Source organism: Cibotium barometz, chromosome 54 (assembly GCF_041138505.1).
Source record: "Cibotium barometz isolate CiBa-2024 chromosome 54, ASM4113850v1, whole genome shotgun sequence".
Classification (NCBI taxonomy): Eukaryota; Viridiplantae; Streptophyta; class Polypodiopsida; order Cyatheales; family Cibotiaceae; genus Cibotium; species Cibotium barometz.
In genome coordinates this window covers 38,005,564-38,077,652 of record NC_141099.1, presented here as the reverse complement: position 1 = coordinate 38,077,652, position 72,089 = coordinate 38,005,564, and the positions used below count along the sequence as shown (strand labels likewise).

The following is a 72,089-nucleotide window of genomic DNA, read 5'->3' as shown; positions in this document are numbered from 1 at the left end:
ATTATCACTTTATGAGGGAGAAGGTTCTAGCAAGAGATGTAGATTTGGTATATGTTAGCACAGAGGATTAGGTAGCTGACATCTTCTCACGAAGGCATTGGGTACAAAGCAGCTCCACACGTTTAGGAGCTTACTTGGAGTGTAGTGTGTGGAGTTGAGCTCAAGGGGGAGTGTTGAGATATTAATCTCAACTAGTGCTATGGCGGGCATTGATGACCCGCTTGGGTGATAGCTTCCGTATCTACAACACTGGCATGATTGGTGAGATTATGGGTGATAGCTTCCGTATCTACAACACTGGCATGGTTGGTGAGATTATGGGTGATATGCGGTCAGTGGGATGACAGGCTGTCTGACAGCCATTTTGGATTACTAGAGACTGGCATAGTTATAGCGCCAGCTCATTTGGTCGGGCTCACATTATGGACCAACCCTTGTATGTTGTAGCAGTTGAGTACTAACCCATATAGTGTGTCCTCTTATCTTTATGTTATACTGGTTGAGTAGAGAAGAAGAAGATAAACGAAAATTCAGCTATCCATCTCTCTCTTGTGTCTTGCTCTCTCTCTCTCTTGTGTGTGTGTGTTTGCTTTCTAGGGTTTGAAGCCCTCCTTCTCCCCCAAATTATCTTTAGAGAGGAATGATGTTCACTTTGTTCTGTAGGTCTTTACACAAAATTGCCTTCTCTCTTCTTTGCTTGAGGGGTCACTCATAAATATGTAAGCGTAGCACGTGTGTTCAACAGAAATGATTTTTAAAATCTCTTATTTACATATAGAAGGGTACCATTAAAAGGGAGTATGCATAGTTTGAATAGAAAAAGGTTGCGTTTTATTCATGAAAAATTTAAAGAGAAGGGATTTTTAAAGTAGGCCTTGAACACACGTGATAGTGAACCCCCTAAGCTTCTCTTCAACACTTTTCTTCCATTTTGTGAAAGAAAATAAATTTTGGTGGGAGCTCATGTATACATTCATTTGTAATATCCTTCCTCATTTGCAGTAGATTACATAGCTCCCATAGTGAAATGGCTCTCAGCAAGGTTGAGGCCTCATCATAAACTTCAATAGCTATCACCTTGTTGAGCTCCAAACTTACAGCTTCTCGATCCATTGAAACTAGTTCTCCTTTAATGTAATGAGACTATTTATAACAAAATGATATGATGAATGTCTGTGTTGCTATCATATACTTAACATTTTCTATGTCCAATGCAAACTCACAATGGACTTTTGCATTTAATTTCTTGTCGTAGCTCTCATCAAGTAGTTTAGCCACAAAACCAAGCTCTAAATTTCTACAAACAAACATTGTTTTTGCAATTTTCACTTGACAAACATTGAATAGCTCCACAAAAATAGTTATTGGCATGTACAAGACAATTTTCACTACCCGTGTGGGTATACTACCTCGTAGTGACCCGCAACACACCTTTTTAAAGCTTGCTCTTAATAGATTCTATAATATAAGAATCAGGAATGGGCCAATCTATGTAGCTACATTCTTTGTCGAGAGGTAGCTTCTCCAAATGCCCAATGGTGTTTTTTCTAACAGAGAGTAGAAGTGGTCATTAAAAAAATACCTACCTCTTCAAGGTATCTTGCACTTCTCTCCTCATATTACACCTGCCCAATGTGTGCATGCAACACATTCATGATCCCAATGATGCACTCAATTGGTTTCCACTCTTCATATAGGAGAGGGATACACATCTATACACACAAAACATTGAACACTTGAATGTGAGAGAATTCAAACATAAGAAAGAAAAATATTGCATTAAATTGAAGGTCAGTGGCTTACAATTTAATCTATGTGGGGTAAGGATGAAGTATCATCTCTGTCAAGCACAAGCTCCTTGTGCATGTAGACATGCTGCATAAGAACCTCCTTTATATTTGTTTTCCCAAGCTCTATATTGAAGTCCTTGATTCTTCCCTTCCATGATGTAATGTAAATATTCTTGGTGTTTGAAAGCTTTCTACTTCTTGGTTGCATATAAGCACCCATGCTCCTTACTTATTTGAAGTTGAATCCATTGGTTATGCTCATTAACTATATTGAGACAATTATTGAATGCACTGTTGCTCTAGGTCTCCTTGGCCTTTGAACTATAATTTCATCAATATCCTCAGATGCAGGATAAGCCCGATATGATACAAAGCGATATATTTGAATAATTTCTAAAAAAATAGATCAGAGAGAGAAGAAGAATAGGATGATGAGTAGAGAAGATGTGAAGAAGAAGACCAAAAAAGCGGGAGAGCATTCAATTTTTTTCCTCCTCTATAATATTAGACAATAGTATGCTCTGTAAGATATGCCTTGTACTTTTTCTAGCATCTTCAAAGCCATTGGCAAAAACTTTCTTTAAAAAGGTATTTGGTTTTTGAATATACTATTAAAAAAATGTATTTTTATATGAATTAAGATATTTTCCAATGTTACATTGGCCTCTTCCTGATTGGTGGGCTTCTATTTTCTATCTCTTTTAAAATTCCCTCTAAATGACCTCCGAAATGTTCTAATGAGTTTGAAGTTGAACCAGACATCCAAGAAGAAGGCATTCCTTGCCAAATTCTAATGATGTTGTCAACATTCCTTTGGATCCCCCATCTCTTCTCCTCCATTGCTAACAAACCTTCAAAGTATTGCTAACTTGAAATATAATATGTAAACCTGCTTGAGATTGCCAAAAAAAAGAAGAAAAAGAAAGAGAGAAAGAAAAAAAGAAAGAAATTAAAAGAAAAGAAAAACTGTAATTACTCATAGAAATCCCCACCCCGTTTACTAAGTTCATCATTTAATCACTAAACTTCCCCATTTCTTTCGGAGGAACAATGACCATTGTATACGAATGTAAACATGCCTAAAGTGAGTGCTATGATGTTTGCAAATGGTTCAGGAATTGTTACAGACATAGACATTTGGCATAAAAGAATTGGACATGTGAATGTGCAGAGAATGAAGTCTATACAGACTAAAGGAATTGTGACAGGGCTGCCAAACTTTAAAGTTGAAGGTATGCAGAAAATATGTGAAGCATGCCAATCTGGAAAGCAAACAAAGCATGTATTTCTATGTAACAGATTTGTGAGCAGAAACACACTAGATGTTGTGCATTCAGATGTATGGGGTCCTACGAAGACCATGTCTATGGGAGGCTGCAGGTATTTCTATGTAACAGATTTGTGAGCAGAAACACACTAGATGTTGTGCATTCAGATGTATGGGGTCCTACGAAGACCATGTCTATGGGAGGCTACAGGTATTATGTGACATTTATTGATGACCACACAAGGAAAGTGTGGGTATACTTTATGAAGGAGAAGAGTGAGGTATTCACTCATTTTTAGAATTTTAGAGTTATGGTTGAAAAGCAAATAAGGAAATATGTAAAGTGCCTAAGGTCAGATCGAGGGGGAGAGTACTTCTCCAATGCGTTCTTTGAATTTTTGAAGAAGAATGATATTTAGAGACAGTTTACATGCAGATACACTCCGCAGCAAAATGGAGTTGCTGAGCAAAAAAAGAGGCACATTGGTGAGATTGCGCGAGCATTGATGGGAGAGAAGAATATGCCGCATAGCTATTGGGTTGAGGCTGTTTCTATAGTAGTTTACATCATGAATAGGACTCCAACTGTAGCCATACATGATGTAACTCCAGAGGAGAGGTTTATAGGCAGAAAACCTGATTTGTCTTCATCTAAAAGTCTTTGGATGCATTGCATATGTGCATGTGCCAGATGAGCTGAGAACTAAGCTGGATCCAAAAGCTGAAAAATGCGGATTTCATCAAGCGGAATGCTCCCGCTTCTGGACTCAACAAATAGAAGGTGGACTAGAATGCTGACTGTGAATGCCAAGAGTAGATGTTTCGCATCACTAAATCCACCAGAAAGACAAGAAGCAGGATGGACATTCTTCTATTTGCTCCAGAGAGTCCTCCCCAGACATCAAGAACCGCCAAACTGAACCTCATGGGACAACCAGCTCACAGAGCAAGTGCTATTGGAAAGAGTGCTTGGATAGCCCTCCCATCACTAGAAAGAGTGATAGGATAACCCAAGGAGCCAAGATGTCTAGCGTAAACTTGCAGACAAGAGAAGACTCAAGCTGAGGAGTCTTGTGCAATTGAGGGAAAAGGAAAAGCAAAATGAATGTGATGGCTCCTCCTACATGCATCTCTGTGTCTGCTTCCACATCGAGCTTCATCTCCAACAGGTGGTTGCTAACATATTGGGTCGCCAATGTGTTAGTGGCTCAGCCCTAACAAGGGAATGCTTGCAAAGAAACACAGAGAGAAAGAGAAGGAAGAGAGAGAGAGAGAGAGAGAGAGAGAGAGAGAGAGAGAGAGAGAGAGAGAGAGAGAGAGAGAGAGAGAGAGAGAGAAAGAGCCAAGTTTTCGTTGCAGTTTAGAATCCATGGTCGTGAATTCTCACCATACACAAAATATAAGGTAGGTGCCCACCTAAGGTAGGTGAAGGGTAGGTGGTTGTAAGGGTACGTGAAGGGTTATGGTAGTTAAGGGTTGTTCACATGGAGTGCATGCACATGGGCGAATACCAACAATTTTTCAACTTCCATTTGGACCATAGCCAGGGGGGTACCCATAAAATCCAAGCGGTCAAAAATATCACGATGTCGTAAAGCCAATATTTGCCCACTATTTCAGGGCACTATGAGGAGAGATTTAGAAAAACATGTGACACACACTAGTTTCCAAAGATGACTTGCATGGTGGTTCTCCATATCCAACATACTTTTAAATTGCCCCAACTTGGCCATCTTCACATCCACGTGACTCACCAAGTCACATATAAATCAACATGTGAACAAGGGCTTAGAGTGGAGGATTTTTTAACCTTGGGATTTTCAAACCCTATCCTTATCCTTTTCTAAAATAATGAGTGGTCTTTTGCTACTCATAACTATGGTGACTAACCACCTACTTTTTGAGTGCTCCTTCAACAAGGTCTCATCACTCAGTTTTACATCCAGCTGGGAGACAGTCCCATTTGCTGATCTCCTTGGACTGTAGCACCTCCAAGGCACATCCTTGTAGTTTCACACCAACAAATCCTTTGCATGTGTTGTCAAGTGCTAATTCAACTTTCCTTGTGGCCTTCTAGGATGCCTTCTTGCTCATTATTGCCTACCTTCTTGCACCAATAAATGTATCTGCTCAGGATTCTCCTACTCATTTTGAGAAAAGAGCAGTTGTCACTTGTCCCTATGCTAGCAATGTGGTCGTGTGGAGGCTGCACTTTGTTTTTTCTTTTGGTTGCTGATAGTTCACTCTTTGTCTACAGCATCAGTGGTTGCCATATCTCTTCCTTAGAGCCTTTTATCGCTACTTCTATGCTCTGCCAGCTCCTACTATACTCTACCATGCTATGCGGGCTATTAACTTTGCATCCACACATGCTCTAGGTCTCTCAACACCAATCTTTGACGAGCTCTGCCTTTAAGTGCACTTTTCTTGCGACGTCACCAAGCTGGTCTTCTACATTGCCAAGCCTTCTCGGCTTTTTTTTGTTTTACTCTATTGATTAGGTTGATGCTTGCTTGTTGTTTGCTGCAGTGTGGTCATCGGCCCCAACCCCTTTGCTATGTGAACAACCTTGTTTTGGATTGCCTTCTCTCTCATTAGCAACCCCAAGGCTATGATCTTCCATCCATGAACTTATTAGCCATCCAAATGGCTTCCATGAGCTCCCAAATGAGCTAAAAAACACAACTCTTTTTGCTGCAAGATTCTTTGCCTCTTTAATACCTCCAAGTTGTGGTCTTCCATCACCATTGACATGGCCTTCATGAGCTCTAAAATGAGCTCCATGATGTACATGCTCCAACCATGCATGCACATTCAACAAGGATCCTTTCTTCATGGCTTTCCCACAAGAAATCTGAGGTGCATAACCATTGTGAAAGCCCAATTTCTTCCACCACCTTTGCCCATCTTTTTTGAGCATATCCATGAGTGCATCTTCCTCTTAATGCACACACATATGGCCTCCATTGAGCCACCATCTCACTTGCCATCATCTTGACAAACATGCACCTCCACAAGAGCATTCTCCCATGATCAATAACCAAAAACATTGAGGCAAAACTTCACAAATTACCTCCACAAACATCTTGGTAGCTTCCTTGCTGACACCGAAGACTCCATAGCCTTCAAACTTGCTGAAAATCCTTATTTCAGCTTCTTTGATGAAGAGCAAGCTTTCCATGTTACAAAACTCCCATTTTCAACTCTCTTGGGCAGCTTCTTTGATGTTGATGAAGACTTCATACTCTTCATATTGCTGAAATCTTCATTTTTAGCTTCTATGGTAGCACCATAATCTCTAACTCTCCATGAGCATAATCTCTCTCCAAATGCAGTACTAATGAAAATGAGTGTGCTAAATTTTTTTAAATATTAAACTAAAAATAATGCTTAATCAAACAACCTCATAACCAAGAAACTATACATAGATATTCACCATGACCAAGATCCAAACCAAGCTCTGATACCATGTTAACAATCCTTATATGGGATTGATCATGGTGATAGACACAAGATTAAGCATAATATTAAGGTGGGTTATACCACACTAAAAACTCCATGAGAGAGAGAGAGAGAGAGAGATTGCACACTCAACACAAGATCTCTATTGCATTGTGCTGCTGTCTCTCCGCTGGGTCTGGGAAATATAAATCCTCAAAATGGTTTGTGAGTCTAGCTCGGCTCGTTCGAGTTGTAGCGGAAGAGACGATATGCTTGAATGCAAAAGTAGTCATATCATGTGATTGGGTCAGATCGGGAATACCGAATAAGCATGGAACTTCCATCTATAAAACCAAATTCATGGATTAAAAGTATTCATTAATGAAGCTTAAGGAATGAAAATACAATACATAAATGCTCTTTCTAAGTTTTATTATTTACAAATTTTTTGATAAGAATTCATTTTTTCCTTATTAGCTTTTCACAAAGCTTTGATACCAGTTGTGAGACCCTCCCCCCTCCACGGTGCCCCCTCTTCGAAGAGGCACTGGCCACTAAAGCAGCGTCAGCCTCTTGCACGGGATAGGGATCCACACTCGGGGCCTCGCCCCACCACGGATGTCTGGACAAGAGACTAGCTCGGCGGTTCCTCCGAATCCGAACGCAGAAAAACTTCCCTTGCCCGGAAGGCACAGGCGATTCCGCTAGGAAAAATTATCTAACATGAGAATTGATCTAACGAGTCAAAGTCTTAGCTAACCAAACTGATTCGACCGAACCCGAAAGTCACATGGTCAGATCAAGGAAGAGACTTGCACTTGGTCCATAGAATCATCGCTTTTTTTTCCCTTTAGTGAGGCACAGCCGCCCGCTGATTCCCTCCCACAGAACAAGGTCTTCCTAGGACTTAATCTAACTAATGTAGCTTAATCGTAACTATTTGTATCGCGAAATCCCCCGATCCACAACTGGCCCATGGGCTAGCCAACTACCCAACCATTGTATTGGTGGGATTCTTTTATAAAAGTTTGGTTATGTTTTTCCCAGGTATCGAGGAAAAGAGTTCCCAGGTCCCCTAGTCGACGCTTCAAGAAAAATTCAAGTAGTCACACCACTTACACACCCAATATAAAATTACCATTTTAATAAATTCGACTGTCTTTAAAACAATCTTTCAATGAAACCATAGTATTACTGATCATAATCCTCCAAAATATCTAGTCCATTGTTTTACAAAAATTATCGTCATTCAAGAATCTCCGTTGAAGACCAACTGGTCAACCAACGAGATCCAATATCAAAATCCAATTCACAAAATAAATTCCCTTCTAGTTCATCCATATCTTTCTCAATGTACGCATGGGTGTCCTAGCAACCGCGAGCCCGTGCAGCATCACCTAGTCAGAACCCTCTAGGATCCTACTTAGGTGTCCTGGCACTTCACTCATATGATAGAAGTTCTACTTTTAAGCTTAAATTTAAACTATGAATTTAAATCATAATTTTAACCATAATTATAAATATAATTATGATTATCCCACTAGATTAAGATAATATCAACATTCCTCTTTTCCCAAATTATTTGTTAGGATGATCCATTTCTCATTTAGAATGAGTTAAAGTATTTTTTTAACTACTCATAAATAATCTAAAAGAATTAACCATTATTTTAATAGCATAAAATCATGAAAATATCATTTTCTTAATCTCTAGCTCATCAATCCTAGAGTTTAGTTTTAAAATAAGAGATTATCTTTGAGAAACATTCTTTTGTTAAAGAATTAGCCATAGAGATGACTATTCTTTTTGAGAGAGAGATTTACTTAAAGAAAGCATTACAAATAAGCATAAAGATTAACTTTCTCTTAATTAAACATTAAGACTCTTAGGAAAAGCTTGATTTGAACTAAAACAATCATTTAGAAAGCTTCTCAAGCTTGAGAGGGGTTGAGAAGAAGAAAGTCATTGAGGAGATTGAAAAAAAAACCATACATATTTTTAATTGATTCCTAATGCACATTAGAGAATTTATTTTTAATTTATGTTTTAGGGAATTATATTTTAGACATTAGGAGAATTTCTATATCCAAAAATATCTCAATATTGAATTATCTCTCTCTAGAATTTTTCTTCTCTCTAGGCAAAAACAAGCAAAAATAATGTTTTCTTGCATTCAAAAATAGGAAATGATTACAGGGGATTGAGGTAAAAGCTTATTCATTATTCAGGCTGAGGAGGAATCTTATAAACAAGGTCAAAGAGAAAAAATGATTGGAACCAATAACTAGAGAGGAGAAAGCATTCTACACCCGAGGAGGTCTCGCACGAGGACAAGAACGAGCTAGAGGCAGGGGCGAAGGAAGGACCTTCACTTGCCACAACCGTAGGAAGCCAGGACACATTGCTAGAGACTGCTATAGCAAACCAAATGAAGAAGGATCGACATCGGCAAACTTCATGGAGACTCCTAAGGTAGATGAGTCAGGACATCTTTTTGAAAAGAGAAAGAGAGAGAAATCCCACAACCCAATGTAACCTGCCCCAATAGAGTAAAACCACCTCTAAGCCACCAACGATGTAGGCCGTGTGATAGATGTATGTGTGAGAACTTTAGTCAAGGTCACGGAGGGCACTTGTGGTAGCCTTGGTGGACACATAGAGAGAGAGTGTTAAGGACCATGAGTTAGGGACTTGAGGCATTGGTCGTGGGCTCCCAAGTAAGAGAGAAACTTGGTATAGGGTCCAGGTGTGCTAGAGTTATTCACTTGAGGGGAGGTGTTGAAATATGCAAGTGAATGGGTGTGTGCGGGAACAAGCCCTTAGCTAGAGATCGTAAAAGGGAGTCAATAATTGAGTAGGTAGCAGTGAAAAGGTGAGAAGAATCTACTGATGAGAGAATCAAGGGTAGCATGAGTGAATATAGGGGTGCGAAAAGATTCTAAGAAAAGGTGCCCCTAGGGGAGGTGGCACAAATCAAGGAGAAATCAATGGGATTATATGCTTGGCATGTTGTGGATGTAAAACCTATAAATTGAGGCATTGATTTAATGAGAAATTACTGGTTTTTGAGTATCCATGCCTACATCAAGCTATTAGATTAATTGTGCACTAATCTTATCCTAATCATCTTCTAATCACCTTCTAATCATGTTGACCTTTGCATTTGATCCACCATAGCTCATCACATTGCTACAAAATCAACTGAGGAGTCAATGGTGGTTGGACAAACTATTGGAACTTCTCAGGAAGTTGTTGGCAATCACAAGTTCAAGCATGGAGCTATGGAGGATGAAATCTCTCCATGGTTGAGGAGAAAGAAGAAGAGAGAAAAGAGAGAGAAAGTGATGCACAACACAAGGTTATTGTATTATGAATGATATGAGAGATGAATGAACCACCAAGTACAATACCATTTTATAGGCATTAAACTGAGCTATCTTTTGACCCTAACTAAGAGGTTGTTCACACCTAGAGTGCTCACACCAAGTTGGCTATAAACCTGTTGATTGGATGCTCATATCCCCAATGTCACACGATATTTTGGTGTACTTCTAACACTCTCCCTCAACAAAATATCCATGTCTACTACGATGCCAATGCTAGCTTTTATTACTGTTTACAAAGCTGTTTATAATGACCACCTAAGTGCTTGTATGTCTTACTCATGGTGGTTTACAGTGCCAATCAATGATTACAGATGCTAGACATCTAGATATGATTACATTTCACTTAGGATAGAGGGGTGACCACAAGTGGGCTGGCCTTGGCTGGTTTAGGAAGCCACCTATGCCTTTTGTAACATCAAGGCTAAATAATAAGCCCGAAAGATTCAGATTTTGGGGGATGACCCGGGCAGAGAACCCATGACTCAACATAAAATAGGAATTTAGAAATAAAGGGAGAGCCCCCCTTGATGACCAGTATGCCGATGAAGATCCTCTTAATGTAGCTCATAACGTTGATGTAGCTCTTGATCTTCTTCATGTCGATGTAGATCTTGATGTTAATATAGCCCTTGGTATTATTCATCCCTGATTTCATTGTGTAAAGAAATCCATGTAGGCAAAGACGGATCATATTCTCAATGTGTTCATAAAGCCTGACATGATGATGATGCATGTCCCTTTCAAATGATAATGTGTTGAATCTTCTTAAGGAGGTCTTAGCCTTATCAATGGTCATTGTGTAAAGAAATCCATGTAGGCAAAGACGGATCATATTATCAATGTGTTCATAAAGCCTGACATGATGATGATGCATGTCCCTTTCAAATGATAATGTGTTGAATCTTCTTAAGGAGGTCTTAGCCTTATCAATGGTCATTGTCTTGCCCTTGTAAAAATGATTTATGAGGATGATAGATGCAATACATAAAGTATATAAGCTCAGAAATCCCATTGTCCCAAACAATACTGATATAGATTTATACCCGATTTTGGATTAACAAATTGACCACTCAAATCAAGGGAAAAATCTGATTTGATGCTTTACAGAGGCTTAGTACCACTTGAATGTGAGATATGAACCATTAATGACATAAAAACCTCAAATGATTAGCACTAATCAAGGTATTAGTGAAAGTAATTTTATGTTCATTGAGCATAAAGCACCCTGACTTGGAGAGCACTATCGGAGGTGAAAATCCTAAAGATTAGTGCAAAGCTTGAAGAATCAATGGAAAAGGAACTTCAAGAATTGATGTCCCAGTACAAAGATGTCTTTTCCTGGAGCTACACAGATATGCCTAGAAAATGTTGAGAGATATAATCGCGGTGTTGTGTGTATGTGGGAAAGCAACCTAGAGGTGCAAGATATTGTGGTAAGATAAGAATGCCACAGGTGATATTGTATGGTGTGTAAGTGTTGACCAAAAGAGTGGAAAAGGATGTGCCACATGGATGATGATGTGTAAAGTTGGATAAGGCTAGAAGGCCTATATCATTGTATGGTACAAGGCAATATGTCCATGCCTCTTGCAACCAGTGCATGATGCTGAGGGAAAATATCTCGTTGGCCATGGTCCTGTTGAGGTTAAAAACGATTCATGGTGTTATTCTATAGTATCACCCCACACCTCGAGATTTCAGACTTTCCTGCCATATTTGTAGACTTCTTAGGTGTTTTATCCCAAGTAGTAAGATAGTAGCTCCTTTGGCAGTGAGGGAACATTTGTATCGGGGCATGTCTGTAGCCCAGTATCGCCGTCTTATGCATTTTTTGCGGAGATTTTGACTTTTTGGAGCCGAGATGCTCTATGTACATATTGCAACATTTATATAAATAAAGAAATGTTTTGTGGAAAATTCCCTGTTATATAAGTGATTGTTTATTATATGACGAATTGAAGAAACAAGATCTGTTCCTCGGACATATGTCATGGATCTCCAATAAGATCGTTTATCTTGTTTAAGCAATTATTTTCTGAACCTCTTAAGTATTAGGATCTGGTTTGACGAAATCAAAATAAAAATTTAATAATGTATCATTTTTAGCAAAGTCATGAGGCGAGAAAACTGTGGTCGAAAGCCAGGTCCTCTCAGAGAAGATGAGGAAGAGCTTGACCTCGATGTTCGCAAGACCCTTCACAGAACTCAGCTAGGTCCCTTCAAGGGTGAAGGGGAGAACTTGGGCGAGGCTGTGGAGAAGTGGATCAAGGCCATGGAGGAATATTTTGATGTCACCGGATACAACGAGAGGAGCAAAATGGATCTCGCAAGGCTGAAGATTGTGGAAACAACCAGGGTGGCATGGAGAAACCATTGCGATACCAACTAGCTTGATAGAAACACCCAGTCTTGGAATGATCTCAAAGCTTATCTAAGGAAGAGATTTTGTCCCCCCGGATTTTTAGAAACCAAGATGAATGAATTCCTAGAGTTAAACCAGGGGAACAAAACTATTGAAGAATATCACCAGGTATTTGCTCTTCTCCTCAAGTACTCACCATCGCTAGATGAAGAGCAACTCATGGCCAGGTTCATTCGAGGAATGAACGAACCTTTGGACACCCTGGTCAAGAATGCCAAGCCGGTTTCCGTGGTGGCTGAAGCTGTAAGGATGGGAAGGACTTCGCCAAAGCCTTTATCGTTAAAGTCCCACCAAAGCTAGCTCCCTAATCCTTCAAGAGATTCCAAACACCGGGAAGTTCTTCCAACCTTCCACCTCTAAAGAGACACCAAGGTCCCAATAAGAATCAGGAGACAAGAAGTTTCAAGAATGAAGGAAGACATTTTCCTCGAAGCTCTTAGAGGGAAGAGCTTCGATGTGAGAACAGGTGTTTCGGATGCCAGGGGATTGGGCGCCAACTCAAGGATTGCCCATCTCCTTCTATGGGCCAAGGAAGCTAGGGTCCGAGAGTTCAGAGACAGACTCCTTCATATCAGTCTAATCAGGGTCCCCCATGCCAAAATCAGGGCAACCTCAGAGAAGAGTGCCAGCTTAGCTTGTAGCCTCCATGCAAAGTAGTCTCCAAAGTTCCTCCCAGAATTGGGAAAACCAAAGAGAGAGAGTTCCACCTCAGACTGCAGCAGCTAGAGCCATCACTATAGCTAAGGAAGTGGAGGAAGAAAAAGGACATATCTATGCTACAATTGAGCATCAGGGATAGAATCTTCAATTCTCAATCCTCTAGACACTAGCAGAGTACCAGGGTAAGCAACTCAAGGTTTTGATTGATTCAGGTAGTACTCATTCTTTTATTTCCCTAGGATGTTTGCGTTAGTCCTAAATCAAAAATCAGGGAAACCTATGCAAGTGGAATTGTCCAGTGGAAAGATTCTTTTCACACACCTTGAGATAGACCTTATTGAGTTTAGTCTAGATGGGATCATAACAGATTGCCAATTCTTTCAGAGTCCTACCCTTGGGAATCTATGATGGAATCCTTCGAATGGATTGGCTCCATATAAGAATCAGGCTGACATTCATTGTCATAATGGAACCATCTCTTGGGAATCTATGATGGAATCCTTTGAATGGATTGGCTCCATATAAGAATCAGGCTGACATTCATTGTCATAATGGAACCATCTCTTTCCTTGACCTTCACGGAAATAAAGTTCAAGAAACTGGAATTTCCAGATCCCCAGTGCTGCAATTAAGGCTTCTAAATTGTTAAAAGGGCTCAGAAAGAGGCAAGTTGTTTATGCTATTAAGATGAATCCTGTAGACATAAAATGCAAGGCTAACGAACTAGAGTGGTTAAGTGAGTATGCAGATGCATTCCCTGAAGAGATGATTGAGATGCCTCCGACTCACGAAGTAGATCATGAGATTGAGTTAACCCCTGGAGCTCAGCCAGTAGCCCAATGTGCATATAAAATGGCAGTCCCTAAAGCCATAGAACTTGAGTAGTTAAGACAACTGTTAGAGCAGGGATTTGTCAGACCCAGTGTTTCACCTTGGGGTGCACACGTTCTCTTTCAAAAGAAGAAAGATGGAATGTTAAGACTCTGTATTGCCCCGGTGATGTTTAATCATCTTATGCAGGATATTCTTAGAGAATACTTGGATGATTTTGTTCTTGTCTTCTTTGATGATTTCTTGGTGTACTCGAAGAATGCAGCTGATCATGAAGATCATGTGCGCAAGGTCCTGGAGATCCTAAGGAAGCACCAAATCTTTGCAAAAAAGAGCAAGTGTTCTTTGTCTGTTGACCAGGTGGAATACTTGGGATTTATAGTGTCTAAAGACGGGATTTCTCCTGACCCCCGCAAAGACCCAAGCAGTCGTAGAGTGGCCAAAACCGTGACCAAAACCCATGATGGTAAAAGAAGTCAGAGGATTCCTAGGATTAGTCAGATGGTATAGGATATATATACCCAGGTATTCTCAGATAGTATCCCCTTTAACTAACCTTCTCAAGAAGAGTACCCTATTTCAGTGGTCTGCTATGTGTCAGAGTGCCTTTGATAAGCTGAAGATAGCCTTAGTAACCAACCCTGTCCTTAAATTGCCAGATTTTACCAAACCTTTTGAGGTTACTGATGCCAGTGGTTTCACCTTAGGCGCGGTGCTCTATGCAGGAAGGTCATACAGTGGCCTATGAATCCAAAAAGCTCAGAACACATGAGAGAAATTATGTCGTCCATGACCTGGAGTTACTTTCAATAGTTTATGCTCTAAAGTTGTGGAGACATTATCTTTTGGGATAGAGGTTCACCTTGATGATAGATCATCAAAGTCTCAAGTGGATCTTCACCCAAAGGGATCTCAACATGCGTTAAAGGAGATGGATGCAGACCCTGCAGAAATTTGATTTTGAAATCAAGTATTGGCCAGGGAAAGAAAATGTGGTAGCAAATGCGCTTAGTACGAAAGCCTTCTTGCTTGCAATTACAGTGGTGCCAAATCCATTGATCAATGAAGCAAGGGAGAGAATCATGTAGGACTTATTCTTTGCCCCTATTGCTACCCTTCTGATGCAGGAAAGCAAGACTCCTCAGGAAATGAGTCAAGTTCTTGGGTACAAATTGGATGAAGGATGCATGTATTACAATAATCAGCTATGCGGTCCCAATGATGAGGGAATAAAGGGAAGGATTCTAAGAGAAGCCCATGATAGCCTGATAGCTGGACATCTAAGGTTTATAAAAATCTATATGTCTGTGAAGAAAAGCTTCTTCTGGTCAGGACTCAAAAAGGATGTACTTGATCATGTAAAAATCTATATGTCTGTGAAGAAAAGCTTCTTCTGGTCAGGACTCAAAAAGGATGTACTTGATCATGTACGGCAATGCTTAATGTGTTAGAGAGTCAAGGCAGAGAGAGTCAAGATGCCAAGAAAACTGCAATCCCTAGACATTCCATAGATGAAGTGGGAATGTATCAGTATGGATTTTGTCACTGGACTACCTTCAGTGCAATCAGGTTACAACTCCATTTCTGTGGTAGTTGACCAACTAACCAAAGTTTCCCATTTGATTCCAGTGAAAGAAACAAACACTACAGTGAATGTTGCCAAAGTTTTCCTCAAAGAGATATTCAGATTGCATAGCTTACCCCTAGGAGGATAGTAAGTGACAGGGATCCCAAATTCACATCAAAATTCTGGACTGCATTCTTCAAAGAAGCAGGAACTTTCTTGGATCTCAGTACAACCTATCACCCCGAAAAACAGATGGCCAGACTGAAAGAGTGAATCAGGTAATTGAAGATATCCTTCAATCATGTTATGGCAGGGAACCCAAGAAGTGGTTAAGCCATTTGCACCTGGTCAAGAATTTGCTTATAATGCTTCTTGTCATCGAAGCATTGGTATGAGCCCTTTCAAAGCTCTGTATGGACAAGATTGCCTTACACCATTGACTTGGACCGATCCATTGATCAGAGTCAAAATGTCCAGACAAATGCTTGATGACATGGACTCGACATGGACCAGCAAATGTAATCAATCAGTAAAGATATTAAGGTTGTCTAGGATAGGCAAAAGCAGTATGCAGATAAAAAGAGATCAAAGAGAGTGTTTGAAGAATGAAATATGGTTTTCATTCGAGTACGACCAAAAAGAAGTGCCTTATCTTTAGGGAAGTACAAGAAGCTCTCTCCCAGATACTGTAGATGGTATGCTGTTATAAAGAAAGTAGGTGATCTAGCTTATAAACTTCTTCTGCCTCCCCACCTCAAGGTACATAATGTATTCCATGTTAGTTTGCTTAAAACACCATATTGGGGAATATGGGAATTTTTCATAAGTTTGGGACACGTGGTCAAAAGTTTGGATTAACCATAACTTGAACACCACTAATCCAGAATGAGCGCTTTATAGCTCTTTAGATTCCATTTTTCAAGCGCTTTCCAACGATAGGTCATATGATAGGGTCTTGAGAAACAAACATGTTATCCATGTCCCCTTTTTTAAGTATTCAAAAATGGGAATTGGAAAATTCCCAAATTCACTAATATGGTGTTTTAAGAAATATGTACCCAGCCCGAGTCACATGCTTGATGATGAATAATTGATTTCTCTGACTCAAGGCTAGATGGTACTCCAACCTAAAGAAATCCTTGACATTTGGGAGAAGGTTCTCAGGAGCAGAGTCCTCAGAGAGTTTTTAGTCAAGTGGAAGTTCTTCCCTCTAGAAGACGCCACCTGGGAGAAAGAAGAAGATTTGGTAAAAGATTACCCCCACTTTGCGAGATGAGGACATCTCGCATTTTGAAAGTGGGAGAGGATGTAAGATTCCTTCTCACCCTGAATAATGAATAAGTTTTTACCTCAATCCCCTGTAATCATTCCCTATTTCTGAATGCAAGAAAATATTATTTTTGCCTAAAGAGAAGAAAAATTATAGAGAGAGGTAATTCAATGTTGAGATATTTTTAGAACTAAAAATTCTCTTAATGTCTAAAATATAATTCCCTAAAATAGAAATTCAAAATAAATTCTGTAATGTGCATTGGGAATCAATTTAAAAGATGTGTTAAAGACCTTAGCCTAAGGGTCCAGATTTTCAAAAAAAATTGAATTATGGTCCAATTAAATAGAAATTCAAAATAAATTCTCTAATGTGCATTGGGAATCAATTTAAAAGATGTGTTAAAGACCTTAGCCTAAGGGTCCAGATTTTCAAAAAAAATTGAATTATGGTCCAATTAAGGTTCCTATGGGCCAATAAGATTAATCCAAGTGTTGGGACATGGTAAATCCAAAGAATAAAAGAAAATATCCAAAAATGAGTAAATGATCACATAAGATAAAGAGTTGATTGAGTACAAGGTTTATTAGATAAAAATTAAGAGATATTAGTAAAAAAATGAGATATTTAGAGGAAATGATGTATTTTTGATACCTCAGTAATAAGGAGATAATGCCACATCAAGGAAACGCCTTTTCTTCGTGATTACTTGAGTTTTTTAATCCAAAAAATGTGATATTTTTTTCTCTCCTCTCTCCTGGAACAAACTAGATTAAAAAGGGAGCCAAACTAGTCCAAATCTTGTCCAAATTGAGTCAACAAACTGAAACTGGAAAGCTGTAGAACCCAATTGGACTTAGTTAGAGGCCTCCCTCACCTATAAATAAACCCTCATTCCTTTGTATTCTCATCTGTGAGCTATACCATGCCAATATTATAATAAAATAATCACATTTTCTATTATCCCTTAATTTTCCTCTTCTTGTGGAGAGCTTGGAGCTTCTCTCTCTCTTCAACAACTCTTGGAGTTCTCTTCTCCTCTTGCTAAAACCAATTGATTGGTTGGGGGCTTCACTACTAAAGAAAGAATCAAGCCAATCTTAGAGGTAAGATGGATTCAATGGTTTTATTTCAATTTCATCAATGGCTTTCTTCTTCTCAACCCCTCTCAAGCTTGAGACGCTTTCTAAATGATTGTTTTAATTCAAATCAATTTAGGCTCCTTGAGGCATGAGAGAAGAGTCCCATTTAGTGGCCAAAATGCCTAATAGAGTGGTGTGCATGTGCAAAGTCGAGCTCAAGGAGGAGTGTTGAGATATCGAGCTCAACTAGTGCTGTGTGGACATTGACAATCCGTATGGGTAATAGCTTCTGCACTTATGCCATTGGCATGGTTGGTGAGATTATGGTTTTGATATACCGCCAATGAATGACATGCTATGTGACAACCACTTTGGAGTACTAGAGTTATGGCATAGTTATAGCACGAGCTCATATAGTCAAGTTCACACTATGGATCCACCATTATATATTATTGTAGGAGAGTATTACGGTTGTAGAGAAGAGAAGAAGATAGAAGCAAATTCAACCATCCATCTCTCTTTTCTGTGTGTTTTTACTTGCAAGGAACTCAAGCTCTCCCCTCTCCCTGCATTCTCTTTACTTTTGTTGCCGCTTAGCCATCCATCTTGTTTGTTTGTGTGTGTTTGCTTGTTGCAAGGAACTCAAGCTCTCTCTCTCCCCGCATTCTCTTTACTTTTCTTGCCACTCAGCTCTCCTTAGCTTGACCTAGGCTCTAATACCATGAAAATATTAGGGGAGAAGAGAGAGCTTGAGCTCTTGCAAGCACACACACTCACACAACAAAGGATAACACACACAAAAGATGGAAGGCTGAAATCTTCTTTTTCTTCTCACTCTCAGACAAAGGCTACAAAAGATAAGTGAAAACCCAACATAAGTGTACATGCTAGGCTAGGCTAACCAAATGATGTAGACAGAATGCCTCCCACCCTAAGACTGCCACTTGAGCCATTCCAAAACTTGGGTCTGGACTTTGTGGGCCCATTCAAGCCAACAGCTTAGAGAACATAGAACAAATACATACTGGTGGCTACAAATTATTGCACGAAATGGATAGAAGCTAAGGCTCTAAAAGGCATCATGAGTATAGCAAAGTTTCTGTATATGAAACTATCATGATACGATTCAGATGCCCAATAGAGATAGTCAAACCAAGGGAGACACTTTCTCAACAAAGTGATTAAGAAGTTGACAGAGAAACATATGATCATATATAAGGCAAATGGTCAGGCAGCAAAATCCACCAAACAAAATGCTGAAAGGAATTTTGGTCGAGATGGTAAATGAAAACAAGATCAATTGGGACACGAAACTGCATTCAACAATGTGGGCCTTCAAAACAACTTACAAGAATGCAACAAGACTTACACCATTCAGTATGGTGTATGGATTGGAAGAAGTATGCTGATGGAGTCCTCACACAAAAAAGCAACAGGATTTATGCCATTCAACATAGTGTATGGATTGGAAGCAGTAGTGCCCATGGAGTTCCTCACACAAAGCCTCAACATAGTAGTGGCAAAAAGACTCTCTCCATCGAAAAGTCACAACTGCACAAAATTGAGCAACTCCTTCGATTGGATGAAAAAATACTGCATAGTACGTGGATGAATGAGATTTTACAGAAGAGGATAAAGCTCCATGTGGACCAAAACACAAAGTTCAAGATCTTTAAAGAAGGAGATGTATTCCTACTATTCTCATTAAGAATGGGACCTTAACTAGAAAAGCTAAAGATGAGATGGATTGGCCCATTCAGAATTGTCACGAAAATGGGAACGGGAACCTTCAAACTGGCAAGCCTAGATGGGGAAAGGCTAAAGAAATAGCTAAACAGGTATGGCTGAAGCCTTATCATGGGCGGATGCCAGTACAAAAGGAACCCCAGTAGGAAAAGCGTGTCCAGATCTAGAGAATTCCTAACAAGAAGAATCCATGTCCAATCAGGATCAGGAATCAGAAGTGGGGTAAGATTCTGGAGAGAACAAAAATGGAAAAGAAAAAAATCTAAAAATAGGAACTGTCTATGTAAATGTGATCTCAATGTTCACACATAACTATGACAGAGCTGGCAATAGTGTGGAGGTAGCGGGAAAATCGATGTCACCCCGAAAAAGGATGCATGGATGGAAAGGGAGAGGCATCACATCACTTTTGCCCCACATCAAATTGGCCATTAATCACCTTATGGCTTGTGCAGTAGGCACTCATAGACAGAATTTAAAAAGAATGAGGGAGATTCATGAATATATCAAGAATTTATGGCCGTACCATGGGGAGACATGCGCCACAACAATGGTTGAGAATCACACCACTTTCTATCAAAGGACTAATTTGCATGTCCCTATTGTGCAAAAACTCTCTATTGCACTGTGCCTCCAACATACTCTGTGCTAAGCTCTTATCTAACCCTCACCTTTTATCTCTCAACCCTAGCTATTTCATGTCTTACATGATGGTGTAATTCGAGTATCTCTTGTCCACCCTGTACAAGGAGATAGACAAGCATGTGGAATGGCTATAGAAGATGGGACTGAAGAAATTTTCGGAGCTTCTATGGGAGGAGCTCCAACACAATTTCAGATCCTGGGAGCAGTTGGAGAAGCTCCAAAAATCAAACATCATTACGCTACCCTTAGGTGAGATAAAAAAATTCAATCCTTTATATGTAGCCGAGGTGTTCAACTTGCCGGCTAAAGGAGAAGTGGAGATCAAGCCAACGGAGGATGATGACTTGATCAAGGAATTTGATATGCTAGAGGGAAGTGCCAAGGAATATAAAATAACAAGCATAAAAGATGAGGATAGGCAGAAGCAGATGCGCTTTGTGGTGGAGATGATAAATCTCACCCACACACCGTATTGCATGTCTAGAAAGACCTTTAGGGTGGTGAAGGTCATCGAAGCTGGAACGAGAGTGGCTTGGGCTAAAGTATTATATCACAACCTCAAAGGATAAATAGAGAATCTCACCAGTCCCCAATACCAAAACAAAGATTGGCTCATACCTAGATGCTTTATTTAAAGGAAAGGCACAACCTGGAGTTGAAAAAGATGAGGAGGTCCCCAAGGAGAATGCACCAAGAAAGCCTTAGGACCAATAAACTTTTGAATATGGAAAAAAGCCTCAGGACATGGCATCTTTGGGAAAGGGGACAAAAGAGAGAAGTTGAATTTGGAGAGAAAAAGAATGGTAGCAAAAAGGGGAAGATTGCCAAGGAGGGGGAAGATTGCCAAGGAGGGGGCGAGCAGAGGGTGATGGAAGCACCAAGCGGTGGGCCGACAACTAAAGGAGGACTTGGTTAACATAGTCAAGCTAGTGCTATCTCAAAGGGTAGAGCAGTAGCCAACAGGAGGATACCTCCACCACCAATCTATAGCTGGGGACACAGCCTCCATATAGCCAGGACTCTTTGCACCTACGGGTGCTCAAACATTACAAGCACAGGCAAGTTTTTCACACACCATCGAGACAAAATGGATGCAAGGAGCCCTAAACTACCTTCAATGATGCATGAACGATAGGCTAAAGGAGATGACAAATCTACAATCTCTCATTAAGGAGAAGGACAATGCCCTGTAGATAGTGATGAGCCACCAAGAACCCCTTCAGGAAGAGCTGTGTAGGAGAAGGACGAAAGGAGGCCGTCAATTGGATGAAATGCAAAAATAGATCCAGGAGCTCCAATAGGCCAATAAAGACATGAAGAAGGAGATGGAGGAAATGAAGGAGAAGATGGCCAAGAAAGACCAAGAGACTGTGCAAATGCAAGAGGAATTGGATAGGGCCATAGAAAATCAAGCTAGAGAAGAAGGACAAGTCACCCTAATCCGCTGAAGAGCACATTAGAATCATAAGAGACGTCCACAATAGGGATGGCATATATAAAGTGGAGCTGGTGTGTGAAGACAAAATCCAGATTGGCAGTTCTAGGTGCAAAAGAATTCCGAGAAGTGTATGAGCTGGACGCAGAGAGAATGGAGTAGTGGGAAGGTCATGTAGTGGATGACCTTAAGGAGGAGTGGGGAGCTTATGTGGAAAAGCTAATAGTAGTAATGCAAGCCCCCACACCTTCCTACAAATAGTTGCCTCCCCACCAGTCAAGTGGTAGAAATCCGGATGGAGGGTCCAGAAATCTAGATCCGGTCCCGATATAGCAAAGCAAAACCAGAACCAGCAAAAGATTTGGAAGCACCAGCCCACCAATGGAGGGGGCAAAGAAGCTGACAGTAGTAGTAGAGGAGGTGCCGACAAAGAAGAGGAGCTGCACAAGGAAAATGAGCAATTGAGGCAAGAAATTGAAGTGTAGAAAAAGATATTTATAGTTCTGAAAGGAGAAGGGAAAAAGCTAACTATGTAACTCGAAGGGGGAAAAGATAGTTCTATGGACTGGATCAACAATGGATCTCATCCCTGAGAATAAATTTAAAGAGCATGCATGGTAAGCCACAAAGAAACTAGAAGAATGATGAGGCATTTCTTAGAGTCCAGACACAGAAGAAGTGGAGGTGCTAGTTGGAGAATTCAAAGAACATCAAAAACAATATGGCAAGACCATCAAGGTGCTGAAAAAAGAAAGTGGAAGGTGGGAAGATGACCGTAAATGAGCTAAATGTCTCTTTGACTACAGTTAATGCTGACCTTAGGAAAAAAGCAAATCAAATGGAGGCCATGAAGAAAGGTCATGCGGAGGAAGTGTATTCCAAGGAACAAATGCTTCAAGACTTCCAAAGATGGGCCAAAAGAGAAAAAGGGTAAGGGAGGACATGTAACAAAAATTGCAATAAGAAATGGGCCAGAAAATCTTTAGTGACTTAGACAGATACCACCCTTAAATGTATGTAGAATCTCATCTAGATGGCACAGCAGTTGGGTGCCATCATGCCCTCCAACTGGGATGAAATTGCTAAATTCTTGAGCTAGTTGGAAGTGCCTAAGGTGGTGAGTGACGAGACAATGCCAGAGAAACTCCTAGGTAGCAGCAGAGTTGGACAAGGACGAAACCCCTGCGGGGAAGAAGTGGGCTCTTATGACTTGTGGATCCAAGTGAGGAGACAAGAACTCACTCAAAGAGAAACACTGCTAGTGCCTCTCACTAGCGGAGTCACCTAGTAGACAGAGAAACGGGGGTGCCTAAGTCAAAAGCATCAGGCATACCACCCTATGGGTGGAAATGGAGTTGGGACACGAGAAGAGGGCCAAGAGAGCCTCAACAAACCATCTTTGAAGATTACACCATCACTCGAGAATAGACAAAGCCCCACACCTTTCCAATCAACATGGCCATAGATGTAATGAAAAGGGTAAAGGAAAAGTACCTGGAGGCGTGTCCCATAGACATACAGTTCACACGGGTGGATGAAAGGACAGTTTTGGGGCATGCATGGATGAGGAGCAAGAAAATGGTATGCCTAAGACCTCCCAATCAAGTTTGTATTAAGGGGCATCACAACAGAAGCAGAACCAGAAGAATGGGTATGGAACAAGCCATACTGTCTGGACTACAAGGTCTAGAGTTAGAGGCAATCTGGATGCAACCTTTCAAAGCAACAACAACTGTGGGCTTCGTTGCCAATGTCCACTGTGATCACTAGGTGTTGGCGGCAGCCAACCAGCCCGTTTGGTTGTTGCCCAAACTGTGCCATTGTGTAACAACCTATTATTATTTGAGTCTTATCATTTGAAAAACCTTGTATGGTTTCTTGGAAATGGGTAGTACCTAGATGTAGGCGGAAATTATTCGGATGTGTGTGGATTAGAGGATAAGGAACTAAAGGGATAGTTGAGTGACAAGATCATAACCTGAGCTTTTGCCAAGGCATTGCATTGTACTATGGAGGGTTCAAGCTAATAATGAAGAATGCCACATGGGCTAGTTTCTACCAAGTTGTCTCTATTCTGATTTGCATAGCTTTGCTATTCTGTGCCATTCTGTGTTAAGTGCATTCTTGTTTGAACGTAAACTCTTGTCTAGAATCATGATAGACCTAGGAACTAACTTTCTTAACTCTCCAAGCTTAGGCATACAGGTCGCTCAATGTGCTAGCAGCATTGGCTTATTGCATTGGGCACAATTGAATCTAATGCAGGCCGACTAGGTGGTCTGGAACCATGTAAGTGTTGGGTCTTGACCAGACACCAACATGGGTCCATCATGAGTGCTCTTCCATGAGTTAGATGCCACCCCTATGCTCAATCCTTTTGTTAAAGCTTTGTCTTCCACACACATCACTCCTATAGTTGATTCATGCATCCTTGGCACTATAGGTGACTACTTATTAACATTTGATGTGCATGGACTCTGGTATTGACTTGGTCAAGACATTGATGGGTTTACCAATATCAAATCATCTATGAGGGTCCCTCCCTAATATTGAATGCTCTCCAATGCTGGAAGTTTTAAAATATTCAAGAATTTTTTACACATCCTCCTCGATTTGTTCTTCTTCTTGAGATAACTTCTTTGCTTCCTTGTCAACTTCTTTAAGAAGCATGCTTCTTTGTTTTTGGGTAGATCTAGAGATTTTCTCTGAAGAAACCTCATCAATACCTCTTCAACGCTAGTCCCGCTTTCCTTTTCAACCTTCAAAGTCGTTTCCATGGTTTTTACTACGAGTGTGCTATCAATGTCCTCGCTTAGGGTTTCCATAAGCTATGTGTGAGCTTTGACAGGCCCCTACATACCCTCGCGTTGAGTTGAAAAACAAAGTGGGGTTGGTGAAAGTCAATTTATAACGATGTAGGTTTTGCAAAGGAGGTGAAGAGATAAAAAAACTCATATTATTCATAAATGATAAAGAATCAAATAAAAGTTATGGCAAGCTCAAATACACAACTTGAGTCTAGTTCTAAACTGAATACAAGAAACTATGACATGTGGAAGCTTAGAATATGGAGGACATCGTAGTCATTAATGATGATTAGGAAATAACCATTAGATAGATAAAGAAGACTCATTCATGAATTTAGAATACATGAGTGGGACAAGGAGCAAAAATATGCATTGCATCTCATGTAAATGAATGTACAAGACATTATCTTGAGTTAAATAAGTGGCTTGTTGGATACACCAATGGATGTTTAGAAATACTTGAAAGGTACATATGAGTCAAGAAGAATATTGAGGATACTTACTCTCAAAAATTAAGTCCAACAAAGTTCTATGTTGGTGAATGAAAATGGGTATGGATATATATGGATATTTAGAGATTTACACAACTAGCCATAGGAGAGCCAAAGGAGTCAAGATAACTTATGTCAATAATATTGCATGGATTAGAGGAAGGTCATCGTAAGAAAATCTCTACAGGAAGCTGCTAGTCAAGGGACAACAACAATAGGCACAACAAGGGGGGGGCATAGTCAAATTGTTCTTATCATAGCAATCAAAAGGGAGAAACTAAATCTTGATGAGCTTCGAACCATCTTGTTATAGTGAGAGCATTCATGTAAAATAGAGGAAAAGGTAGAGATAGATGAAAAGAACCTAGAATTTCTCTTATTTTCTGACTCAGCCCAACATTTCAACTACAACAATCCGTCTTCATTTTATGGAGTTTAACTTTAAACCAAGCATGCATGAACCGAGCAGAGATAGAAACCGAGCATGCAAAGACCAAGCGGAGCAGTAAAAAGGAACAACACAACGAGAAGTGATAGAATTCAACCACTATTGAACCAAAATCACACCTCTTATCTACTCTACTTGTTTATTGAAAACTCTTAAACCTTACAACACCACGACTTGAAGCGATAAAAAAACACTCCATGCATGCTCAAATTTGATAATTAAACCATATGATAGAGATTAAAAGACCCGAGGTTATCAAATTTGAGAAACCAACCCATACAATACTCATAGTCTTAGCACAATAGTCATTGTCTTAACACAACACCAAAAGCTCAATACACTTCACACCCTCTCTTCTCCACACTCATCATCTACAAAACAACGTCCCACTCTTCCCCTTTTATTGGTTTTTGTCTTGATTGTATCATAGGAGGCATCCTTGCTCATCTCCCTTGCAACTTCCTCCGCATAACATGGTAGTACACTACAATAAGAATTTTATAACCGCATTTCATTAACATTTCAAAGCACATGGCAAAAACTCACACACAAAAGCATATCATCCTCCTAGAGTGCATATAATGTCCTAAATAAGTCAATAGTAGTAACCTTAACAAACTATGACAAAACATAAGTCAATTTTAGTAATCATACTAATCAAAAGGGCAGCCATATGCATCATCCACTGGGTCACTCTCTGAAATCTCCTCGTCTGAGCTGGACTGATCTCTAGTACCTGCAGAAGGTCCCTCTACCAAAGGTTGTAGAATGCGACCAACAATGTCAGGGTCACTATCAAAAGAATAACAGGGGCAGCCAGGTGCATGCACGCATCAAAGGGGCTGTACCACTACCCATCTCCAAAGCCAATCCTCCGGGAGGACAAAGAGCCTCCAGAAAGCATCGCACAAATCCGACACTCCGTTGCACACTTGATCTCAAATGTGCCTCCTCGCCAGCCTCTAGTACCCTCACAGCATCTAGCAAATAGTGACAAATGACATGCGCACACCATGATCATGTTGTAATGTGGCACTCTCCTGAAGACGTAAAGAGGACATGTAGCCTTGACGTCGTAGCATGTACAAGTAGAAGGCATCCATCTGTCGCACAATAATGACAAAAAATAGAGACATGTCACAAACTAATCAAGAACAACAAAGCACCAAGAAAATTAAGTGTCAATAACCATGTCAAATACCTCTATAGCAATACCCTCAATCGTAATCTCATCCATGAAGGCTAAGTCCTCAACTATGAATCTACGCACAATCTCCAGCTCACACCACGGGGCATATTTCTCTACGGCAATACCCTCAATCGTAATCTCATCCATGAAGGCTAAGTCCTCAACTATGAATCTACGCACAATGTCCAGCTCACACCACGGGGCATATTTCTCCACCCATGAGGGAGAGTCCCCTGACAGAAAGAAATACATTTTAAACATTGACAATTACCTAACAATCTTATTCACAAGTACCTAACAATCCTATTTACAAGTACCTAACAATCCTATTTACATATTTCTGACTGAAAGAATCACCTGAAATGGAGGCAAGACAAACAACCCATCTTGAGTCCACCAAACAAGCTGCTGCCACTCCAAGCCCATGCCGAATATGATCCTCCGACACCTTGTTCCACAATGGAACACCGTCTCGTCCATGTGCAGAGTGCATGGGAGATCCAAGAGCACAAAGTCAACAGCCCATGCCACCGTCTTTTTCTTTTTCTTATACTCCACCCCCAATTTATTGTTTTCAGAAAAAAATGTATGGATCTTTGCATAATCCTCATTCCTAATAGAGGATGCAAAATCCTTACCCATAGAAATATAATCTCCACATCCAAATGAAAAGATAGAGCGATCCAAAGAAGCCCCCCCTTGTATGGACAAGAGTGGCACATATTCTTTTTGGGATGGTGGTCTAGGACGTGAGGATGGACCTAAATAATCACGGCAAGTATAATGAATGAACAACAAGCATAACATACAAAACAATCGACTTGCGTATATCCATAAAAAGAAGTATACCACTATGAAAGCTACCATGCATACCAACATCGAGTGGTGGTGAATTGTCATCAACAAAAATTTCACAATCTAAAACAAAACAAACAAAGAAACATAAATCTTTATTTTACAAGGAAGGTATATAAAGTATCCAACATAGATAGCTAGACATGAATATGCAAAGTGAATTAAGCAAAAGTCACATGTACTCTGTGTCTCACTAATGTGAGCTTGCTTGCCTCTTTGAGCATGCTCACCCCTTTGCACTTCCTTGCCCCTTATTTGATCACCTTCAAAACCACTTCTTTGTTAGAAAAGTAAAGCTTAAGGAAAGAGAGGAGACAATTGTGGAAGCCACTTTACCTTGACTCAGACAGCCACCACTTGCACCCTTTCCCTTTGATTTTTGCCATTCCTTAAACTTAGCTTTCTCACTTGGCAATACATGGGGCGAGGGCATGTCAATCCACCAAGGGCATGTCTCAATCTCAAAAGGTGAGAGAGCAATCATATTCTCCTCATACATAGTGGACTCTTTGTTGGTGATATCCACCCATGTTTTACAAGCCTTGGGCAAATCAACAAGCAGCTTGAGGTCTCTCAAGTGCAAAAAATACCTGGAATATTCAAAGATAATTTATCCAAGCCAGCACAAACTACACACTGCAATGTCAAACAAAAGGCATTAAAATAGAAAACCAACCGATAGAGCAACCGACAAGCGGCTGCATCAAGATGGGACTGAATAGGTTGACCCTCTTTTTTTGGGACTTTTCTTTAGCACCAGTTTTCTTAATGTTGCCAAAAATATATTTTCTACCCTCATATCGTATGGATGCAAAGTAATCATGAAGAGATGGCTCATCGGGCAAATTAATTAGATGCTCTATGGTAGCTGCTATTCTTATCTCTTGCTCCAAAGAACGAAGTGCATTCTTTTCTATCATGTCCAGCAACAGTTCCCTCGACAACCACCTGCAATGATAGAAATAATGAAAGGCACGAAAACATGCAAAGCGAAGATAATTTTTTTCTATGAAGCATAGAGATAAAGCTAGAAAAGTGAAAAACTCTTACGCTCTGAACTCTGTGTTTGTTGATGGCATACCATGGGTATTGCGAACAGATCTTGAACTCTCAAGCAAGCTCAACCAAGTTATCTTTTTCTCCGCACTGACAGAAGAGATTGCTATCAAACTCAAACTTTTCAATACCCACAATGGTGTCCGTTCCATCAAATTGAAGAGAAAACAAAGTTTCTCTCCATTCCTTGCCAAGGGATGGATTAATAATATTCAAAACCTAATAAATACACCAAAACCATTTCATATTAGTAGGAGACAAACACAACAATAATAATTTTAAACAAATCAAACATTGCAATACTTTTTGCATACGACCAGTGTACTTTCGTCGCAACTCAGTGGAGATCTCCTTTTCTTTTAAAGCCCTCTCCTCCGTACTTAGACCTTTTGTCACTTCAGCTACTTTGGTCCTTACTTCCTTTTGAAACTCAACCTACAAAATTTTGGGAAAATCATTGCATACCATACTTTCTAGTCCTCTCATAACAAGAAAGAGCCCAAATATATATCTACCTTGGTAAACAAGCTGGGCCAAATCCTCTCTAGCCAGCGGATACCATGGGCGTGAAGTCTTTGATTCAAGTTTCTTTTTGGCTTCCAAGGTTTTAGCCACATTAGCAAGTTTCTCTCGTCGCAAATAGGATTTAATGTCACACTCACAAATATTTGCAGCATTGACCAATGTATCCTTCAAATTTGTGACTATGACTGCATGCTCATTCAAGCTTCCAAAAAAACAAAAATTTAATACAAATGCATTTAATGAGAAGGATCACATGCGCATTGTGTTTTGAGAGGAACTTACTCATTCATGCGAAGAAAGCCAGCAAGCAAGGAGACTTTACTGAGTCTAGTTGGATCAACAACAGTGCTAAAGACCCTCAAATGCCATTCTTTATCATCTTTATATTTCTCTGTAATGAGCTCCATCCAAGCCACTGTGCGATGGTTCCCCTCCCACACATAGAACATTTTATTGGAAAGAAAAGACAACCCCTTCTTGGTTATCAACTCATTCTCAAACTCTTTATCTATAGCCTACCAGTGGGCATTCCATGAAGCCCTCATCTCACTTGTCACCGGAATTGCAACACCACAACGGGAGACAACAGAGGCAATGAAAATACCCTTCTCTGGACAGTAAGTTTCACCCTTTAAGGCTATTTTGAGTAGCAAAGTGTCGCTTCTCAAACCTCGAACCCTAGGGTATGGAAACATCCTACAAAGGGGAATGGGTGGGCACCTTGAAACATCTAAAACCCTGCATTTAGCCAATACATCTCCACCTTTCATAATTTCCACCACCTCATTTTCTCCTTCCTCTTCTTTCTCACTACAAATGGACTGTACACATGGACTGCATAGTGCTGCTAGCGGGTTGAGACAATACTTGTTCTTTATGTCTTCTTTTAGAAACATAGGAAGACATTAATCAAACACAAAACAAACAACATCTAAAACATAGAACTTAGAAACTGGCAAACTCAATATAAGTAACATAAAATATACCCTAGAAAAAGCATACAAACAAGAACCTAGATAGGAGAGAAATCATCGCCGCCACTCTCATCTGCTGTAGGACTAGATGCACACACTCCTTTCTCCTTGCTCATTGGCATCATTAGTTCACACGAAAATATCAAGAAATCAAAGCTACAACAATTGAATGTAAAATCTTACTGTAAGAGACCCGAACTCCCTATGTTTTTTTGCTTGTTGTCTCTTTCGTGGAGGCATGATTATTCCCTAACATTTCAAAAAATTAAGATCATGGCCACAAAATGGCCATGAGGTAATCAAGATCATGGTCATTGTGGCAAGCATCCTAAACTCTTCTACTCACTCCTAATAAATTTACCTATCATAAGATTAGTGGCAAGGGGCTAAGGTCTCATTATCTGTGGCCTTAGCAACTTGCCACCAAGGGCAAGAAACCATGCCCTTAGTATTTTGTGCTTCTATTTTGTGCTTGGCCAATGCATAAATTTGCAAGTAAAATTGAAACTAGACATTGAATATCCGCATGGTTTTTGTTGCTAGTAAATAGAAAGAGGCAACCCACAATGAGTATGAACATCAAACTCTTCACTTACATCAACAAGAGAGAGATGCTGTGTCCATTAAGGCATCCACCTTCTAATCTAATGTGGTGGAGGAGGGAGCCGAGGGAGTGGATGGAGGCTAGGCTCTGCACATGCCTCAACATCTCCGAGTTGCTCTTGCAATGTGGGGATGGTAGCCTCTGCAGCCTTCGGTGCATCTTGATGCAGGCCTTTGATGATAATGAACTCATATGGAGCACAGGGAAGGCAATAAAGCCCATACGCTAGTGTATGGGCTTTCTTGCCCTTGGTGGGAAGGAGCTAAGACCCACGGACAAAACTAAACAGCCTTGTACTTCTCTAGATTCACTAATCCCTCAGCCGTGCAGATCGCTAGGGGTAGATCCAGCTCTTATCTCTCCACCCAAGAGTGGAGACGGAGGCCGAGATGGAAGAGCATTCTGCCTTTGAGATCTAGGATGTATGGGTCCCAGCTCCTTCCCACCAAGGGCAAGAAAGCCCATACGCTGGCATATGGGCTTTCTTGCCCTTGGTGGGAAGGAGCTAAGACCCACACATGCTATGCAAGCCCCTACAATACACGCAAGCCCTTGAATTTACAGTCTTCTCTTAGGTGAGTAATGTATACCAAACTCTCAGCAGCCACTCATATCAACTATATATATAACTGTGCATCAGCCTATCCATTCACATATATAAAAGAACACTCTGAGTTAATCAAATTAACACTCAAATTTGCCTATGAGCATGCAGATCTGCAGTCAACTGTTGACTTTTGTAATGACATCGGGCTGAGTAATGCATCACCAAAGCCCGTGGCTGACTCTTCCAACTATCTTCACATCAAGGCATATAGCTAGGTATTACGGTATACAAAAATCTCTGGAAATACCTTCCAAAATGAAGACTTGAAATACACAAAAACAACCGTGTTTAAGAGGGATTTTCTGCAACTAATTTTCTCCCCATGTCCATTTCTAATTCTCCCATAAATCTCCCAACAAAGAAACTCCACAATTTATCCATTCAGCATTATCACTCATGGCTTAACAACACATCTTCGCCTCTATGAGGCATCCCTCCCTATGCGCTAGGATGTATGGGTCTAGGATGTATCTCACCACCTGTATGCACTAGGATGTATGGGTCTTAGCCCCTTCCCACCAAGGGAAAGAAAGCCCATACGCTGGCGTATGGGCTTTCTTGCCCTTGGTGGGAAGGGGCTAAGACCCACACATGCTATGCAAGCCCCTACAATACACGCAAGCCCTTGACTTTACAGTCTTCTCTTAGGTGAGTAATGTATACCAAACTCTCAGCAGCCACTCATATCAACTGTATATATTACTGTGCATCAGCCTATCCATTCACATGTATAAAAGAACACTCTGAGTTAACCAAATTAACACTCAAATTTACCTATGAGCATGCGGGTCTAGGATGTATCTCATATGGGTCTTAGCCCCTTCCCACCAAGGGCAAGAAAGCCCATGCTGGCGTATGGGTTTTCTTGCCCTTGGGCTAAGACCCACACAAGCTAAAATACACGCTCTTCTTTCGGCTCTCGGCTCTTCTCTCGGCCCTCTTCACCAAGGTGTTCATGCAGTCAAGAAATGCAAACAACAAGCAACTGCATCCTCTTCTAACAACATAATCCCCTTAGCCCCTTGCCACCAAGGGCAAGAAAGCCCATACGCCAGCGTATGGGCTTTCTTGCCCCCTTGGTGGCAAGGGGCTAAGGGGAGTGGGAAGGGATGGAAGGGGCCGTAGCCTACCTGGGAACGGAGAGCTTGGTGGATGCGGAGCGTGGACGGATGGCGGATGCAGAGCTTGGATGGATCCAGAGCTTGGACGGCGAAATGGGAAGACGATAAATACATAGATTTATATATATAATATAATATAAATAATAAATAATACATAATATAATAGAGATTTTTATATACCAATAGAGATTTATATATATAATATAAATAATACATAATATAATATAAATAATAAATAATACATAATATACTATAAATAATAAATAATACATAATATAATAGAGATTTCTATATATTTATTATTTATAGTATATTATGTATTATTTATTATTTATATTATATTATGTATTATTTATATTATATATATAAATCTCTATTGGTATATATAAATCTCTATTATATTATGTATTATTTATTATTTATATTATATTATTTATTATTTATTATTTATATTATATTATGTATTATTTATATTATATATATAGATCTCTATTATATTATATATATAAATCTCTATTGGTATATATAAATCTCTATTATATTATGTATTATTTATTATTTGTATTATATTATGTATTATTTATATATTACGTATTATTTATATATGTATTTATTTTTATTTGTATATTATGCATTGAAATGCTATGAATTGATTTTACAAGCGTGTAGTGGAGATATAGTCATTAAATGCATCGTAATCATTCTTCAGTTATTTGAAAAAGACATATACTAGTGGTGCAAATATTCGGTTTTAAATGCAATCATATCTGGAAAATATTAGTACTCATATCTCGAAAAGTGAGAATGATGTTGGCCTTCTTGATATATTTTCAGACATTTGTCAATAGCTACATCTCGCAAGCAGCATGGTGCATGTCATTGATATTCTTTGCTTTGGCTCTTTGAAAATTTTATCCGTCCGTTTTGATTCAGAAGATGTTATTTTGACAGAGAGAGAGCTTCAAGAGTACTTCTCCTTAGGTACTAATAACTTATCCATGGAGAATCAAAGCAATGTAGTGCCTAGGATCAAGCTAGCTGATGGTGTTTATGCATTTAAACTTACTGCAACAATGCCAAGGGAATGCACTGTGTCTACTTTATCTCCACATTCCAAGGATGTTGTACATGGTAGAGATGACGGTGGGCATATATTCTCATCAGTACAAAATTCCTCTTTTTCTTGTTTGGGAACTCCATCAATCCTTGAACCCTGTCTATCTAGTTTAGGGACACCCATAGAAAATAAAGTTCTCAGTATCTTTTCTCTGATTAGATGATTGCATGTTAACGACACTCTTCTCAATGCTTTAATGAATGCATCTGAAGTTAGGAAAGTTGATGAACTTCCATCACAGTACGATGGGGATATTGTTTTTGAGCTCCCTGTTGCACCACAAGGTAAGCCAATGGCTAGGATGGAGCAAAGATATGATGGTCATGTGTGGGTGGAGTATAACACATGTACAAAGGAATGTTTTGATGGTGTTGTTAGGCGTAGTTCTTGTGGGGGGCATCTAAGATGTTGTAATGTGGAGTGCCCTTATTATGAGCGGACGAAGGGAAGCAATCAATCTCAATGGAAGGGAAAACTTAAACAGGTGCCCATAATTGGGTTTTTAAGTTCTGAAACCGGCACTTTAGTTTGTCGACATTGCTATACTTTACCAGAATGCTTGGCTATGTGTGAGTCTTCTATTTATTATTGCTACCCTACAGATAGAACTACTACAACAAGATGTGTCATACATCAAGGTAGTCACAGGCATCCAGTGGCAGGGTGTCGAAAACAAATGAGACTTTTGTGCATACTTTGGTGCAAGATAGAGCTTCCCATGACCTATATGCAAAGTGTAAAAAGGTTGAGACAAGTGTAGCTCAAGATATAATTATCGACATGCTCTTTGATGACACTGATATCACTCCTGATATGGGAGATTTGGGGGTCGAGCAGCTTCTGGAAAGAGTTACATCACTTGTACAAAGAAAAAGGTTAGGTCTAAACTTTGTTTACATTTTTTTGAAACTCACATGTTGCAATGGTTGACTTTTGGTATTTGATTAGGATTCAGAGATCCATGGATATTGCCCGTCAAAATGTGAAGGGATCGGTTCTTGGGCTCGAAGCATTACTAGATCTTAAGGAGAAAACAAATAGGTGATACCCTTTCTTTCATAGCCTCTTATTTCCAAACCAACTGGCAAGCAATGTGGAGTCTCATGTATTTAAGATGTCCTCTGTGGGTCCTGGAAGTGGGATCGACTTGGTTAATTAAATGAGGCCAGGTGGACCATTAGAGAAACAATTTGTCCACTTTGATCATGTGCACAGGACAAGTGGCTAGACCACAATGAGTGCACATGTTTATCACCCTTTTGTCAGAGAATTGCTTACAAATTGCAGTAGGTGAGTTCAAGGTGGAGAATACAAATGCACAGGTTTTATTTTGGACTTTGATGAATGAAAGGTTGCAGCAATGTGGATTTGAAAGTGCAGAGTTTGCAGGTTCCATGGCTGATGAGGCACAAGCAAATTGGCTTGCAGTGCATACTGTTTTGAATAAAGGTAAAAGGAATGTGATGATGTTCAAGGAACGCTCGTGTTCTTTTCACTGGGAAAAGAGTATGCTAGAACATACACGAATTTGTATCAAACCACAATTTCAAGAAGAGCATAAGGATTTGTGTCGATGATGGAGAGATGCACCAAGTGAAGTGTCAGCCGCATCAGCAAAGGACAAACTTGTTACATTTTGGAGTTTGGGACATGCGCATGAGACAGAGCTACATTCATTAGAGACATGGTTATCTTGGTGGGAGGTGCGGGGATTTCACTGGGAAAAATGGGTATTGACACAAGGGGGTGGAGGTTCATTTGTGCCTACGGTTAATCTCTCAGAGTCTAAGCATGCATCCATGCGAGCAGCTTTGGGATACGCTCAACAAGTTAGCTTGTTCTTTGCCTCAGCTCTACAGACCTTGCCATGTCAGTCTTGCAAAGTGCCCATTATAAGGCCTACTTGACAGGAAGACATGGGGGGTCTGGGCCAGGTTTAAATCAAATTAAGAAAAGATTTATGTCCAGAGACAAAGGGGTTCAAGCAAAAAAAAAATCTTGTGGACCTTGCATCAACAGTGTTGGAGGAATAAGATGTTGTTGCTCCAGATGTTCAGAGGATAGTCCTAAAAAGTGTGATGCGCAAGAGAAGAAAAATGGATGCAAAAATTATACTTGATACAGATAGTCATCGGCCAGAATATGAGAACGTTACTATTCATGTTCCAAGACCAAAAGGGCATGCTTCATGCATTCATGGGACCCCAAAAGAGAGTGAGGTTGATGTGAAAGAATGGGCTATCCAGAGAACACCACCCAAATGTCAATCTACATGCTAGGGTATTTTGGAAGGGAGAGCCAAACGTTGTGGAGCTTTCGTTCTCGACAAGAAGGAAAAGCCACTAAAGGGTATTCATGCACCTTGCTTCAAAGGACGTCGACAGTATAAGGATAAGGAGAGTTGGCAGATGTTCTACTTTTGTCCATCGAGTGTAATTCATTCAGCTAGAGTGGATGAGCAGATTCATAAGTCTTGTGGGCCAGCTCCTCTTCTTTGGAAGGTTGCTAGAGGCACATGTTTGTCTACGGAAGAGATAACCAAACTCATCAACGTGGGTTTTATTTTGGAGGGTGTAAAACACAGTGTTTCCACTATTCAGACAACACCATGCAATGTTCACCCAACCAGCAGAGGTGATGGCTGCATTGTAAGATGGAAGGAGAAGATAAGCAAGGCAAGCCAAGATTGCATCAACAGAGCACTTATAATGGAAGGAGAGGTAGTGCGTGAGACAGTTGTAAGTCAAGCAGAGTCACACATTTCTTGGATTTCAACAACTGATTCAAAGAAATCTGTTTCTCCTTTGCGGTTAATGTATGCAAATTTCCAAGGTGCTCTTGTCCAGAGTTTGCTTTAAGGGATCTGAAAAAAGAGTCGTACGTGCCATGTGAGCATATATATTTTGTGTTCATTAGGGTGTTTGGTTTGCAACCTGCAATACATAAATTTATGCACCAAGCTGCAATTACAAAGTTAGAGCTTAGTCAAGCACTCTTGGGACACCGCAATATTCCTTCTACTAGTGTTATATAGAAGGAATGTATAAGGGATGTTTGGCATTTGGTTGGATTTTTTGATCCATTGCGGAAATGCAAAAATTACAGGGAAGCAAGAAATTATGTAAAGCAAGAAATTGGTTTGTGCCATAAATAAGTCTGTAATTTCTTCTTCTAGTGTCTTATAGATGGTTATATGTAAAGCAAGAAATTGGTTTGTGCCATAAATAAGTCAGTAACTTTTCGGACATCTATAATTTCTTCTTCTAGTGTCTTATAGATGGTTATATGTTGTCATTCCTTTTTTGGTTCATTAAAACAGAGTCGCATTTTGAATTATGTTTGCGCTTTCTTGATTGAGACATTATAAGTTTCTTTTGCTAATGTCAATAAGTTGTTGCTATGTTGTAAGTTATTGCTGTGTTGTTGTTCTTGTGAGGTTCCATTAGTAGGCTTGTGTATGCACTTTCTTTGAGAATCTAAAACTTTAAGATATGACTACGGGTTGTGAATGACATTGTCAAAAGAGCTTGCTCGGTCTCTTATTGCTGTGTTGTTCTTGTGATGTTCCATTACTAGGCTTGTGTATGCACTTTTCTTTGAGAATCTAAAACTTTAAGATATGACTACGAGTTCTAAATGACATTGTCAAAAGAGCTTGCTTGGTCTCTTGCCGCTCGGTTTGGGTCCTCGCTCAGTTTTTCCGTGCTCGGTTTTTGGTAATCCCCCATTTTATGGAAGCCATGGAGGACAACCATGAAGAAACCATCTCGATGATTTATCTAGAGGTGGTTACAATCAAAGAGGAGGCTACATCCAAAGAGGTGGCTCACATGATGGTGCTCACATGGAAGAGGTAATATTGAATGTCATTATTATCCTAAAATTGTTCATTGCTATCTAAAGGTGGGTACAGTCAAAGAGGATGCTACATCCAAAGACGGGGCTCACATAGAAAAGCTAATATTAAATGTTATTATTGTCATAAAATTGATCATTATGCCAAAAATTGTAGGAAGAAAGCACGTGGGATCTATAGCATGAAAATCACACAAAAATAGTGTCATGCACCTAAGCTATCTTAAAAATGGTCAACCTTCATAGGCCACCATCCTATATACACGTGACTATGGTTCATAAGAAGAGCCTTATATACTTGAGCTATAGCCATTACAATATGTGGCTCAAAAATTGATATTTAAGATAAGAGAGCAAAGAACAACCACTTTCAAAGGTTACCATCCTAGTTACATAAAATATAGTGAGCATCCAAGTTGCTCAACTATGGATAATAGGAGCCTTAGATACATGAGTTATAGCCATTACAACATGAAGCTGAACCATTGATATTAAAGAGAAGGTAGTAAAGAACAATCACTTATGGAAGCTACTGAAATCGTAATAGGTCTTGACAAAGTGCAAAAGATACAATTCATAAATACATGGCAAGTGTAAAAACACTTTGCAAAAAAAACATTTGTGTAGTATGAAACACATATAGAAGCATATGGAAGCAAAGCATGAAAATAATCTTGTAAGTGCAAAGAACACTTTCGTAATGCAAAAAAGCACCACATACTTGTGGCATTAAAATAAACCAATATGTAACTGGATAAAAAGCATACATTTTATGAAGGTTCAAGTAGACCTTAGATCAACCTTTATCTATAAATAAAAGGTCTTGGGTCCCACACCAATGAGGTGCAAAGCCTACAAGGCATTTCTTTCAGTACCCTCTATCCCAGCCAGTGAAAAAAAGGAGAACTTTCAAGTTCAATCAAAATAACTGAAAAATACATAGGTTAACCAGTTAAAAAAGCTAAAATTCCAAAATTCCAATCTTTAAGTTAAGGTTAGGCAAAATTACAATCTGTTTTTCTCAATTCATAAACTAAAGGATGGTTTTGTCCCTTGATAGTGCCCGTTAAACACGTTAGTGTAGTGGTAAGGAAAGCAGTTTGAGAGTCCCATCTCCGGTGGTAAGGAAGGAGTTTGAGAGTCCCATCTCCGGTGGTAAGGAAGGAGTTTGAGAGTCCCTAGGTGATGGGTTCAAGAATCCTCCTATGCAAGCAATGGCGTCTAGTGTGTGACTTTCAAATTTTCAACCAAAACACCTTTCTCCATATATAAAAAACCAAGATGTAAAGAAAAAAGTTGCATAATATAGCCACCAACAAAACATTCAAAAGCAAAGGGTATTCTAATAATGGCTAATGAAAACAAAACATTGATAGCATTACTCACTACTGACAAGACGGATTAAGAATTTAGGCAGCTTTTGGAGGAGAGGGTAGGTGCCAAAACCTGTTTTTTTAAATTTAAAAAAGCACTATACCATGAACAGTTAAAGCCCTCATCCGTAATAACTGAAAGAAAAGGTAAACCAACAACTTTCGCAAAAAAGATCAATCGCCGTTGAAGAGAGAATGCTGCTGGTGATGGAGTGTTGCGCCTGAGTGCCTCTCTCTCTCTCCTCTATGACTGCTGCCCTGCCCAGAGGCTTGAAGCCCTCTGTGTACTCTACTTTCCAAAGCCCCCCCCCCAGGTGCATGGACATCGAGAGAAGGGGAAACCCCTACTCTACTCAGAGAACAGGGAACCTGCTCTAGGAATAAGTCATCTCAGCATGCTAAGAACACACAAGTTGCCTTTCAGCAGTTCCTACAATGGCCCCCAGCCATGGATGGCAACAGAGAAACCATGCTGAAGTATGAGCAGGTGTTAGAAGACTTCATGGACACCAAAAAATAGCTGAAAGAGTCTAGAGCCCGAGTGGAAGAGCTAAATCTGATGTTGCTGCGCAGAAACAAGTCGAAGAAGAGACTCAAATCAACAAGCAAGGTCCAGCTAAGGTAATGGACACATTAGGTAAACCCTCTTCCATTAATCCTGTGGTTTGTCTTCCACACCTGAGCTGGTTCATTCGTTTTGAAAACTGATTACACAGTCCGTTGTTTAGTTGGGTTAATGTTTGGGCCAAGACCACCAGTAGATTTCCTTAGGGGGTGGGTCAAAGACAACTGGATTTCCATAGGTATCGAGGTAGAGATCATCCAAGCCCTCCCAAATGGGTACTACCTCTTTCTATTCAAGGACCCAAATATGGCCCTTAAGGTCCTAGGTTCAGGGCAATGGATGTACAAGAACATCCCATTTTGTTTCTTCAGTTGGTCCAAGAACTTTAACCCTCAAGGTCCAAAACCCTCAGCTTTGCTGATGTGGGTTGAGCTTCCTAACCTGCCCTTTTACTTGTACCCTTGGCTAAAAAAAATTGTCTCCCCTATAGGGAAAGTGCTAGGCATGAGACCCAAGAATGACTACAACTCGGCTTGGCATCCTCAGGTCCTTGTGGAAGTGGATCTAGATAGGCCCCTTATTGAGATGAGATTGAAATCAATTGCGGTGATTATAACATCTAGCAAAGCATTCTATACAAACACCTACCCAACGCATGCTTCCATTGGGAAAGCAAGGGCATGTTATCAGAGAGTGTCTTTCAAAATACCCCAATTTGAGTGCCACTAGTGCCCCTAATCTTCCCCTAGCCTTCAACCAAGCTCAGCCTACTGGAATGAATAAGAATATGACTGTGTCTTCTCCCCTTGTTCCCTCTACCTCAAAAGAAAAAGGAGAAAAGTTTACAGTACCCAATAGGAAGAAGACCTTTAGACAGAATAGGACAGGAAACCAGAGGGAATTCGCCAACTCCTTTGCCTTATTAGACAGCGTCTCTGACCACCTTGATGGTTCAGTTGACTCCCAAGAGATCAGTCAGTCCACGCCATTAGATAGATCAAGAATTCTGGCCGAAACTAATCAAATGGACCATGACCAAGTGGTCCTGCCCCTCGTAATGATGGCTGGCCCGTTGAGAGATGAGCAAGACAGGGTTGAGTAGCCTCCACACCTCAAGCTGCATCCAAAGTGGAGCCTATAAAAAAACAGGTATGAGGACCCTTATTGACAAGCCTCCTTACTGGCTGATTCAAGCTGGCTGTAAAGTCCTGGAAGAGGGAGTAATTTTTAGATTATTGGCCATTCCCATGGGATTCAAGGTCACCCTTGAGCAAAGATGGATGTGGGTGCTAAACAAGGTGGAAGAGAAACTTACCAGATGGCAGAAAATGTATCTAAACCTGGGGGGTAGAAAGATGGTAATCAACCACTTCATTATCCCTTCTATCGTCTACTTTCTTAGCTGCTGAGACCGCCAGACTCTGATTTATTGCAATTCATAAGGTTATGCAGGAACTATCTATGGGGAGGGGACCCCTGGATTACGAAAATCCCTAAAGTCAAGTGGGAATGGTGCAGGGGGGCCTTGGAATCAAAGACGTGTCCAATCTGGCTAATAGAATGGCTGCCAAGTGGGTGCTGAGAAGCTTTCTCTACCCCTCTGAAGACTGGGCCTGGTTGATCACTAGAAATGTAGAACAATTCCAGCTCAAACAATTCCGCAAGTGGAAGAGGCTCCTCTCGCTCACAATTATGGCTAGCAAATACTTGGTGAAACCGGTTGGCAGCAAATTGGTCCATTCACTTTGGTCCGCTTGGAATGCTATCAAGACTGACCTTATCCTATCTCAGAAGCCTAGTTACACATGGGGTGTACATGGGAGAGAATCTATCTGGTGGCCAATCATTCCCCTTCGTCCAATTGATAATGCCCAAGCGGAAGCGGCTTCTTTGAGAATGCACAGGAAAGGAATCTGCTATTGGTGGGATATTTGGGACAGAGACATCAATTCTTGGATGTCGATCTGATCAGAGATTATAATGTCTCATATGCAGAATCAGACCTTATGGGGTAAGAATCAGATTATGGCACCAATCGAACACCTGGCTGCTTTCGATTAAAGATATGCCAGCACACAAAGCTTTCCAATGGAAGAATAAAAAAGAACTTCTCCCTATTCCCCCCAAATAGAGGACTAATCCTATCCATTGCACTCTAAACAAGAGATGGGGAATCCTTCTAGACATATTACAATGGTATTTTCTGTTTGATAAGCTATGGAATAAGTATGTGGAACCAAAAAAAGTGTGCCTAGCATGGTTGGTCATGTTCAAAGCTATTTGGACCCAGCTTAAAGCCTTCAGACTTAACATAGGGGATGGGAAGTGCCATAGATGCAAGGAGGGGAAGGATGACCTGCACATTTTCATGCACTGCCCTATTGCAAAGAAATGTTTCGAGTCATTGGCCAAGTGCATTCAGCTATGGAACGGCTACACCCTTGGCTAGAAAAACTTGTTACTTGGAGAAGGCATAGGGTGCACCTTGGAACTATGGGCTGTCCTGAGAACCGAAATGTTATGGGGCTTGTGGTTAAATAGACTTGATTTCATTTTTAATAGTATGCATACTAACAGTTTCAGGCCGAAAGAGAACTTGATTCATGTAGGTGAAAGATGCATACAAAGACGGTTGAAAGACCTGGACACCAAGCTTCATCGGTTGGAGGAAAAAGCTAAAGAAAAGCAAATGGATCAAATAACATAGCAAATTCAGGAACTGTGGAAGATGAGAGAGGCCGTCATCTCCAAGGATGTGTTACTCATCAAAGCACTCTATGCCTTTTGAAAGTCACACTCACGAAAAGAGGGAAAAGCTGGTATCACAGCTTGAGAAACTTCTCAATAAAGTCAAAGGCAAGCTCAGGGCCTGCGGAACTGTATGTCATGTGCATGGACAGTGGTCTCATTAGAGTTTTCAACATGTTCTCAATAAAGTCAAAGGCAAGCTCAGGGCCTGCGGAACTGTATGTCATGTGCATGGACAGTGGTCTCATTAGAGTTTTCAACATGTTGTAACCTGTCTCTTTCTAACCTCTTAATATAAGCAGCCAGTTTTTTAAAAAAGGTACACCATCGCCAAGGACAAACATATACACTTCAATGACAAGATCCCCTTGAAAGTTGAGCGCACGCGCTAGCTTAAATATTATTTATTATATTGCATTGCTTTACTTAATGTAATGTGTAGATTTGGGAATTTGAGGATTCTTTTATTTTAAGAGAATATGCTACCAATGTTTTAAAAAATTATTCTTTAATGTAAAAAAATTATTTTCGACTCTTATGCTACCACCAATCGACCCAGGGTTTCCTTTTTTGATGGAAAAGAGATGAGACTTGAAAGTATTTCACTATTTACATGTAATTTTTCTCAATTGAGATTTTTTGGGCAAGGTTTTTACATCCAAAATATCCAAAAACCTGCATGACGCCACGCACTGTTCTCTTCTCCCATCAATTTAAGAAGGATATATATTGAATATTTGGAGCTTAAGGATATACTAGTACTCAACCCGCACGTTGCTGCGGTATTTATAAGACAATAAGAAGCAAAACGTAGGAATGGAATCCGGAATACAAAAGGTCAAATTAGGAGTGGAAGCCGGAACACAAAGGCTCAAATCAAAGGATTTTTTCCTCTTATTTTTAAGAAATCTAGGATTTCTTTTTTCTCTCCTCTCCTTGTGCCTTGGTTGTCCGTGGTTGATATGTAATAGATATTGAATATTTGGATAAGCTCTAGGCTAACCTAGGCTAATCTTATTGTATCTTTTCTAGAAGAAGCTTCATACATGACGATGAAGAAAGTCTAGAAATCAATATATGGTGTAAGGGGTGTTACAGACTATGGTTTGCTCTGCAACATTCCATTGATGCACAAGTGAAGTATGTCAAGGAGTGCTGAGGGCAAGCTTGATTTAGCCTATGATTGTAAAACACCTTCCAACTCACACATGACCTAGTTGAAATAAGGGAAGGTAGACATCTCCATCATTCACAGCCATTGCAAAGCCACCCTAGCCTATTACAAGGTCTACAATCCAATTTACACAAATGAGCAGAGAGCCATGATGACAACTCATGAAGCAAAGGGGTATTATCAACTCTTGGAATACACATAAGTTCCTCAGGGAGCATTTGAGTAACAAAATGTAGCCACAAAGACTATATCTACCTTGTGCCATAACATCTAGAAGTTGTAGATGTTCACCACATCCGCATCATGAAACATAATACCCTCTCCAAAAGTTATCTCAGAGGCATATGTAGAAGTTTTAGGTGTCTGCCATCTCATCACATGTCAACATAAAACAAAACACCCCCTCAGAAATCTATCCTGATGGCATGTAACATGTGTAGGCTATCTGGTGGAGAGCGAGAGGCCATCGGCGGGGGGGCAATCTCCACGCGAGGCCTCTTGCTAGATTGGGGCTTGTGAAGAAGCACAGGGCTGCAACATTTTGGGCAAGTGGGGCTACTCTTCCTGAGCAAGACATACATGAGGCACTTGGGGCAGACAGAAGTAGCCATGGTGGACTCCCTGGACAGAGAGAGCTCTTCATATGGGTTAGTATTAGAGTTCTCATTAGCAGCAGGGGTAGTACTGGGAAGCCTAGGCTGCCACTTCCAATTTTGCAGACTAGTTTGCTTAGAGACTTTACATAGGTTAGAGAGCTTGCTTGATTCAGGTGAAGGTTTGGTGGCTGGATGGATGTGCCCATTTGTCAATTTGAGGTCCAAGTCCAAGCACATCATGGGAGAGCTTGCTGCAACCTCTTCACTGACAAGCTTTGCAAAAGGAGCTGCTGCTGTACCTGCTGTGTGGATTTTTCTACTGTTGCTGGCCTCATTCTGCATCCTCATGACCTCTATGCTTTTACATGAAGTGCTCATGGATGCAGGATTAGAGTCCACATTGAACTCGGGCTTCTTCTTGATGAAGACTACGCCAGACTGCAGGAAGGGTAAGAACACATTAAAGCCTTTTGATCATTGCCATAAAATTTAAAAGGAAAAGGGGCATTTGAGGCTTCTGTCGGTGTGTGTGTGTGTGTGCATGTGTGAGAGAGAGATCTGTGTCTGTGTGTATGTGTGAGTGAGAGTGTCTGTGAGAGAGAGAGAGGGAGGGAGAGAGACCTCTGTGTGTGAGTGAGTGAGTGAGTGAATGAGTGTGTCTGAGTGAGAGAGAGACCTCTTTCTGTGTGTGGGGTGTGTGTGTGTGTGTGTGAGAGAGAGAGAGAGAGAGAGAGAGCGCCCACCCTTAGATCCAAGCACCTCTCCCACCCTAAGGGGAGAGGTTTGCTGTTCTGGCTGTTGTCAAGCTCTTCTACAGGAGTGGTTGTAGTGTGTGTGCTGGCGATGGAGCCCATCATGAGTTGCTGCACACGAAAGGGGTCTTCACTCCATGAGCTCTTCATAGATGATGCTGCAGCCGCAGCAGCAACAAGGGGTAAAAACTGGTGCTCCATGACCATCAACTTGCTGTTGCTAGAGCATGGCTTCTTGCTCAATGGCCACTCCATCATGATCTAATTGGCAGCAGCCAGATTTGCAGAAGAAAGAAGCAAAGCAGCTTGGGGGAGAATAACGTCTACAAACCAGAGTGCTTTAAATAGGGGGACTGATCCTTAATCACAATCAAGAGGGAGGCGACGGCTGCACACAAAGACTAAAATGCAGAAATCTAGCCAATTAGGTTCTCATGATCTTGAAGATTACTCATCACAGTAATCAAAACGCGCTTCAAAACCTGCAATTAACTGTGCAATTTGGAAAGCTTGAGATGATGAGCCGTGCAATCATGATCTATCCACGAAGCCTCGAAGGGACGTGATCTATGTATGCAATAATGCAAACATCAAATCTAGGGCGCAGGCAAGACTGGAAAGGAGGGTTGATTTTTAGGGCAATTAAAAGCAGTTGAGACCCATTAAAAGCAGTCGAGAGCCCCGACCGCGGGACTCATTGAATGTGTAAAGACGCATTGATTGCCATTCAATGAGGAGCTTGCTTTCATGACGCCCCTCGCACGCACACCTCGAGGCTCAATAAAAAAGCCATGCCATGGACATGGACCATGGACCATATGGTGCATGCTCTTACTTAGCAATTAAGGATTGTGTGGCTCTAACCTTGTCATATATTTACATTTCTAACACTAGAGTGCCTTCCTTGCTTTTGGTACTTTGGTTTCACACTTGTAGCACTAAAGTTCCTACCTTGGGTACTTTAGTTTTACACTTGTAACCCTAAAGTGCCTCCCTTGGTAGACCTTTTTTCCAACAAAAACCAACCACTTTTATACCTAAAATTCTCGAAATCACCAGTTTTATTGCTAAAATTCTCGAAATCTCCACTTTTAAGTTCGGGAGTTTGTAGTTGCAATTACGTAACATGTACATTTGTAAAACTAAAATGCCTTTCAAGACTTTCTCAAACTGCTAGAGGCTATTCACCTACCATCTTTTGATGAGTTTTTTATCCCGTGTGTCAAGGGGGGCACGGAAGTATGCATTTATTAACAAAAAGTAAAAAAGTATATTCAGATATACATTCACATCAGACCAAAGGTCCGTGATCTGATCTAATGAGTTACATGTGACAACAATGTTTTCCTAGTATTTCTTTTTAGGTGAATCTTTCAAAGTACTTTGATGTGTGATAACATTTGTCTAGAAAATAAAATCCACACTAAAAAGTCCTTTTGGAAACCCCATTTTATATTTAATATATCTTATGCTTTTTGAAAAAAAAAATGACACCAAGTCAAATTAAGAATTATCATCCCTAAGTTCCATGAAAATTACATAAAATGATGGTTTTTGGCTTCCCCTTTTTGAAAAGGCACACACAACAAGCTAGATAATGAACATAGTTGTAAGTAACAAAATTGGAAACAAAATATATACCATTTGAAAAATGAGGCGAATTTTTGTGAAAGGTTTTCAATTGCAAAATTTTGGTTGGCACTTGCAACTATTAGAATTGAAGGTTGTTTTAATTGGCTACCAAAAATATTCCATGTGAACATTAGTCTTAGGGGGTACACACATATATTTTGGAAATTTCAAAACTTTTTCAAAATTAACATGAAGACAAAGAGGTGGATATAAACTCAGGCGTGGACGAGCTCTCCCAAGTTACATCAAATAATGTTTTTTGGCTTGCCTTTTTGACAAGGTGTGCCTTAGGCTTGATTCAAACTCTACAGGACTGGTAAACTTTTATGGAAATTTAAAAAATGGTAGTTGAAACCATTGGAAGCCATAGACTCTCTTGAAACCCTTGATAGCAACATGTATTAAATGTGTAAAAACGCATTGATATCAACTCAATAAGAAGCTTGCTTTCATGACAACCCTCACATGCACACCTCAAGGCTCATAAAACCCCATGGGCCATGGCAGAATACTTAACAATACGACACACGTGAAGAGTGGGACACATGAGGTGGTTATAAATTGTTATTGGGTAGTCTTGATGTAATTGTAAAACCAAGGTGGCTTTCATGGTTTTCTTAAATTTCATAGAGACAAGCCTTGCAATGTTTTGATGGGTCTCAGGTGAAGCTTTCATTGTTCTTTTGCACATGCTAACATTCATCTACCTAATAAGTCAAGTTTAGGATTATTAGTGCTTCAAGTTTCAACCCCTTACCCTTATCTTTTCTCACTTTATTTCTGTAGTAAAACGATGCCCCTTGCATGCACATCTCGAGGCTCATAAAAACCCATGTCCATGGACCATGATGGTACATACCACCATGCTTGAGTACGTAACAATGAGGAGTGGATAGTTGCAATTATGGAGTGATGTCAAGGAGTAGTAATAACTATGTAATATGTACATTTGTAAAACTAAAGTGTCTTTTAAGGCTTTCTCAAAGTCCTATTGAGGGCGCTAGCCTACCATCTTCTCGATTAGTTTACTTTTATGAAGACCTACATACAACATGCATTCAAAGGGTATTAAAAAATAACATTTTTGGTGAATTTTGATTAAATAAAATGAATCCTTTTTCTTTATAAAATTATGGTTTTTTTTTTCAAAATGCCATTAAAAAACCCCTTATATAAGTAGATTTCTGTAATTGTTTCTCAAAATCTTGGTTCAAATATCCCTCCTAATGATCACACATAATAGACTTACACATTTTTAAGTGAAGCCCCCGAGAAAATCTTTTGACGAGTTTTTTTTTGTGTGTGTGCAAAATGTTATATTTATTAACAAAAAGTAAATAGTAAATCAAGGTATATACATTCACATTAGAGCAAAGGTATGTGTGATGATCTAACGAGCTGCATGTAATAGGTTCTTTTATGTGTGATAAACTTTTTTATTAAAGATAAAAAATCACACCAACTCAATGGTTTTTGGCTTCTCTTTTTTTAAAAGACACGTCTTAGGACAAACAATAGGTATATTACACATAATTCTAATAACAAACAATAGGTATATTACACGTGTTAGGACAAACAATAGGTATATTACACATAATTCTAATAACAAACAATAGGTATATTACTTGTCTTAGGACAAACAATAGGTATATTACACATAATTCTAAGGCTTATCTTGCATACACCCACACATATTTCAAAAAAATATTGAAGCTTTTTTTAAAATTTATGCATGGGTGGAAAGGTGGACAAGAGAGACTACTAACCAACCACAAAATTCTGCATGGGATACCTCCAAATTATATTGAATAATGGTTTTTGGTTTATCTTCTTGAAAAGGCACACCTTATACTTTAGGGGACTGGCTGATTCATAGGGAAATTAAATAAATGGCAATTGAAACCATTGAAAGCACAAGACTCTATTAAGACCCTTCATTTGCAACATGCATTAAATGTGTAAGAATGCATTGATTGCAACTTAATAAGGAGATTACTTTCATGATACCCCTCACATGCACACCTTAAGGTTCATAAAACTCCATGGGCCATGAATCAATACTTAACAATATGACATATATGAGGAGTGGGACCCAATGGGTAGTTGTAAATTGTTATTATGTTATATGCATAATTGTAAAACTAAAGAGCCTTTCATAGTTTTCTTGAATGTGCCTACTATCTCTTTATGGGTTTTATTTGAAGCTTTTAAGAAAATTTCAAATTTCTTTAACACATGTTAACATTAATCTATGGGATCAAGGATTATTGCCCCTTCAAGTTCCAACTTGCAACCCCTTATTATTATATGCATTCCAAAAAATTCAGGTTTTATCCATAATTTACATGTGAGAAGGGAGATGGGGTAGATACCCGTCCATGAGTTTGGGTAGGTGGTTCTCCCCTTAATTACATCAGAATAGCCTTTTTTAAAAGTCATACCTTAGGCTCGGTTTAGAATCCAAGGGACAAGTCAATGTGATAGTGTATTAATAGACAAACACTATAAGAGAATGAAGGCATAGGTACATACGTTGGTAGCACAATAGTGATTGAAAGTAGTGAGAGAGTGGTGCAAGTAGTGATGTGGCTATTGGCATGGCTATACATGTGGATATCTACACGGCTACTCACATGGATGTTTACATGGTTATATGATCTTATTCTTTTTCTTCTCTACTATATGATTTATAGCAAAGGCATGCCAATGTAGTCACAACTAGATTGACATAGTGGTATCCCACTTCCAAGGCATTCTTTAGATCACCTTCTATATTCAACACCTAGAAGTAATGAGTTTCATTGGAACCAAACCCTATGTCAGCACTTGACTCAAAAATAGAGAATTCACTAGAAGATTTGAGCTTAAAGTTTCTATCTATATCATACAAGGGTTGAGGGTGAATCTTGGGAATGGTCCACTTTGGATGTATGAAGCATTATCTAAGACAAAAAGTGAACCCAATTCTAAACCTCTTGGTGAGTGATGCCATTACTTTTTATTAAAGTAAGAGAGGAGTTTGTTATTCTTGTTAGTTGTGTGCAAACTGCTTGTAGTGCCTCAAGGTTTGAATGTCTCAATGCCTTAACAAGTGACATGGTGCCCCATGTATGTGCTTAGCAACCTAATGGCCTATGGTGATGCAATAGGATTCAAGCTATGTAGCACCTTAGACTACAAGATATAAATACTCTTATACTAAAAAACAAAGGAGCAGATGGAAATTAAAATTAGACAATGTACTACTTACGGTTACTTACAGAGAGTTTCAAAAGCTCTGATAATCAAGGAAAGTAATAAGGATGGATGGCAAGGCTAGGATACCAAAAAGCTATTTTTGAATTTTGAAGATAAACTTAGGCGTATAAGACAAGCTAACCTTAACAGTAGTGTTAGTAGAGGCAGTAAAAGAAAATCTAGTCAAGTAAGCACAATGATTTCAATGATAATATTATGTAGGGTAGCAAAAACCTAGAACTAAGGGTGAAAAAGCATACAACAAAATACATAAGAGGCTCAAGAGAGATAATGGCTAGGGAAGACTCAAAAATTAGAGAATGTACACAAAGATGTGTCATTCTCCTTATGAGGGTGTATATTTAACCAAGTAGCTACCTGAGTCTCAAGTTGGATACATGCTGTAAAGAGATTCTTTACAGGTGCACTACCTTCATGTACACATGGGTGTGGTCCAAAAAGTGTACCTTTCATAGTAAAGTACATGCTATTGACATGCCTAATAGTAGATAGCATTATTGTAGCTTCTGGTTGACAAATGGTGCAACCACTCACTCGAGTCATATGGACTATGTATCACAGGAGTCACATGGTCTATATACCAGATTCCTATGGGTTATATACAAGAGTCATGGGTTGTTATGCTACATTGGTTTTGGTTGTACTATGCCACATGCTCGAGGGGTGCACTTCTAAAAAATCATATGTATCACGTCCATTCAAGGGGCATTTAAAAAACCCCTTAACTAAAATTTCTCCCCCAATAAAACCACCCCTCTTTACTTATGAACTAACAGATTTTTTTTGAAGTTGAATTAAAATAACCCTCTTGTTATTGTAATTCTGTTAAACTTTTTCCAAAATTTGAATTAAAATACCCCTCCTTTTGATCGCACGTGGTACACTAAATTTTTTTGAGGTGAACCCCTCGAGGCCACATGGGTTATGTACAAAAACCACATGGGTCACAGCACATCAACTTTAGCACAATGTGCTTACAATGATTTTGCTAAACCTTCACATGTTTTCATGTCAACAACACAATTATTCGTACCTTTGATATGTTCATACTTGAACTTCTAGTAAGCAAACTATCCTGCCCAACATTGAAGTCGATTAATGCCAATTTTTGTGCACATTTTTGACAAAAGGAAGCCCATGAAATAATTAAGGTTTGTTTATAATGTGAACTTCACCGGAAGGAAAAACAACCTGAAATTTTTAACAATTCCTAACAGACCAAATCCACATACCATACACCATCATTGCATGCAAATACATCATTTTTGACACGGCATTAAGCACATGTCACATAACAAACAACCTTTCATTGTCCTCATTACTTCGACTAGAGGATGCATAAGTATTTTGATGCACTTTTTCACTTCTCATATCATTATTCTTCTTATAGCACCTTGCTTGCACATGCCCAGATTTGCCAGAATAAAAACAGCCTCGTGTATCATTTTGCTACCTTTGCTAATTCCATGACCTCTTTGAGTCCCCCTGCCTCTCTGAGCTAGCCTCTTCTACCTGTGTGTTGTTGTTGTGATTCATGAGACTGTTATTTTTTATCTTAGTTTTGATTACTTGTTTGGCCATGGCCTCGACCTCTACCTCGTCCTCTACTTGTACTTGTGTAGGAGACATGTTGCTCCAAATCACCTTTGTTTTTTGAAGATTGGTCTTCACCCAAACTCTTTTCTTCAATGATCAGCATTGACACCAAATCTATAAAGTTAGGAATGTTCTCTTAAGTCTAAATAGACATCTTGAATGCCTTGTATTGTGGCCCGAGACCATGTAGACATACTTTCACCTTATCATCATCATCAACAGTAACACCAATAGATGCAAGGGATTCCACAATGCCCTTGATCTTCAAGGCATAATCATTCACAAACATGTTTTTCTTCTCCACAGTATGAAGCTCATTCTTCAACTCAATCTTTTGTTCCTTAGTATTAGTTTCATAGAATTTCACCAAGGTGTCCCGTGCCTCCTTGGATGACTTCTCAGGGGATGTACTACTAGAAAATCCTAGGTACCATGTGTGTTCAAGAAGTATTTAAAAAACCCCTTAACTAAATTTTTTTTTCAATAAAATAACCCCTCTTTACTTATGAACTAATGGATGTTTTTCTAAAGTTGAATTAAAAATCCCCTCCTGTTAATGTAATCTTGTTAATTTTTCTCAATGTATCTAATTAAAAAATCCCTCCTACTAAACTCACGTTGTACACTAATCGTTTTTGAGGTGAACCTCCCGAGGGTGACTTGGCATTCTATATATGGCCAATCATGGTGTCCTATATACTAATAGAAAGCTAATACATGACTTTCCTTACTCCTTGATTCTAATCCTTACATTCTTTTATATCTGGCAATTGCATTAATCTCAAGTATCTCTGGTGCCTCCTCATGTTCACCTTCAATGTAGTCCCAGTAGCCTTTTTCCATTAAAAAAAATTGTTAATCTAAACCTCCAAGCATGGAATTTGTTCTTGTTAAGACTCTCTATAACAATCTGGTTAATTCCATCATTTGACATCTTGTCTGCAACACAAACTCACCAAAAATAACACTCTTGTTTGACCTGCACAAACTGTTGTATTCTCTACAACGGTACTATACTACACCCAAACTGTCACTACTAGTGACCTCAACCTGCATACATACACCTAATAACACTTGTAAGACCGCTTTGCAATACACACAGTGTTTGCACAACCAAATGCCCTTCCTGCAGTTCCAAAAACAAACTTCTACACAAAATCCACACCTACCCGCAGTGCATGCGAACACCTACAAATTAAAAAATGGAGGTCAAGACGCGATCAAAATGCGTTTTTGTTCTAAAAACTTTTGTCCAAAGGACTCTATAGTTTCCTTTCAACTACGCTCTCATGAAGAAAGCTCCTTAATTGGAGTTCATTTTTGCCGGTGCCTCTCGAAGAGCTCCCAACAAGGGTGTAGTAGCCAACACAAAGGGGGAAGAGTGTGTGAAGCTCTTGCCCTCGTATCGCTTCATGTGCTTTTATTGCTTGATGATTAGCTTCTTAGCATTAACTCCATGAAAAGATGCACGAAGGAGAAGAGCTTGAGCTCTTGCAAGCACACACATACTCACAGAAACCCTAGAAGAGAACACACAAGATGAGAGACTGAAAATTGTTGTTCTTAACAAGTGAAATATAACATAAGTACTAAAATACTATGTACATGTGGTACATTATGTGAACATGCTAAGTGAGTGAGATGGAAAGATAAGTATGCCATAACTCAATGGTGGACTAGTGGCTGGTGTAGTCCAGCTGTAGAATCACTAGCAAAGATCTATCACGTGAGCATCCTACCAAACACGCCAGTGATGTAAGTGGCAAAAACAGTCACCCGATCATATCATAAGTGTCATCTCAACACCAAATGTGACATTACTAATAGTACAAGAAGGCTTTGAGCCTCGCATCATCAGAGCCTCTGGGCACCCTACACCACCCTAGTGATGACTGAGGGAGGGTGTTGGAAGGTCATGTCCTAGTCGCCTATATCCCATCTGCATAGAGTCCCAAGCAATGGGATCATCTATAAGTAATAGAAGTCTAGGGTCATTCTCATCTCTCCTCCAACAGTTTTTGTGGCTTGGAAGGGATTAGAGTGTGGAGGTTAAACACATATTGGTGTGAACAGTATTGAGATGGGTGACCTCCTGGAAAGTGGCCCCCAATTTCCAACAAATACTCCGTTGATCTTTAGATCTTTATAATGACCCTTGTTTATTTTTATCCTAAAGATATCCTTTTTAGGATAGACCACATACATTTCAAATGTTTGTAGGAAGTTGGTGCCAATTAAGATATCGCAATCGTGTTTCTCATAAATATACAATCTAATTGAAACATCTAGATTGTCAATTAGAATTTCTATGATAAGTTTTTTTGTAATCGTCCCTTTAGTGCTACTTGCATAGGTAACATCTATTGTACACTCATTCATATTCATGGTTTGAATAAACCCTTGCTTGATTAAGATTATGATTGCACAATAGTGTCAATAAATATATCAAGGGGGAGAAAAGAAAAATGATTGTTGGCTATTTCTATAATGAGCCTAAAGCCCAAAATTATATGATCTCAATAGAGCAACTAGGCTCTGATACCACTGCAAGAAGAAGGCCCCGTCATCACATAGAATAGACAACAAGGGTGTAGGTCACCATCCTAGAATCTCATGTGGAAGAAGCTCACAATGGAAGCTTGTTCAAGGCAAGCAGATAACTATATGGTCATGTATTAAAGATATCAAAAAGGTATCAAAAGGTGTGCAAACTATCCCATAAGTGACTTATATAGTCACTTTCTCATTAAAACTGTCCACCATTTTCCTCATCATGCACATCATGTGATACATGTCGTTAGAGATGGTTGGTAATTCATTAGCTTTAGAATACTATGCCCTTGCATGAGTGACATCATCACATACTCCTTTGCCCTTTGATGCTACTATGTTTGCATAGATAACCTCCTCAAAAGAATTCTTGCCTTTGCTCTTTCCACGCATTTTGTCATGCTGCATCAATCCATGTATCAGCATTGTTTCAACACATGCATCATTCCCAATGTCAAGTGCACCATCATCCATGTCTTCCACAAGTGTCCCTTTAATAGCTTTGAACATCTCTTGAATTTCATCCACAATCTTGCCTGGCCTTCCCCTTGGCATAGCTGCAATTTTTGCATTTGAATGGATGAAAGGCCAAATGAGATTGGAATTGAGTGATCAAGGGCTCTATGGATAGATAATGATGCGTACTAATACAATATGTAAAAATAAATAGTTTTTGAATGATGCAAATACTTTTTGTTTTAGGGTTTATGAAGTACTGCTGAAAATTGAAAGTTGACTATAAGATGACCAAAACTCAATTAAATTTGATGATCTATAACTTGTTGGAACTATCTTAGCAAGTACTATCATCCTCCCAAATAGTTTGACTAAAGTCACTAAAGTCAAAGTGAAAGTCAACTCAATTTGACTTTATCAAAAGTCAACTATGTCACTTTGACCTAGCAAATGAAATCGGAATCAGAGAGTTAAGGGCTTAATTCATAGGTCTAATGAAGTAATAACAAGATATGTAAAGAACCATGCAACACACTCTAGATTTTATGACTAAATTAGAGTTTGGTGATTTTTGGGGAACCCTAATTTTGTGGATGTGATGAGATGTGGTGTGATGTAAATGGATGTGGATGTGGGTGTGATGAGATGTAAATGAGATGTGATGATATGTGAATGGGTGTGATGTGAGATAAATGGGTGAGAATGAGATGTGAAGTGATAGATGTGCATGTGAATGAATGGATGGATGTGGATAGATGTGAATGTGAATTAATGGATGGATGTGGATAGATGTGAATGTGAATGAACAGATGGATGTGGATGAATGTGATGTGATGAGATGTGGATAGATGTGAATGTGAATGAATGGATGGATGTGGATAGATGTGAATGTGAATGAATGGATGGATGTGGATGAATGTGATGAGATGTGAATGGATGTGATGAGATATGGATAGATGTGGATGTGATGTGATATGGATGGAATGAATGTGATGTGATAAGGATAGATGTGGATGGAGTGTATGTGATGTGATGTGGATGCAATGAATGTGATGGATGTGAATGGGTGTGATAGATAGAATGAATGTGATGTGATAAGGATAGATGTGGATGGAATGTATATGATGTGATGTGGATGCAATGAATGTGATGGATGTGAATGGGTGTGATAGATGTGAATGGGTGTGATGAGATATGAATGGATGTGAGTGGATGTGATGAGATGTGAATGGATGCGATGAGATGTGAATGGATATAAATGTGATGTGATGATATTTGAATGGATGCGATGAGATGTGAATATGATATGATGAGATGTAAATGGATGTCAGTATGATGTGATGAGATGTGATGTGGATGGATGTGAGGTGATGTGATGAGGATCTAAATAAATGGATGTGATAAGATGTGATGTGGATGAATGTGATGTGATGTGGATAGATGTGATGAGATGCAATATAATGTGATTGGATGAGAATGGATGAAGGATGATGGAAATAGGTATGATTGGATGAGGAATAAGCAAAGTGATTTGATGTAGAAGAATGTGGAATAACGAGAAATGATGTGGAACAATGTGGAAAGATGAGAGTTTGTTAGAAATTGTATTGATGAAACCTATTTTTAAATGACTGTTTTATGTCAAGACTACTGGGGAAGCATTTTGACCATCTTCTGAAGGAGGTCGTGGAGACCGATAAAGTTGCAACAACAGTTGACGGAGAGTCAACGGAGGACGTCTCACGTAGTAGCAAGGTCGGCCGAGGTCTTGACCAGCCTCGGTTCGATTTAAATGGTGAGCTTCCGGTAAGGTGGATGAGGGACCAAGGAAGCGGCCTATGAGTGAAGTGCTAGGTGGCCTGCAAAGGAGCCTAGAGGGTGTTGACCATACGGTGCTTGGGCTCTAGGTCGCCAAAGATACCCGCGCGTGTGTTGAGGAAGAAAATAGAACAAGGAGTTAGAGTTGTTTTCTAAACTCGGGCATAGATCTAGTTGATTGGCCTTGCTGGTCTTCAACGGATGAGTCCATGGCTCTTTTATATGTATCTGTAGGTTGATCTTGCTGATCTTCAATAGAGAGTCCATATGGATCTTTCTTATGTGATTATATTTCCAGGTACTATGAGCTAGGAACTATCGAAAAGGCCCCTGAGTGAACAGGTGGTGAGCGTTTTGGTTTTGCCAATGATGCCAAATGTACACTGGGGAAGAAATGAATGTAATACTTGATTATATTTTCGCGGGTACTTTGAGGTAGGAACTATCAAAAAGGCCCCTAAGTGAGGTAGGAACTATCAAAAAGGCCCCTAAGTGAGTAGGTGGTGAGCGTTTTGGTGCCAATGATGCCATAGGTACACCGATGAAGGAATGATTGCAAATTAGAACTCAAGCTAGATATTTTGGAGGGTTATGATCAGTGATACTATGGTTTCATTAAAAGATTGTTTTAGAGACAACTGAATCTGTGAAAAAGGCAATTTCATATTGGGTGTGTAAGTGGTGTGACTATCTTGAACTTTGTTTGAAGCGCCGGTTAGGGGGCCTGGGAACTCTTTTCCTTGGTACCCAAGGCAAAACATAACCACATTCCTAAATGGATCCTATCGCTACAGTGGTTGGGCGGTTGGCTAACCCATGGGATTGGATGGGGTTAGGCTGGACTCATGGATCCCTAAATGGAGACTCAATTCTGTTAAGTTGCGATAGTTGAAGTAAATCCCGGATAACCTTTGTTCTATGGAAAAGAATAAACGATTGTGCCTCTTGTTGAGGAAAAAAGCGTTGGACTTTATGATCTAGGTGCAAGTCTCTTCCTTGATCTGACCATGAGACTTACGGGTTCGGTCGAATTAGTTTGGTTAGTGAAGACCTTGACTACGTTAGAATAAATATCCTAGAGGAATCACCTATGTCTGATGGGCGAGGGAAGTTTTTTCGGGTTTGATTTTGGAAGAACTGAGGGATTAGTCTCTTGTCTCCGGAAATCCGTGGGCGAGGCCCCAAGTGAGAGGCTCTGCCTGACGCAAGAAGTGCTACTTCCGCTGTTAGCACCCCAGAATTCAATGCGCGGCGGGGGTAGAGATCTTTCAAATACCTAATCCCTTACTGTACCACTTTACCAAGGTACTCATGACACGATGCGTTCAAGAAACACTCTCCTTGGCCACTTCTCCTTATTGGCAAGGTGCCACATATCTAGATTTCTATTTATGTAAGAATCAAATGAAAGCTTAGAAACAGATGAGAGTGTAGATCACTTACAACTATTTTTAAGCATGACTCATGCTTATCATTTCATCATTACAATAGCATTTACTTTATGCTCTTCTTCTTCACATCCCATTATATCCAACAACACAAAGCAACAATAAAAAAGCACCAAGTGATGATGGAAAATGCCAATTTCAACCTTGAATCACACCAAGAATATGCCACATATACCTATAGCATCCAAAAAGCAATCAACCAACATTCCATCAAATGCCAATGATCTTCAAGCATGTAGGACTTCCAATAGCATATGAGAAGCCATGGTAATCACCATTGCATGAAAATTGCTTGAAAATTGGCAAAACTTCCAAGATTGAGAGTTAGGGTTTGCTCAATGGCTTATGTGAAGCGTTAGTTTGCATAATTGCATCATTAGTGAGGCTAATGAGGATTAGGTAATACTAATTTCATGTAGGATTAGCCAATGTAAAATGATTAGGGTTTTCAAATCACAAACCCTAAATCTTTCCCCAAATGTTCAAATCATGAATTAATGGCAACAGCCACTCACCAATAGCCTTCTGGTAGCTTGAATGCTTGAGGATGTTAAGGATTGAAGCTCTATGTTGAAGATTTGTGAAGCTCAAGTCACTGGTTTTTTCCCTTCTTCACCATGCTCCAAGAATCACCAAGAAATCTCTAAATTGCCAAAAGATTGTTGAAATTAACCATTGCTAAGTGGTAGAAAATACCAATGGCCAAGATTAGAGCTACATTGATGAGATTGATGATTTTCTTCACTCCCACAAGCTATAAATCACTGCCATCTCCTTAGGAGGTTTATCCTACTTGTTGTGGTCCAATGTGATGATACTAAATCTCTTTAACAAGTTCAAGTGCTAGCCATATCGAAGGATTGAAGATTTGAAGTAAGAAGAAAATGACCCCCAATGCATTTGCCAAGCTTAGGCTCACAACAACGGGCTACAAAAAAAGCACATTTGGCCATAGAAAGCTCTCAAAATATGAGGATTAACAAAAACCTGTTGATTAGCAAAAAGTAAACAAGATTAGTGAACTTTTACAATTTTGATCTTGCAGATTTCAAATTTTGGTGCGGTATCCCCAAATTTTGGTCCACAGCACGTCCAAAGCCCAAAAACTTTAGAGATTAACCAAAGGAATGGGAATTTCATCTTCCAATGTCACCTTAGTCATCTTTTTGATCAAGAAAATGTAAAAAGTGATGAGAAATGATAGAAAATAGAAAAACAATGGATCAAACAAAGGCTTTGATACTATTGCAAGAAGAAGGCTCACTAATCACGTAGAGTAGACAACAAGGGTGTAGGTCACCATCCTAGAATCTCATGTGGGAGAATCTCACCATGGAAGCTTTCTCTCGCAAGGAGATAACCATATGGTCATGTATCAAAGATATCAAAAAGGTATCGAAAGGTGTACAAACTATCCCATAAGTGACTTACATAGTCACTTACTCTCCTAGGACCTTTCACACATGGGCTTCCTATAAACCCAAGTCCTAGGCCCCATATCATGTGCTTAGTCCTTCATCCCACATGTGCTTATGTAGTACAACCAAACACCTAATTTCCTACATTACACTTCTCCGAAGTTAAAGGAGGATCCTTCTTGTGTTAATGATGGAAGGCTCGATTATTATTCTAACTATAAGAGTTTTGTAAGGATGTCCACAAAGATATCTCCAGCAAGTTCTCAGTCTATTTGGAATAACTCATATTTTGCATTTTTTGCAAAAGGGCATTTACCTTCTTTGTGTATGCCTTAGGGAAATCTTTTGCATATAGTGGCCTTTTTTGCCACATAGAGAAAACATGCATCCCCTATATTGATTGAGTTTTATTTTGGAAAACCTTTTATATCCCTTAGATGAATTGTGTTTTTCCTTCCCAGTCTTCTTACATGAGCAACTGTTTGTTCTAATTTTGCGTCCATAATTTTTTATTCATTCCAAGTATCACAGAGCTTACTTGGAAGATGTTCTTTCATTATAACTTTTCATCATCCTTGATACTCTTTTATCTCTACACATTTTGTTGAGATATCGAGCCCAACTAGTGCTAAGGCGTACATTGATGACCCGCCTGGGTGATAGCTTCCACATCTACACCACTGGCATGGTTGGTGAGATTATGGGTGATATGTGGCTAGTGGGATGACAGGCTGTGTGACAGCCATTTTGGATTACTAGAGACTGGCATAGTTATAGCGCCATCTCATTTAGTCGGGTTTCAATTATGGATCGACCCTTGTAGTGTGTACTCTTATCTTTATGTTATGTTGGTTGAGTAGAGAAGAAGAAGATAGAAGAGAATTCCGCTATCCATCGCTCTCTTGTGTCTTGCTCTCTCTTGTGTGTGTGTGTTTGCTTGCTAGGGTTTGGATCTCTCCCTCTCCCCCACATTCTCTTTATGGTATCAGAGCCTGGTTTGTGTGAGAGCTAAGGAGGCAGGAAAAAGCAAGGAAGGAAGCGGTACTACATGGGTAAGAGCACCATCATCTCTTTCTTCTTCTTGGTTTAGGTACAACACCCCCTTTAGTAGCTCTAAGAGCTACACATCTCCGATTGAGGAGCTATCTTCGCGCGAGCGGAGCTACATGGAAAGTAGATTATCCTATTGGATAGTAATATTTTCACGTCATGGACCTCGTTTCATCACTGCAGGGTATTTTTGGCAGTTTCCTGAAAGTTCTGGTAGAGAACTATTTCTACGTCGAGAAATCTAGTTATTGTAGTGCAGTAGTGTATTTTGGAAGTGCAGACAAGGTTTGCACATGTATTATTGATATTGGGTGTATGTACATGTACTCTGGTCACATTTGGTGACACATAGGCTGTGCTAAAGTACCGCTGCTACAATAGTTACAAGTGATACTGCTGTATTACGGGTTGCATACAGAAGTTGTCTGTTTGCAGGTTATTTGATTGCTGTTCTGCAGGAAAACATGTTTGATGGAATCAATCAGATTATTAGTGAGAAGATGGATAAGAATAACTTCCACGCCTGAAAGTTTAGAATGACCAATTTCCTAATGGGTAAAGGATTTTGGGATTATGTAGAAGGAGACAATGAGGAGCCTCCAGAGTTATCTGAGGAAAATGCCACTCTTGCAGATATAAAGGCATTTAAGGATTGGAATCAAGGTGCAAGAAAAGTCATGTACTGGCTTTCAATTGGTGTCACAGACACTATGATAGGACACATATAGGATGCAAACACTCCAGTAGTTGTGCATGGCAGAATCTCGTTCAGATTTTCCAGACTAACACAAAGGCAAGGAAGTTGCAGTTAAAATAAGAGTTGCATATTGTGGAAAAGAAAAGCATGTCCATCAATGAATATGCCTTAAAGATCAAGGGCATTGTTAAATCCCTTGGGTTTATCAATGTATGAGTAGAGGATGATGATTTGGTGAGTGTGTCGGAATGGGGTTGGCAAAGAGTACAAGACATTCAAGACCTCCATTGCAGTTAGGGAGAATATTCCCAACTTTTGGGACTTGATATCTATGATGATCATAGAAGAAAAGGCTTTAGGTGAGGATTCTTATTCACAAAGCAAGAACACATCGGAACAGGCCTTCTACTCTAATTCAGGTAGAGGCAGAGGTAGAGGCCGTGGGTGAGGCCAAGGTGATGGCCGACAAGGAAATCAGAATTTTGGACAACAATAGTCCAATGATTCATAGCAGCAATCATACAGAGGTGGTGGACAGTCTAGAGACAGGGGGAGTCAAAGAGGCCAAGGTGGTTGGCAAATAAATCAAAATGCAAATAGCATAGAGTATTACTGTGGCAAACCAAGACACATGGCAAAGGAATGCTACAAAAAGCAAAATGACATTAAAAGTGGGAAGTTGTAGTAAGGCAACTATGCATCATCTAGCAAACATGGAGGTGATGACAGAAGTGAGCAGTTGTTTGTGATGTAGCACATGCTTAATTCCATAACAAGGGATGTGTCAGGATCTCAAGATATATGGTATGTGGATTTTAGTGCCTCCAACCACATGTCCAGTCATGCTGAGTGGTTTAGAGATATGCAAAAAATGGAAAAACCAAGTTATGTAGAAACATGTGATGATACTGCACATCCCATGTTGCGTATGCTGGTAAAGTGCCATTGTCTATGCAGGATGGTAAAATGAAGTACTTGGCTGATATACTTCATGTTTTGAATATTATAAAGAACATAGTTTCTGTTGGACAGATGGCTGAGTAGGGTCTGCAAGTGAGGTTTAATCCTCAAGGATGTTTTATGGAAGGCTTCAAAAATAAGTGTCGCTTGGTTGCAAAGGGTAACAAAAATGGCAGGATGTTTACTTTGGATGTGAACATGCTTGAGATAAAGGAAGCCATGTTAACACATGGAACAGGTGTCATTGTTGCAGATATTGACATATGGCACAAGTGCATTGGTCAAGTGAATGTACAGTGACTGAAGTCTATGCAGACCCAAAATATTGTTGCAAGTTTGCCAAAGTTTAAGGTTGACAGTATGCATAAGGTATGTGAAGCATGCCAACTTGGAAAGCAGGCCAAACATGCTTTCCCAGATGAAAAGAATGTTAGCGCGAGGCCATTGGATGTCATACATTCATATGTATGCGGACCGACCAAGACTGCAACAATTGCAGGTTGTAGATACTGTGTTATATTCATTGATGACCACACTGAAAAGATGCAAGGGGGAAGAGAGCTTGAGCTTCTGCAAGCACACACACACTCACAAAAACCTAATAGAGAACACTCAAGGTGAGAGGCTGAAAATCTTCTTCTTCTTCACTCAACACTCAACACACCATATACAAAGATAAGAGTACACATAATATGAAAGGTACTCAACCAATACATACACGGGTTCTCTATAGTGTGAACCCAACTAAATGAGCTGGCGCTATAACTATGCCAGTCTCTAGAATGGCTGTCACACAACCTGTCATCCCACTGGCCGCATATCACCCATGATCTCACCAACCATCCCAGTGGTGTAAGTGTGGGGCCTATCCCCCAGGCGGGTCATCAGTGTCCACTGCCTCACTGGAGGAGCTCGATATCTCAACACTCCCCCTCGAGCTCAACTCCATCTCATGTACACCAAGCAAAGCCCTGAATCTGCGGAGCTTCTCTGTACCCAATGCTTTGGTGAAGATGTCAGCTACCTGATCCTCTATGGTGACATAAACAAGGTCAAGGTCTCCTGCCAAGACCTTCTCTCTGATGAAGTGGCAGTGGACCTCTATATGCTTCGTGCGAGCATGAAAAACTGGGTTCCTGGCCAACTGTATACTGCTAATGTTGTCACAGAAAATGACAACTTGTCTATCCACTGATAGACCCAAATCTGCAAGTAGCTTTCTCAACCTCACATGCTGCCATAGCAGCTCCTCTATACTCGGCCTCTGTACTGGATAGAGCAACCGTAGGCTGCTTCTTGTTGCTCCAAGTCACAACAGCACTCCCCAAAGAAAACATGAATCCACTGGTAGATCTTCTATCTGAGATACTACCACCAGCCCAATCAGCATCTGTGTACCCATGTACACATATCTCTGTCCCAGTCTCATAGAATAGTCCACAATGCAAAGTGGACCTCACATACCTCAGTATGCATCTCAATGCATCCAAATACGGTTTTCGTGAAACGTGCATAAACTGACTCACCAACCCAACAGCATAGCTCAAATCTGGCCTGGTGATCGTCATGTATATCAAGCTTCCTACTATGCGCCTATACATAGTAGGATCCTCCAAAATCTCTCCTGAATCTGCACTCAACTTGCCATTCTGATCCAATGGCACTGAGATAGGCTTACAGCCTGTCATACCATACTTGGACAACATGTCCAAGCCATACTGTCTCTGCAGTAATCCAATACCATGTGGTGACCTAATCACATCAATGCCCAAGAAATATCTGAGCTCCCCCAGATCCTTCATCTCAAACTTCTGTCTAAGTAAGATCTTTACATCAAAGATCTCTGCATCATGGTCCCCCGTAATGATCAAGTCATCTACATAGATGACAACAAGCACAACCCCTCTATCACCATGTCTCACATACAGCGAGAAATTTGCATTGGCTACATGAAAGCCAATAGTGACAAGATATTCAGAAATCTTGTCAGACCATGCTCTTGGTGCTTGTTTTAAGCCATACAAGGCTTTCTTCAGCCTGCAAACATGCTCGGGGTGACCCACATCCTCATAACCAGGTGGCTGCAACATATACACCTCTTCTTGCAAATTCCCATGCAAGAATGCATTCTTTACATCCATCTGATGTAAAGACCATTGCTTTGACGCAGCCACTGCTATCACAACTCTCACTGTTACCATCTTGGCAAACTGGGCTGAAAGTTTCCTCATAATCAATGCCATATGTCTACGCATATCCTTTGGCTACCAATCTAGCCTTGTACCTGTTTATGCTTCCATCACTGTTATGTTTTACTTTTTACACCCACTTGTATCCAATGGCTTTCTTGCCTTCAGGCAATTGCACTAAGTCCCAGGTTTCATTTCCATATAGTGCATTCATCTCCTCATCCATAGCTTTCTCCCAACACACATTTCCAACAGCATCATCAATGCATGTGGGCTCAACAACTTGCACAACCTTTGCCATATATGCATAATGATGTGCCACATAACCATCATAGGTAAACCTCTGCATAGGTAAACCTCTGCACAGGGTTTTTCACTCTCCTAGATCTTCGCAGCTTTTCATTCATGGCTTCCATAGCCTTCTTTACACCAGGTGTTCTCATAGCTGGGATCCCAAGCTCCTCATCAAGGCTCATATCTGAGCCACTAGACTCTGCATCAACATGAGAATGCCCTGCAGAAATGTCAGGCATACCAAGGGGCTCAACCACTTTCTCTTTTCCTTTACGTGATGTACTAATCACATTTGCAAGACTGGTATTATGATGTAGCCTGCCACTCCATGGTCTATTAACAAACCCACTAGATGAGGACTCTCTTGGTCCACTCAAAGACTGTGATTGCTGACCTGCATTCTGTGCAACCACACTTCCACTCACATCAGTCCCAACAGCTTCTTTTTCAATAGCATACCAGCTGCTCATCTCATCAAAGACAACATCCCTGCTTACCCTCAACTCACGTGTAGCAGGGTTATAACACCTGTATCCCTTTTGCTCAAGGGAGGAATATCCAATAAACACACATTTTTCAGCTTTTGGATCCAGCTTAGTTCTCAGCTCACCTGACATGCACATATACAATGCATCCAAAAACTTTCAGATGAGACAAATCAGGTTTTCTACCAGTAAACCTCTCCTCTGGAGTTACATCATGTATGGCTGCAGTTGGAGTCCTATTCATGATGTATACTGCTATAGAAATAGCCTCAGCCCAATAGCTATGCGGCATATTTTTCTCTTCCATCAATGCTTGCGCAATCTCAGCAATGTGCCTGTTTTTTCGCTCAGCAACTCCATTTTGCTGCAGAGTGTATCTGCATGTAAACTGTCTCCGAATACCATTCTTCTTCAAAAATTCAGAGAACTCATTGGAGAAGTACTCTCCCCCTCCATCTGACCTTAGGCACTTTACATATTTTCCTGTTTGCTTTTCAACCAAAACTCTGAAATTCTGAAAGTGAGTGAACACCTCACTCTTCTCCTTCATGAAATGTACCCACACTTTCCTTGTGTGGTCATCAATGAATGTCACATAATACCTGTAGCCTCCCATAGACATGGTCTTCGTAGGACCCCATACATCTGAATGCACAACATCTAGTGCATTTCTGCTGCTCACATATCTATTACGTGGAAATACATGCTTTGTTTGCTTTCCAAATTGGCATGCTTCACATATTCTCTGCATACCTTCCACTTTAAACTTTGGCAGCCTTGTCACAATTCCTTTAGTCTGCATAGACTTCATTCGCTGCTGCACATCCACATGTCCAATTCTTTTATGCCAAATGTCTATGTCTGCAACAATTCCTGAACCATTTGCAAACATCGCAGCACTCATTTCAGGCATGTCGACAGTCAACGTAAACATTCTGCCCACTCTGTTGCCTTTTGCAACCAACCTACACTTGTCTTTAAAGTCTTCAACATAACAACCATCAGGGTTAAACCAAACCTGCAAACCCTGCTCAATCATCTGGCCAACTGAAACCAGATTCTTTGTTATGTTCGGAATGTGAAGTACATCTGCAAGGTACTTCACTTTGCCATCCTGCATAGACAATGGCACATCTCCAACATGGGCAATTGGATGAGCAGTGTTATCCCCTGTTTCCACAAAACCTGGTCTTTCAAGGTTTTTCATCTCCTTGAACCATTCCCCATGACTTGTCATGTGGTTCGAAGCACCTAAATCCACATACCATACATCATCTTTTTGTGCTGCTTCAACATTTTCAGACATGGCATTCACGACATGCTGCATAACAAATAAATTTTCATTATCCTCATTGTTTCTGCTTGAGGATGCATAGTTGTTCTGCTGCACTTTCCCATTTTACATGTCAGCCTGCTTCTTATAACATTCTGCCTGCACATGTCCAGGCTTACCACGTGCATCATTATACTACCTTTGCCAATTTCCACGGCCTCTTTGACTCCCCCTGCCTCTGAATTTGCCTCTTCCACCTGCGTGTTATTGTTGTTGTTGTTGTGTATTCTGGGACTGTTGTTGTTGCTGCTGCTGGCCATAATTCTGATTACCTGTTCGGCCACCTCCTTGATCGCGTCCACGGACTCCTCTATCTCGTCCTCTTCCTGAACTTGTGTAGAAGGCCTGTTGCTCTGAACTGTTTTTGTTTTGTGAAGACTGTTGGTCTTCACCCAAGCTCTTCTCTTCTATAATCAGCATAGACACCAAATCTGTAAAGTTGGGAATGTTTTCTCGAGTCTGAATAGACGTCTTGAACACCTTGTATTGTGGCCCGAGACCACGTAGATAGACTTCCACCTTATCATCATCATCTACTGACACACCAATAGATGCAAGGGATTACACAATACCCTTTATCTTCAATGCATAGTCATTCACAGACATGCTCTTTTTCTCCACAGTATGAAGTTCGTTCTTTAATTGTATCTTGCGTGCCTTGGTATTTGTTTCATAGAGTTTAACCAAGGTGTCCCACGCCTCCTTGGGGGACTTGGCATCCTAAATATGCCCAATCATGGTGTCCTGTATACTAATGGAGAGCCAATACATAACTTTCCTGGCTCCTTGGTTCTAGTCTTTAAACTCTTTCACATCTGCAGCAGTTGGATTTATGTCCGGTATCTCTAGTGCCTCTTCATGCTCACCTTCTATGTAGTCCCAATAGCCCTTTCCCATTAAGAAATTCATCAACCTGAACCTCCAAGCATGGAAGTTATCCTATCAAGCTTCTCAGCCACAATCTGGGTTATGCCATCATTTGACATCTTGCCAGATACAAAATTTTACGAGAAACAGCACTCTGGTTTGTCCTGCACAAACTGTTGTATTTTTTGCAGCGGTACTGTAGTACTCTCAAATGTCATAACCAGTGACTTCACAATATGCATACATACACCCAATGACAATTGTTGACCTCTTTGCAGTACACACTATGTCTGCACAGCCAATTTGTCTTCTTGCAGTTTTAAAACAGAGTTCTGCAGAGAATCGATGACTTACCCGACAGTGCTCGAAATCGCCTGCTTTCTGAAAAACGGAGGTCCAGATGCGCCCGAAACGCGTTTTTGGCCCAAAACATTTCGTCCAATAGGATAGTATAGTTTCCCTATAGCCTTACTCCCGCGAAGAAAGCTCCTCAATCAGAGATCGTTTGCCGGTGCCCCCCGTAGAGCTCCCAACAAGGGTGTAGTCACCAACACAAATAGGGAAGAGTAGTCGGAGCTCTTACCCTCGTACCGCTTCCTATGGTTCTCTTGCTTGCAGCTCAGCCCTTAGCACGAACCAGGCTCTGATACCATGAAAAGATGCAGGGGGGAAGAGAGCTTGAGCTCTTGCAAGCACGCACACACTCACAAAACCCTAATAGAGAACACAAGGTGAGAGGCTGAAAATCTTCTTCTTCTTCACTCAACACTCAACACACCATATACAAAGATAAGAGTACACATAATATGAAAGGTACTCAACCAATACATACACAGGTTCTCTATAGTGTGAACCCAACTAAATGAGCTGGCGTTATAACTATGCCAGTCTCTAGAATGGCTGTCACACAGCCTGTCATCCCATTGGCCGCATATCACCCATGATCTCACCAACCATGCCAATGGTGTAAGTGTGGGGCCTATCCCCTAGGCGGGTCATCAGTGTCCACCCCCTCACTGGATGAGCTCGATATCTCAACACACACTAGGAAAGTGTGGGGTTATTTCATGACGAAGAAAAGTGAGGTGTTTTCTCACTTTCAGAGATTTAAAGCCTTGGTCGAGAAGGAAAAAGGCATGCAAATAAAATGCCTAAGATCAGATGGTGGGGGAGAATGTTTCTCCAATGAGTTCAACGATTTCCTGAGAAAGCAGGGAATCAAGAGGTAGTTTACATGCAGGTACACTCCACAACAGAATGATGTTACAGAAAGGAAAAACAGGCACATTGCAGAAGTGACACATGCCTTGATGGTGGCTGAAAAGAATATGCCACATTACTTTTGGACAGAAGCAGTAGCAACTGCTGTGTACATTATGAATAGGACACCCACTACAATTGTTCATGGTATGACTCCTGAACAGAAGTTTACAGGCATAAGACCATATGTGTCTCACTTGAAAGTTTTTGGGTGTATTGCATATGTACATGTTCCTGAATGAAGTGAGAAAAGTTAGATCCAAAAGCAGAGAAATGCATCTTCATTGGTTATGCTATGGAGAAAAAAGATTATAGATTCTATAACCCTACCACTCGTGAGATGAGAGTAAGCAGAGATGTTATCTTTGGATGAGATGAGTAGCTGATATGCACCAGTAGTGAAGGCGACAGAAGATGCAGATGTAAGAAGTGCTGATGTTGCACCACATGTAGAGCAGAAATCACAGGTGCTAAGTGGACTTGGGGAGTCCTCGAGCAGTGGATCCAATGTTAGCCCATGGTCAGGCAGGTTGAGAAATGATGCAGGTACACATGTATCATGGAAAGGGAAGGAAAAGTTAGATAAACCTTTTGTACCCCATCTGTCAGTAGGTCACTCATATGTCAGTAGGTCACTCATATGTGGATGGTGACTCTAGTGGATCTGAGCAAAGCCTTGATGAGGAGCTTGGTATTCTATCTATGTTACTCCTGGTGTAAGGAGAACCAGGGCTATTTTGAGGACACCTGGCAGTGGTCCAGGTGTACGTAAGTCTATGAGGATTAGATACCCTGTTGACAGGTTGAGATATGATGGATATACAGCCCATCATTATGCTTACATGGTAAAAGCAATATAGGAGGTTGAGCCCACTTGCTTTGAGTAGGCAATTGGAAATAAGAAATGGGAAGATGCCAAGGATGGGGACATGGCAGCATTGGTGGATGCAATTTCACATGGGAGTTAGTGCCTTTGCCTAAGGAAAAGAAGGCAATTGGATGTAAGTGGGTGTATAAAGTCAAGCACAATGCTGATGGTTCAGTAAGCAAGTACAAGGCAAGATTGGTTGCCAAGGGCTATGCACAGACTTATGGCATAGAGAAACATTCAGCTCGGTTGCAAGATTGGCAATGGTAAGAGCTATCATTGCTACGGCTGCAGCGAAGGGTTGGTCTTTATATCAAATGGATGTAAAGAATGCTTTCTTGCATGGTGATCTGCAAGAAGAAGTTTACATGATGTAGCCACCAGGTTATGAGAGTGATGCACATCCAGATTTTGTGTGCAGGTTACGCAAAGCCTTATATGGCTTGAAGAAGGCACCCAAAGCATGGTCAAACAAGATCAGGGATTTTGCAATTGGATTTTAGATATCCAATGCACATTTTTCACTATATGTGAAAAATACAGATAGAGGAATCATGCTATTAGTCATCTATGTGGATGACTTGATTATCACTGGTGATAGTGATACAGACATACATGATGTCAGGATGCTTTTGAAGCAGAAGTTTGAGATGAAGGATTTGGGTGAGCTGCGGTATTTCTTAGGCATAGAGGTGGTGAGATCACCTCATGGCATTTTGCTATTACACTAGCAGTATGGCTTGGACATGTTGTCCAAGTATGGTATGATAGGTTGTAAGCCTATTTCAATGCTATTAGAGTAGAACACAAAGCTTTCCGCAGATACAGGTGAACTTTTGGAGGACCCCACTACATACAAGTGCATAGTAGGTAGTTTGATCTATATGACCATTATGAGGCCAGACTTTAGCTATGTTGTTGGACTTGTGAGTCAGTTTATGCAGGCCCCTAGGAAGCCACACTTGGATGTGGCTAGATGGATCCTCAGGTACATAAAGTCCACAATTGATTATGGACTTTTCTAAGAGGCTGGTACAGAGATACAGTTTCATGGGTATACAAATGCTAATTGGGCTGGTAGTATTACAGACAGGAGATCTACCAGTGGTTTTATGTTCTCATTTGGCAGTGTTGCTATGAGTTGGAGCAGTAAGAAGTAGCCAACAGTTGCCTTGTCGAGTACAGAGGTAGAGTATAGGGGTGCTACTATGGTAGCGTGTGAGGTAGCTTGGTTTTAGAAGCTACTTGGTGACATGGGAGAGCTAGTGGATGGGGCAGTTTGTTGTTATTTATTGTGACAACATGAGAACCATATAGTTGGCCAATAACCCAGTATATCATGCTAGAACGAAGCACATTGAGGTGCATTATCACTTTGTGAGGGAGAAGGTTCTAGAAGGAGATGTAGATCTGGTATATGTCAGCACAAAGGATCAGGTGGCTGACATCTTTACCAAGGCATTGGGCATAGAGAAGCTCCATAGGTTTAGGAGCTTACTTGGAGTGCAGTGTGGAGTTGAGCTCGAGGGGGGGGAGTGTTGGGATATCGAGCTCAACTAGTGCTATGACAGACATTGATGACCCGCTTGGGCGATAGCTTCTACATCTACACCACTGGCATGGTTGGTGAGATTATGGGTGATATGTGGCTAGTGGGATGACAGGCTATGTGATAGCCATTTTAGATTACTAGAGAGTGGCATAGTTATAGCGCCAGCTCATTTAGTTGGGTTCACATTATGGACCGACCCTTATATGTTGTAGTAGTTGAGTACTAACCCATATAGTGTGTACTCTTATCTTTATGTTATGTTGGTTGAGTAGAGAAGAAGAAGATACAAGAAAATTCAGCCATCCATCTCTCTCTTATGTCTTGATCTCTCTTGTGTGTGCGTGTGTTTGCTTGGTAGGGTTTGAAGCTCTCCCTCTTCCCCACATTCTCTTTACATTTGTTGGAGGCTAAGAAACATGTGCCTGTGAACTTCTCCAAATGTCATATTTTGTAGTAGCTATTAGAGGCCTTTTTTCTTATGACATCTTCTATAGCTTGAATGTCTTTAATGACCTTTTCTGATAATTCCTTTAGATAAGAATTCATGTAGAATTGTTTATCAGAGGAATCATTCCATAGTTTCCCCTCATAGAATAATTGTTAAATATTATCCCAATATTCATTGATTCTCGTTAGTAGACCACAACATTTCATTCTCTAGAATTGGGTTTTGTAGTGTTCCTACTCATTTGATTCTCCAAAATTGGTTTTTGTGTTGTTCTTGAGTCATCAACTAATTCTCCTTTACCCATCTAAGTTTATATAGGGAGTTTGTAGCACCATGTTCTCAAATTTCCTAAAATTTAAGTGAGCAAGGTGAGAATTACCTGGTTGGGATATCTTTATCAATGGATATCTTTCTAAAGATTTGAAAGTATGCAATCATTAGTTGTTTAGTAATTTTGATGGCGATGGCTTTGCCTCTTCGAAGGGAACTTTTTCTATGTCAACCTTTCCATTTTTTCTTTGGTCTTAGCAAGTTCTTTATTGCAGTCAAAGAGAGAGTCTCCAACTTCTTTAAATGACCTTCCTTCTATGTTTTTACCATCTTCTACCTATCCGACTAAGAAGGTTGGATGGTCAGCCACACTAGGATGTGATGAGCTCTTCTTGTGATGTCATTTATGTCTTCTTTCAGGGAACTTTCTACTATCTGTACATTCATGAGAGATGTATTCTCTCCATTCAATATCTTCTTCTGAGAAATTGATGGCAGAAAGGGCTTCTTGCAACAAACATTTTATAGGCTTTGTGTCCGCTTCCACACATTTTGGTTCTTCTTTGTCCTTTGAATCTTCAAATAAATTTTTAACTATTTCAAAATGAGGCTTTTGATCTAAACCTAATACTTTGGCTTTATTGGCTAGCAAGCTTCATTTTTGAACATCTCCGTAACATCCTCTTACTTTTCTTATGTAGCTTTGATGCTAGATTTTTCTTTCGAATGTCACCTTCCCTCTAAAGGATGTATTGCTGCCATGACAATTTCTACAGTGAGAGAGGGTTTGTGAGTTGGCAAATATGACTCATAGATTTAGCGTCATTATTGAGGATATTCTTCTTTGAGGAGCTTGTTAATCCTTGATACGTTTTATGCAAGTGAAGGCTTTAATTCATACACTAGGCCTATTGGTTCTCTCCCATATTTTGTGTATTTCTCTTGTATTTTCTTTTGAACACTAGGCCCCATTTTCTCATTACTATATATACATACATAAATATATGTGTGTGTGTGTGTGTATACATGTATGGTGATGTTTTTCTTTAAATATATAGTACTTAGTAAAACATAATTATGAATACAATTTTTAAAGCTACATATTGACTATTATGGTATATATATACATATATATATACATATGTTATTAATGTGTGAGTTCTAGTTGTAGTCCTTGTGTGCTGGCATCCATATCCACACTAGTTCAGCTTGATATCTCAACATCTCCTAGCCACATGGGC

At 40.1% G+C, this 72,089-nt stretch overlaps 2 protein-coding genes across 2 annotated transcripts; both read right to left on the bottom strand.

Moving 5' to 3' along the window:
- Nucleotides 1-27,818: 27,818 nt before the first annotated feature.
- Nucleotides 27,819-28,499, bottom strand: LOC147608118 (uncharacterized). Its single transcript, XM_086789674.1, has 3 exons — nucleotides 28,383-28,499; nucleotides 28,009-28,280; nucleotides 27,819-27,922 (listed from the first exon to the last, which is right to left on the bottom strand). The coding sequence occupies exons 1-3, from the start codon at nucleotides 28,409-28,411 to the stop codon at nucleotides 27,906-27,908; spliced, it is 318 nt and encodes a 105-aa protein (XP_086645800.1). The 5' UTR covers nucleotides 28,412-28,499; the 3' UTR covers nucleotides 27,819-27,905.
- A 13,920-nt stretch (nucleotides 28,500-42,419) lies between these two features.
- Nucleotides 42,420-44,715, bottom strand: LOC147608117 (uncharacterized). Its single transcript, XM_086789989.1, has 2 exons — nucleotides 44,391-44,715; nucleotides 42,420-44,085 (listed from the first exon to the last, which is right to left on the bottom strand). Exons 1-2 carry the CDS (start codon nucleotides 44,655-44,657, stop codon nucleotides 43,456-43,458), a joined length of 897 nt encoding a protein of 298 aa, XP_086646115.1. The 5' UTR covers nucleotides 44,658-44,715; the 3' UTR covers nucleotides 42,420-43,455.
- Nucleotides 44,716-72,089: the final 27,374 nt, after the last annotated feature.

Bases quoted from the DNA above. Each gene is read 5' to 3' on its own strand.
- LOC147608118 (XM_086789674.1), bottom strand. From the start codon at position 28,411: ATGCCATCAACAAACACAGAGTTCAGAGC. The intron at 28,281-28,382 runs GTAAGAGTTTTT...CTATCATTGCAG, and splicing joins ACAAACACAGAGTTCAGAGC to GTGGTTGTCGAGGGAACTGT.
- LOC147608117 (XM_086789989.1), bottom strand. From the start codon at position 44,657: ATGATGGAGTGGCCATTGAGCAAGAAGCCATGCTCTAGCAACAGCAAG. The intron at 44,086-44,390 runs GTGGGCGCTCTC...CCCTTCCTGCAG, and splicing joins AGAGGTGCTTGGATCTAAGG to TCTGGCGTAGTCTTCATCAA.